We start from the raw sequence: 72,089 nt of genomic DNA, 5'->3' as shown, positions 1-72,089 counted from the left end.
TTCCTGGCCTTGGTTCTTAAGTTTGGCTTAGAAAGAATTCAGAGCCAAACTCTTAAACAAGTTAGTGTTTAATAGTGGCCCAAACGAAAATACACCCCCAGGGTGGGAGAGCGGGCAGGTGCAGAGGTGGCAACTGCACGGGGGTCAGTGTTGTCTTTGCATGTTTGTGTAGGTTATGGGTCACAGCTGAGGCAGACTCTGACTGAGCTTGCTTCCAGTTGTCTAAGTAGGAGGAGTTTTTGGCCCTATATGGTCCTTTTTGGAACTGTCATGGCAACTTTCCCATGAAAGTTGGCGGGGGAGGGCTCAAAACCACAATATAAACGTGTTATAATGAAGCTATAGGTTACTGTAGGGCAACGGGTACAGGGGAGAACACACGCATATCCCTCAAAGTCTTTCCCAACTATTTAGAACTTGGTTTCCACCCTTTTCATCGGTGGGAAAGCATCCGTTCCCTTCTCGTATCTAGCTAACTGCCTGTTCTACGATTATCTTAGGGGCTAATTGTTAAACCGGTCCATTTTGGGATCCACAAGCTAGAGCACCTAGAGGATATTCGGATTCTATATCTTGGCTATGGATTTATCAGCCTCAGACTCAGGCATGCAAAAAAAAAAAAAAAAAAAAGGAAGGAAGGAAGGAAGGGAAAAAGGAAAAGGAATAATATCAATTTTCTGTAAGTCAACCTAGACTCTTGCAGGCTTTTATTCTGAACGGTAGATCAGTTTATTTCTGGTAAACTGTCAGTTCAGTGATATTCAAGCATCCAGGGGTAAACATAGTTCAGGTTTCCTCCTGTCTATCTTTACTCTTGTGTTGAATCCTGGGGGCCTGGGAGGGCTGGCGAGGCTGTGACACTGGTGAGAAGCTGACTTCCGGTCTACAGCCTTCCTTGTTGGCACCTGCTGACCTCTACTGTGCTCCTTTCCATTTTTGTTCATGACTCTCCTGCCATGGTGCCCAATCATCAGACCCTCCCAAGTTACTCTGTATCCCTCTTTTATATACCACCAGATTCCTTCGGGTGCCCCATGCCTCCTCGGGCACTCACCTCTGCTGGCACTTGGACTTGAGCATGCTGTTGGAGCAGATCGTTCTACTCCCCTTCCCCCCACTAGACAGGCCCCTGCCTTTCTCTGGTGCTGGCGGGCTTCCTTATGAACTTTTTTTCTTCTGGCTCCCAGGGAGTTAGGCACATATTTCCTCTTTCTTTAGACCCCCTCAAACTTTTCTGGGTTTTCCATTGCCCCTCATCTCCTGGAGACATAGCACAGGGTAGAATGAAGGGATTTTCTGACTTAGAGACTCACTGGTGCTACTCACTCAGTGGCTCAGGCCAACATTATTTGGTTCACCCTTGAATCCTCTCCTACACTTCAAATGAATTGCATCAACCACTCCTGCTCTCTATAAATTATATAGTTTTTAATTGTTTGTTTCCCCTTCTTGAATATAAGCTCCATGAAAACAAATAACTTAAAAAAAAATTCACTACTATATCCTCATAAGCATGATATGTATGCAAAAAGTTGTCAAATGAATGCCTGAACAAATCTCCTAATATTGAACTTATAAATTGTTTCCCTTTTTAAAAAGTAAGCTCTATGCCCAATGTGGGGCTTGAACCCAAGACCCTGAGATCAAGAGTCACATGTTCTACTGACTGAGCCAGCCAAGCTCCCCAAAAGTTGTTTTCCTTTATTATTGTGCACTACTTTATATGGACATCTTTGCAGCTATTTCTTAGTATTACTCAATTTTGCTAAGGGTAAATTCCTAGAAATAGAATGTCTAGATTAAACTGTGTGCTTGTTGGAAACAATTTGAGGTATATTGACAAGTTTTTTTCTGAAAAATTTACGTCCAATCACATTTCTGTTAATAGTGCATGGGAATGCTAATCTTTCTGGTTCCTTGGCAATACTGGGCACAGTACTTCAAAAGCTTTACTAACTTGTTAGTTGAAAAAAAGAGAATCTGATTATTTTAATTTAGGTTTGCACATATTTCTTCTTCTTCTTCTTTTTTTTTTTTGTAAGTTCTACCTGCACTGTGGCTCAAATTCACAACCCCAAGATCAAAAGTTGCATGCTCTCCCAACTGAGCCAGCCAGATGCCCCAGGTTTACACATGTTTGATACTCTGGTTTGTTTTTTTTTTTTTTTTTTTTTTTTTTTTTTTTTTTTTTGTGATGAGGACTTTCAGGGTTTACTCTTTGGGCAACTTTCAAGTATGTACTTCAGTATTTTTGGTTATAGTCACCATGCTATGTTGATATTTTTAATTTAGAATAAAATGTCCTCTTTCTGTTGTTAGATTCTGGGTGGATAGGAATCATGCCACTTACTACGAAGTATAAGAAAGACCTCATTATTGCATGATACTTAAAAATAAAATAAGAAAATAAAACAATTACTCCTCCCAAAATAGAGCTTCACCACATCATTTCTGGAGACTGCCTCCAAATGGCTCCATACTTCTGTATATCTATTAGTTTTGGAAAAACTTTTGTAGAGCTGACTGAGCTTTACTCACTCAGTCCCTCGTGCTTTTTTTTAAGTACCAATAAATAATAAAGATGTATGTATTTCACTGTGAGAAAGCTCCATGTTTGAGAGTCTAAGTGGTTACATTTTGGGGAAAGGCAATAATGATCTTATATAGAGTTCCTGCACACAGTATACCTTTTAGGGAAAAACATAAGTTTACAAACAGTATTTTAGTTGTCATGGGTAGTTGTAATGGGGTGAACCTGACTTTTGTGCTCTATGTGGGAGCTTTGTTCCTAGGATACTGAAAATAATTTTTTTCGTAAAGGGACAGAAGCATTCCAAGTTACCCTTTTGTGTCTTGCGCAGCAGATTTATACATTTTTGGCTAACAGATGTGTCCATATAGACCAACAGACCCTTTCCAATTTCCCTTGTTACTGCTGAAGAGATGACCTCTGTCTCTAGCTCTACAAGCCCTAAAACCTTTGAAGCAAATGATAATATACCACTTCCCTCTGAGTGCTTTACTGCTCTCTCTAACAGTGTGAAAAGTAGCAACTTCAGCTAGGGGGTACGTGTGTATAAATGCATGTGTTTGTAAGCTTTAGGTTGGAAAGGCTAAAGATTTCAGGCAAAAAATACAGAATTTAATTTGCATTATATGGGTTATAAGGCTTCTATTATTTAGAATACTGGAAATATCTAAAAAGTATCATCTTGATTGCCTACATTCACACATTTTCCTGGTTATATTTGACCACAGAATATTTCAGCATTAAACTAAGTTGTACCAGCACCTGTTCATATACTGTCAAATTAATAGTTCCCGAAAGAAAGAACAGGTCATATAGCTCCCGTTTACCTTTTATGGCTTGTGACATGGATTTTCATAGACTGCAATGGAAATACTGTGAACAAGGATTATCTCTCCAGGCTTAGGTGTAAACACTAGAGCTTACTATAATAACATGGATCAGGCACCATCCTAGGAGCTAGGGTTATTTCCTTGAGACACTTGAGTGGATGGATCAGTTGCCAAGCAACTTGCATTCTGATGGGGCCAAGCTGGGGAACAAAAGGGCGCCAGGTGGTAATACATAGAAGGAAAATGAAAAAGACACATGGAAAAATAAAGCCTCCATCTGGGAACTGTAGTGCATAATTGTTTAGAAATTTGGAATATGTTCTCCCTTAATAATTCATTTCAACATCTATCAATCAATAGTTATACCTTCAATATTTATGATTATCTCTCCATTCATCTGCCACCTATTCATTCTTCTACCTTGGCAGACAGATTTTGAGATTAGAAAATGTAAGTAGTAAGCTAGAACTGTATATCTTATATTAACTAACTTTGCCAATAATTATTGTTCTCTAATTTCTTATCCAGTCATATAATTCCTCTGTTCCTACCACCCCTCCCGCCCTTTATGTCTTGTACAATTTTACTTTTCTTCTTCTCATCACGTTTCTCTTTCTCTCTTGTCTCTCAGGACTAATTTTATAGATGGGACCATTGCTTCAATGCTAATTGTTGCTTAGCAACTCAACCTAGGTGGACATATAGTGATTCCCATACAGGATTGTTAGAGCAGGCCTCACATCTCCATGCTACATGAGCCCTCTCTCCTGGACACCTATCTGCTGATAGTTAGTGTTGTGATGTCCAAGTGGTAAACAATGGTGACAGCCCAAAGTCAGAAGTCACAACACACAATCATACATGGAATCAACTTCATATGTTTTAAAACAGAAGTCAATTCTATTTGTTCAAATACACTATGAAAATAAGCTTTTTCTCACTATAGAAACTAAAACAAAGGAAAAACTATAATTCCTTCTTTTTGAGAGATCTGCCAGCATTGTATCAGATTGCACTCCTCAGACTTCAGGTTTTTTAATAGGCTGCCCCGAGGACCATGTAATAACAGGAATCCAGTTGGGTCTCAAGAATTTCAGGAAACAAAAAAGTACAGTCTGGTTTAGAGACATGTCTAAAGGAACAAGGAAAGTATTATTAAGTACTTATTACATGCCTGACATGGTGCTAGTCATTTTTTGATAGGTTTTATTTTATTTTTTCTTCATAGATTTTAAAATATAATCTTCAAAAATCCTTGTACTGTGGGTATTATTATCCACATTTAAAGATATGAAACTAAAGCTAGAGGAAGTTAAGTAACTTGCACAAGGTCACTTAGCTTCTGAAAACCAGGGTTTCTGCCCCTCGTATATTGAATTCTACTAAGCTACAGTACTGAGGAAGTATTTCCCCTTGAGATGCAAGTAAACCAATAAAACAAGTTTAATGGAATGATACAATGTGGGTGCTTGTTTTATTGATAATTCTTCTGAGGGGGTGTGTGTGTGTGTGTGTGTGTGTGCAGGGGAAGGGTGGGGAGGGGCATGTCAGTAGACATTGGAGAAATGAGAGGGGAGAGGTGAATGCTTGGACTATTGAGATCCTGTCTTATTCTTTGATCTCAGACCATCCAATTACACTGACCTTAGCTCTCCCTGTTTAACTTTCCCTCTTTACCAGGTTTTTTCTCCTTTTATGCTTTCCACCTTTGTCACCTTTTGGCCATTATCTGCCTATTTAATTACTGTAGTAGATCTAGTCGGTGCTTCCCCAGAATCCCCTGGGTCCCTTTTATCTTCATTTGTGCATCCCTCTACCTGACCTCCATGTGCTCTTGCTTCTAACAAGCCATACCTGTGACTCCTCTTCGGAGACGTCCACTGGACCCCCACTTGAAGTGAGACAGAAGCACCTGAAGTTGACATTGATCTTCTTACTCTTGCCCCTGCCCCCCAGTGGCATTTAACCAATGACTGACTTAGTAGAAGTATGAAAGACCAGTTCCCTTGCCTCCAATCTGGACAAATCACTCTTAGTTTTAGTTTTCCACTCGAAAGCTCACTTGCTAGATTACTCCAAGGCTGGGATTTTGCCTGACATTACACACTTCCATCACTTCTTCCCCTTCTTTGTTCAGCTACTTCCAGTTCCTTTGCACTTCTGCTGAGGGCACTTTTTTTTTTAACAGATCATTTGCTCATGAATTTGAGATGATACTGCTACTTAGGAACCCAGAGAACCCTCATGGTGTCTCTGTTAGAATGAGGGAGAATGGAGGTTGGATGATAAATGAAGTTCTGGCCCAGGACCATCTCAATTGGGTCCAGTTGGCCTCTGGACACATCTGGTAGTCATTTTCCAATTTCCTGACTGAATAATCAGGTGAACATATTTAGCATCTGGCAGAATACTCATATTCATTCCCTAACCTGTGGAGTAAGAACTACTGTAGTAGGAGAGATGAAGCGGAAATCACCCAGGCCAAGATGGTAAATAAAAAATAATGCTGTTCCCCAACCCCTGTGTGGATGGCAAAGATTAGCACCATCCTCAAAGACTCACAACCAATGCAGATGGTTGTCCTGTTTCTATTTCCATTTAATACATCATTCTATTTCCTGCAGAAATGAGATGAATCATGGCAGGTGAGAGTGACTACTAGAAACTTTAGTGGACTATCAGAAACGTAACCAGGTGTTAGCCCTAATGCAACTTCTGTGCTGCATGTAGTATCTTTATGAGAATGGATTAACGCTACTTCTCATTCATGGTATGTGGCTATTGAGTTGGCAGATGTGTTCTTCTCAATATCTATTATGAATGAAGATCAGAAGCAGTTCACCAGGATGAACAACAGTATGCATTCATAGACTTTTCCAAGGCCTAAGTTAGCTCTCAGGCTCCCTGTCACAATATATTTTGAAGGGATCTTGATCGTCTGGACATTCCACAAAATATCACTTTGGTTCCCTGTTTTGGTGATAGCATGTTAATCACACATGAGCAGGAAATGGCAAGTACTTTGGATGGCATGGTAAGATATATGCGCCCGAGAGATTTAGAGAAACTCTGTAAAGAGTTAGCAGCTTACCATATCAGTAAAGCTCTTAGGGTTCCACTAGTCTGGGACCATGCTAGGCCTTCACAGCAAAAGAAGTGCAGCCAAGGACCCATGTTCATGGTATTCACTGTCTTACCATGTTCCGCAACATTCTGTAGCAGCTGGTTTGATAGAGTGGTGAAGTGACCTTTTGAACACTTTGTTACAATGCCAGCTAGGTGGTAGTACCTTTCAGGGCTAGGGCAAGGATCTCCAGAAGCCTGTATATACTCTGAATCAGTGCTCAGTATATGATGGTGTTTCTCTGATAGCCAGGATTCACTGGTGCAGGAATCAAGGGGTAGAAATGGGAGTGGCACCACTTACTATTACACCTGGTGACCCACTAGCAAAATTTTTGCTTCCTGTTTTTGTGACTTTATACTTTGCTGGCCTGGAGTTTTTAGTTCTGGAGGGATGAATGCTTCCACCAGGAGACACAACAATGATTCCACTGAACTGTAAGTTAAGATGGCTGCCCAGGCATTTTGGGCTTTTGATGTCTTTGAATCAACAGGCAAAGAAGAGAGTTACTATGGTGGCTAGGGTGAATGTCCTGACCATGAAGGGGAAATTGGACTGCTACTCCATAATAGAAGTAAGGAAGAGTATGTCTGGGATACTATAGGAGATCTCTAAGGGCATCTCTTAGTATTACCATGCCTTGTGATTAAGGTCAATGGAAAACTACAGCAACCCAATCCACGCAGGGCTACTAATAGTCCAGACCCTTCAGGTTTACCCTACCAGGTGAAGAACCATGATCATCTGAGATGCTTATGGAAGGCAAAGGGAATACAGAATGGGTAGTGGAAGAAGATAGTTATAAATATCAGCTACAACCTGTTTTCTTTCTTGTCTTATTTCCTTATTATGTAATATCATATTATTGATTTTATATCATAGTATTTATGTATTGTTAAATACTTTTACATCATGATATTTAAGTCATAAGACATCAAGGGTAAACATCACTCAAAGAATTATCCCCTCTCCTAGGGAAAATGTTTGTGTTTTTCTTTGCATGTAGGACAGTTTATGACCTTGTTATTATCTTTATTTGGAGATTAAGTATGGTTTAAAGAGATGTGTATGGGTGCCAAGCTGATGAGGGATGGACTTGCGATGGTTAATTTTATGTGTTAATTAGACTGGCCGGGAGGTGCTCAGATTAAACGTTATTTCTTTTTTCTTTTTTTTTTTAATTTAATTTTATTATATTATGTTAATCACCATACAGTACATCCCCAGATTCCGATGTAAAGTTTGATGCTTCATTAGTTGCGTATAACACCCAGTGCACCATGCAATACGTGCCCTCCTTACTACCCATCACCAGTCTATCCCCTTCCCCCACCTCCTCCCCTCTGAAGTCTTCAGTTTGTTTCTCATAGTCCATAGTCTCTCATGTTTCATTCCCCCTTCTGATTACCCCCCTTTTCTTTATCCCTTTCTTCCCCTACCGATCCTCCTAGTTCTTATGTTCCATAGATGAGAGAAATCATATGATAATTGTCTTTCTCTGCTTGACTTATTTCACTTAGCATTATCTCCTCCAGTGCAGTCCATGTTGCAGCAAATGTTGAGAATTCGTTCTTTCTGATAGCTGAGTAATATTCCATTGTATATATGGACCACAGCTTCTTAATCCAGTCATCTGTTGAAGGGCATCTCGGCTCCTTCCATGATTTGGCTATTGTGGAGTGTCTTTGTGAGAGTGTTTCCAGATGAGATTAGCATTAGAATCAGGGGACTCGCTAAAGTAGATTGCCCTCCTCGCTGTACTGGGGCATCATCTAATCTCTTGAGGGCCTAAGTAGAACAACAGGTTTAAGAAATTTGTCCCTTTTTCCCCCTGCCTCATTTACTTGAGCTGGGCCAACTCACCTCCTTTCTGGCCCTTGGACTGGGATTTGCACCATCTGCTCTCCTGGTTCTCAGGCCTCCAGACTAGGAGTGAATTACACCATCAGCTTTCCTGGATCTCCAGCTTGTAGGTATTAGATCATAGGACTTCTCAGCCTCCATAATATGAGCCAATTCTTCATAACAATTATCCTTTCTGTAATAAGTATACTTTTTAGTAAGTGTACTTTTAGTAAATATATCTATATCCTACTTGCTCTGTTTTTCTGGAGAATCTTGACTAGTACACCCTTTAAATTAAAGAACATGTTTTGGCACCTTTGAGTTCCTACCACTTAAAAAATAAGCACAACATTTGTTCAGCCTCTTTGTATTTCAGTAGCAGCATATGCCACACTTGGAAATATTTCTCTGATCCATTTATTGGATGATGTGGTGGACTTCCAGTTTTGAGCGGGGCACAGAAAGAGTAAGGGCTACACAGTAGGTCCAGGCTATAGTAGAAGCAGCTCTGCCTCTTGGCTCTTCTGACTGAGTAGATCCCATAGTTCTAGAGGAATAGTCTCTGGCAAGATCTAATAGGAGAATCATAGCGTAGAACCCAAGTTTCCGGAGCAGCCGTCTACAGCTGAGTACTGCATCATTTACAAAGCAGCTCCTGAACTGCTACTGGTCCTGGTAGAGATTGGTCATATGAACATGGAACACCAAATGATTACATGACCAGAGCTGCCTAACGTGAGGTGGATGTTTTCAGACCTGCTAGGTGATAAGTTTGGGTGGGCCCAGAAGCAATCAATCATACAATGGAAGTGATATATCCAGAAGCAGGTATCAGCAGGTCCTGAGGGCACAAATAATTCCTATAAATAGGTGGCTCAAATCCCCATGTCACCTATCTCTATGGTACTAATGCTTCTTCCTCAGTTTACACCTAGAGCTTTATGACTAGCTGCTGGAGGAGGAAAAAATACTGAGCTTGGTTCACAGGTAGGTCTGCTTAGCAGGTGGTTTCAGCAAAGATCATTCATGAGTGGCCCAGAGCAGTGGTAGAAAGAAATTCTTCCAGTAGACAGGGCTTTGGGCGGGGTAGCTGGTTATCCACTTTGTCTGGAAAGAAAAGTGGACCAACTTAAGGACATATATAAACTCCAGGGTAGTGGAGACTGGTTTATCTGTTTAGTCAGGGTTCTGAAAGCAGCAAGTTTAGAAGATTGAGGACAAGAGGATGGGTTTGAGGCAGCTTGGATGGACTTACAGGAGTGGGCAAAAAGTGTTAGAATTTTTCTATTGCATGTTAATGCCCACCAGACACCAGCCAATGATAGATCAGGTGAACAGGATGACTTAGCCATCCTTTGTTTTTGGCTACCTTAGAGTGTTGTCTTTGGCTACCAAAATGAACTGGGTGTGACATGGTGGCAGAGACAAAAGGCATATGTTCTTCTAGCTGTTGTTGCTGAATATGCAACTTGTCAGCAGCAGAGACCCCTACTATAATATGATGCTGAACCCCTAATGTAATAATATTCCTCAAAGAGACCAACAAACCACCTAGTGGCAAATTATTTACATTGGACACTTTCTGTCATGGAGAGAGCAGTGATTTGTCATGACTAGGATTTATGTGTATTTCTAGGTATAGACTTTCTTCCTGCTTGCATTTCTCGGCTTCCCTGCTATCCAAGGGCTCACAGAATATCTGATTTATCTACATAAGATCTAGCATAACATTTCTTTGAACAAAGGGACCTACCTCACTGCAAAGGAGGTATGGCAGTGGATAAATAATCATAGGATCCTATCATATTACAAATTCCTTCATCCAGAAGCTGTGGCCTGGTAAAGCTTTATAGTAGTCTTTTGTAGGCGTAGCTAAGGCATCGACTTGGAAATTACACCCTGTGAGTCTGGGCCACTGTCCTTCAGGATGCAGTATATACTTTATGAGGGTTAATATTATGTGTCGATTTGTCTAGGTCATGGTGTCCAGATGTTTGGTGAAACATTACTTTGGAATGTTTCTGTGAGGGTGCTATTGGTTGAGATTAAAATTTGAAGTGGCGAATTTTGAGTAAAAACAGATTGCCTTCATAATGTAGGTGAGCCTCATCTAATCAGTTGAAGGCCTAAGTAGAACGAGTCAGTCTTTGAAAGATTCTAGAGCAATAAACCACGTTGACTATTCTGTCTGAGTGGCTGTATCCTTTTTTAGGGTCACAGAGCCCTTTACAAATCTGATGAAAGTGCTAGATGTTCTCACTAGTAAATTGTATATATGAATCATACACAGTTTATTTTGCATATAAATTCAGGGTAGATACTAAGAGAAATCCCTTATTAATCTGCCAGGTTAAAAACTCTTTTCTGTATCTTCAGTAAAGGAAGGTCCTGTTTTTGTTATAAAAGCCAAGATATCCACAAGAAGTCAACAGATGGAATCAGTTAACATTGTAGTATCAAGGTTTGGACTAAGACGTAAGTCTCCCCCCCACCCCCAGATCATCCTATTTAATCTTCCAGAAGACAGAGATTTAAAATGTGCCAGAAATATTTTATTTGACGTTATAAGTAGTCACTAAGAGGCCTAAACAGCATTAGGTTTACCATCAATGGAATGCTTCCAGTCTGTTTAGTTTCAGAGCTTTTTTTTTTTTCCTTCTTCTTCTTCTTCTTCTTTTTTTTTTTTTCCTTTTTGGAGAGGGGAAAAAGGGAGAAAGAGAGCATGAGCAGGGAGGGGCAGAGATAGAGAATCTTAAGCAGGCTCCATGCCCAACCCAGAGCCTGACATGGGGCTTGATCCCATGACCCTGAGATCATGACCTGAGGCAAAATCAAGAGTCAATCGCTTAACGAATTGATCCACCCAGGTGCCCCTCAGAACTGTTTTCTTATCCAAGTCTCTTCCTAAATGTCATTCAAGGAAGAAGTGTTTAAGCATCCAATATCTGAAGGTATTCCATATTGGCTATCATAATATTCTCTTAATTACCTTTTTACCATATTTAACACTAGCAATTGTATTACTGGTTGATTTACTTGTGTTTGTTGACTGTCTTGCCATAGAATTTAAGCTCAGTTGAGGGAAAGACCTTGTTTACCTTACGTATCATTGTATGCCTAGTGCATTGTACCATGCCATATGTAAGTTAGGAGCTAAAAACTATGTGTTAAGTGAATGAATAACACATTTGCAGAGTTCGTGGTAAGACTTAAGCTTACATAATTTTCTCGAACGAGTACTTGGGGAAACTGGGTCATTAATTGTGTTTGTAAGAAATTCTTTTCTTGATGATGATGAAGATGTTAATGTCAGCTGCCTTTGCAGCTGCTGGGTGGTAAGCTGAAGTGAGTTGACCAGAAGAAATAAAAGGACACACTAAAGCATAGTTTCAGACAATATCCTTTAATCTCCAACTATTGGGAAGACCAGCCACGGATATACTAGTCTGTGTGCCAGGATCCCAAGGGAACTGGCAAACTGTGAGCAAAGTCAGCTTTTGAAGAAAGGCAAAGTCATGGATAGCAACAGATATTGCAAACCATGGTCACAGTTGCTATTGAGAGGGTGGGCCTGTTGCAGATAATGAGCACCAAGCTCTGTTCTTCTCTCACAGGTTTCCAACTAATTTTTCCAACTAGTCTTTCCAACTAGTCTTGGGAAACAGCACTGTCAACACTATTAACTTCCAAAGGGAAGACCATGACGTCATACTTAGTCATTTCTATCTGTTTTTTACACAGCTCTAGTTTATCTAGAAATACATGGAGAGACATTTATTACAATTATTATTGGTACCTTCCCCCCCAATACTTTAACATTTATTTTCTATAAGTGGAAATTCCATAACATGTAAACAGAACTTTTTTTTCACATGTCTTATGTTACATCATAAGTCACAGTTTATTATTTGTTGGAATGTTCATCTTGAGCATTAGGACACATGCATATTTCTGCTGTTTAGAATTTTAAACAGAAAAAAACCTCAAGCTAAAAAAAAAATTAGACACATGCTTGTAAAGCCCATCCTACACTTTTGTAACCAAGGAAATACCAGTAATCTTATGAACACACGTACCTAAAGAAAAAAAAGAGAGAAAGAGACTTGGCTTAGCGTTTCTTGTTCCATTTTGTTCTGACTTGATTGTTTCCCTGGCCCACAGCTAGGACTGGAAAGCGGTGGCTTCTTATATCTGAGGTAAGGTGATGGCTTTTTATCTCCTGCTTCAACCATAAGCAAGATATCCAAAGAGTATGTTTGGGAGGACTTGTTTTTTAATACTATGTCGTGTTTTTAGCCCTATGTCTCAGTCCCATGGGGTATGGAGTGGTCTGGGCAAACTCTAGAAGACAGCTTCAGTGCAGAGAACCTTCGACCGTGAGGCCACATGTACACATAGTTATTTTCATGGAGTAAGTGGCAAATTCTCAAGATAATCTTGTTTGTGAGATACAAGTATTTTTAGGACATTTTCATAGCCAGCTTCATACTGTAATTAGCCCCAGAGTTGGATATACTGGAAACTTCTAAGCTACGGGCAAAGATTGAGTTAGGTGTAAAGGTAAGCCAGGCTGCTCTCTACTGTGTAGTTAAAAACAAAAAGTGGGCACAGAGAGAATACTTGTTCTGCCCTTTCTTCACCCACTGAATTTTCATTTCCTCTTCCACTACCCCAGAGGTCTAATAATGGACTCCAACATCCCATATTCAACAGAGCTTTAAAAATCCACATGGAAGCCAAAATTGTAGTAGGAATTTGGGGTTTGCTTTTCTTTCGGGTTTAATGTGACTTCCTGGGTTCAGGATCCTTTGTAATGTATTCCTTAAAGCACAGGATCATGAAGGTGAATTCCCTTGGGGTAGAGCAGCTCTGCGCGTTGATTAGCACCATTCGCCTGCTTTCTCTGTCTCTTCTGCTCAGGTATTAGCTCTTCAGACAGCTGCGCTCATGCTCTGCTCCCCAAGTCCCTCGCTCCATTTCAATGTGAGCCAGTGATGCAAAGTCCCCAGCTTGGCCTGTCAGAACTTGATAGCTCTGTAAACATTGAAATCTTTGTTGCCATAACACCAGGAAAAATAATATGGGATCCTGCATATAAATATAGTGGAGGCCTTGGGAAATGGGAGCATTTCTAAACGACTTGAAGCTCTGTCATGGCATAATCTCTTATAAATAAATGTCAACGTGGTGGCTGAACGCAGACTGGAATTTTGCCTGCCTGTGGTGCTCAGCCTTCTAGACAATAGTTATGCTAAGGGATTATCTTTTAACATAGTGCAGTTATCTTCTTTGTTTGTTTTCTTTTTTCATTATTCACATAAGCCAAGGGAAATGAAAAGCATCTTATTTCAGGCAAAAGGGCCTGTGAATGATTAACTCTGGTTCCATGCATTGGGACTGTGCATAGCAACCCCTTGGCTTACAACTAGAGAAAGACTCAAGGCAGCAACAGCAGCCCAGGGACCTGAGACTAACATTCTCAAATGGAGGTGGTGAGGAACAGATTAAGTTGAAGCCCTGTGTTTATGAGTAGAATTCTCTGTAGCCGGCTCAGTTAATTTTGCATTGGTTTTATTGCACTTTTCTTGGTGAAGGTGTGTTTTGCTGACCTTTACTTTCACATTTGCTCTTGCATTTGGAGTACACTTGAGGATCTAAGTGAAACTTGGCCGTGATGAGGGCTTACTCTGGTTTAGGCCACCATATTGTATGTTTTCTCCCTAACACTATCCAAAACTAGACTAACAGTGGCTTAATTTTACATTAAGAAGTGGAATTAATGTAATGGCCTTAAGTTTTAATTTTAGCTCAACAAAATTTTTGTTAGTAAATTTTGGCACTCTAGTGATGATCTATGGCACAAAGCATTACATGAAAGGAAGAGAAGAAAATGGTGTGATTATATGGTTTCAATTAAAAGGATATAAGTCTGTAAAGGACCCAGATTATGCAGTATGAGGGATAAAATCAAGACCAATTCCATTTCTTTTATGGGCATTTGGTGCTTAAACATTTATATAACAAGGTCCATTTTCATGGAAAACAAGACCTGAGTTAAAAGACTCAGAAGAAAATGAAATGTAGGCTAAGGACAGAGGAAACATTGGAGAATTTTGGAAAATGCATATAGTTATAATGGAGCCAAAATATTTAGGACACTTAAATTTAGACTGCAAGTCAATCCAGATGTTTATTTATTAACGTTAATAATGTTTCCAGTCTTGTTATAGAATACCAAATCCCAGGGGGTTCCACTTCTGAGTTGAAAGACAAATGCATGGTCTTTATTCTTTTCCAGTTCTGTTTTAATTTTAGGAGTTTTCTATAGCCATGATTTTCCTGTAAAAGTGTTTGCAAAATCTTGAGCAGCTCCTGATGCCTAGCAGAAAGTCTGAGTGAAACACTGGGTCTAGCAAAGCTTTCCTCTTTCTGCATTTCTCTTCTTGCTTCCATGGCAATAAAGAAAGAAACTTGGCATAAGAATATAATCTGTTCCTGCCTGTTTCTCATCTGAAGTTGTAAACCTCTGCCATCCCACCCAAGACTAGAATTTCAGCTGGCATGAAACAGCTGTTTGCTTACAGGTTTATTCCGGTAGTAACCAAAGACAAAACTATTTTAATTGAAGGCCCTAGGCTGTTCTCCAAACCCTCACAATCTTTGGGTCATTCCCAAGAGGAAACCATTGAGGAAAAGGTACACATTACGCCCTTTCTTATAGTTTTGACACACTGTTTATGAAGTTGAGAACACTTTACCTTCCAATTTTTCTAGAGACAATGCCATAGAGAAAAGGAAGAGGTCACAAATTCAAAAGCCTGGGAGCTCAGGCACAGCAGCTCTGTTCGTGGAGAGCAGGCTGTGGTGTAGGGGACAGGGAGTGTCTTGTCTAAAGGAGGGTCTGCTGCTCAGCTTCCTTCATAGTTGTCATGTGGGAACGTGGAACCCTGGGGTGGCTGCATAGGCTGGTTCGTCAGTAGAAGTTCCTGAGCCTGATTTTATGTGAATTCTGTAGAGGTTTAAATGTTGGCAATTAATCTGAAGTGAAGCCAAACATTGTGAAGGTCAATCGAAACATGGCTCTTGAATGTTCGGCGCTGCCAGTATCCAACCCCCAGGCTTTGCTCCTGAGTCACTGCGAGTAGACTTTGCATATCTCAGCTTTGTAGGTTCTAAAACTGTCCGGTGATACCATGTATTTACACATTCACTTTTTATTCTAGGGAGTGCAGCATAAAAAAGAGAGCACAAGTTTTGGAGTCAGGGAGATGTAGATTTTACTAGTTTCAGATTTTTACCAAATTGTAACCTGCACCACCTTAATCTCTTGAAGCCTCTCTTACATGTGGAAGTGAAAACCTAGTTTACAGGGGCTTTGGAGGATTAAACAAACTGCTCTCCATTTATAAAATGCTTTGTCTGGCCCATAGGTGCTTTCATGGGTGTTACTTTTCTGATCATTACCAGCAGGTGATCCACTTTGGAGGACACAAGGCCTCCATGCAAATGTGAAGATCTTCTCTGAAGGTCTAATATGGTAGGCAATACAAATAAATTGTATCAAGAATCACCTTGAAGGCCTTAAAGAATTTGAGAAATTTAGAAGCAGAAAAGACATTGAGGAGACAGAAACTTCAACAGCTAGAAGTGAATGGAATCACCAGTTTTATTGCAGACATTAATATCTGGAACCATGGCAAATGAATACTTTCCCTGAAATACAGGATGACATGTAAAGAACATTACTTGTTATGAAAATAAAACCAAGGACCATATCTGGAACTATGTTGTGAAGTGAAAAAAAATGTAGGTTAACTTTTTTTCCTCCTAATTTCTGTGGGATTATTTACTTGGAAATGAATGGATGAATGTCGTTAGAATATTCCCTTCTTTTCTATTTGGGTAGGTCTGCTATTAGGGAAATTTCTTCTCTTCTTAACTATCAGTCCACGATCTCTGCATGATGGTGGCAAGGGGCTACTTAACTAATTGGGGTGCATAAAATTTGAGTTTGAGAAGATAACTGATATTTTCTCCTTGCTTTCTGTTCAAAATTAGGTGCAAGTTAAAGCTTCAGCATTCAAAGGAAGAAGCTTCCTTCCTTCCTTTTCTTGGAACAGCTGCAAGTAATAACAAAACAAAACAAAACATTCAGTCTTACATAGTTCAGTGGTAAAAACAAAACAGAGTAGTCATGAATATGGTTCAATGTATCTGGTGTCTTTCACATGACATATCCTCTTGCTTGATAAGGGCTCTTTGGCAGCATGATAGGGAGTGGTGTCATTGTGTGATGGATTATTTGAAGTGTTTGTCTATGAGCCCTTGATATATTTACTGACAAAACTCTCTTATTCCTAAAACTTAATGGTATGTGGTCCTGGTCATACAGGAGTCTCAAAGACTCTCATTGACATTTAAGAGTTGTAAATAATAATAATAATAATAATATTGACATCTACCACGAGAGAGGAAATATGCTAGAATGCTTAGTGGACATTGTTTATAATCTTCATCATGTAGATCTTTTATGTAGACCTCTATCTTTATGTAGATCTCTATCTCCATTTTACAGAGGGAATTGTAAATTGTAAATTGAGTCTCAGGCATAAAGGGCTCCCTCTGGTCACATAGATGATTAGATGAGACTACATTAAACAAGGTTTGTGCTTTAGGCTGTCTACCCCATACGTCCTCAAATATTTTAGGGAATAACTTGCCCAGTTTTGGGAAATCTAAGTCACCTAGAAATCATCAGCAATGTCAGAACCCCCAATAATTTAACAACCAAGTCGGAAATAGGACAAATTCACTTGACACATATTATAGACATAATTACTTAGGATCCCTTGCTGTTTCTTAGAAGAGAAGGAAATTCTCTCTCTTTTACTTACTGCATTAACCACAAAGAAAGAAATTGAAGAAAAAATGTGGGGGGTGAGTGGGTAAGGAGTAGAATAATGAAAGACTGGGCCTGACAAACACATAAAGAAACTAGCCCTTCTGCCCCTTTCTTTCTCTCATAAACTTGGTCTCCTAAAATGAAGAGCTAGTAAGTTAGACTGTAGAAAATGTCAAGGACTAACAGTGGTTGTTTAATAAATGTCGTGTGAGCAAGGGAGGTCCTTGATAATTTTCTTTGCTTTTATTCTTTCTGGAGAGCCTTTCCTCCAAGTCTTTTTTTCAATCCTTATTCAGCCATCTGCATCTTAAGAAGACCGTTAGACGTTGAATAAGTCCAAGGGCCATTCTGGATATAGAAAGAAATCCTCATACATTCCAGGAGATAAATTAGCATGATAAACCATAATGTAAAAATTGAGTATGATGACCCTTTCTTTTCCTTTGGCAAAGGGTATTATGTTGTTTATTTATGTGCCCATCAAAAAATGACTTGACTTTAGAACATCAGGATGGAAGTCCACAGGAGTAGGGAAAAAAACATGTAAAGTGCAGTCCTTTGAAGAGAGGCAACATGAAGGCAAGGCAAAATCACAGAAGGCCAGTCTTATCACTTACATTTGTCCACAGAGATGAAATTCCAGGCTCCTTACCTTCACTGTGGCTATTGATATCACTATCTCAAGAATCATTTAAATTAGAGATTCTGAGTTCCCCCAGGAGTTTCTGAGTCTGAGCCCCTGGAGAGAAGGAGAGGGGAAGGTAGAGCTTTTTCATTTTAAATGATCCACAGATAGTTCTGATGTGCAACCAGGTTAGATGGCACACTGAGACCGTTTAGGTAACACTCCAGAATTCCAGGGTTGCTTTGTTTGTTATTTATTCCAAATGAAAATGCGTGACTACTCTATGTTTATGACAGGTACTCAGTTCACGATAATGAAAATACAGCAAAGAGATTCTCAAAAAAAAGTATGAAAGTATACTTCCCTTCAACACACTATGATTTATAAAGTAGATATGAGAAACTGGAAATGGACTTTTTAAAAAACACATGTAATTAAGATAAAAAAATATTAGTATAGAGAGTCCCTGATCAGAATTCAGGGGTGGCAGCTAGTTAAAAGTTCACTATGCCAATGTGCCTGGTTTGACCCTGATGATTTTTCATGCAAGAGGCTAGAGATGCTGGCAGCAGAGTTATGAAGAAGCTTGAAGCTTTTAGAGAAAATAAAAACTCGAGAGGGAGGGAAGGAGAGACAAAAGAAGGGGAAGCTCCAGTGTGAACTGATGCAAAGTGAATATACCTCTATTGAAAAGAAGACGAAAGAAGGTCTGAAGGAACTAGAAATAAACCGGTAAATGTGGGATGCTCTGCAACTGTTGAGAGCATATGATTGGAGAAGGATAATTAGGACCTAAGGCTGAGAAGTGACCTTAAGCTCAAGGTAGAAAAGGACCCAGCAATTCCAGAGAGGCATGACCTGCAGCAGGAAGTGAAAATAGAAGAAACCAGTGAGGGTATTGACCCCCAGCATCAGGGCTAGGAGGGTTGCCTATGACAAAAAAATGGCAGAAACACAGAAGGGGTTTGGACAAGACTAATGCTGCAACCCTCTGTCAAGCCAAAGAACATGGGACTATGTACTTGTAACTTCACTCTTGTGGAGATCATTGTATCCTCAGTCTTCTTTATTGTAGTAAAAGCAGTTGGACACTTGGAAGAACTCTGTGGGCTAGATTCCCTAGACGTGCTGGGTGTGGTGAATGGCCAGAGTTGAAGGAAAGGGCAAAGTTCAGAGGCCATTGTCTTTGGAAGAGAAAAGCATCCCCCTTAAAAATCATCTGGTGGCTGCTGGAAGTTATGCAAGAGAAGGAGTATCTGGGGACTGGACTAAGGGAACCATGTATCAGAACAGGCAACCTCGCAGACTAGAGCAACAAATTCAAGAGCTTAGAGGACAGAAATAAGAGGGGATGTTAGTGACATTTTGAGGAAGAAGCTTGAGATAACTTGATGGAGATAATTCATAATAGAAGGCTGAAGTAACTCAAGGGCAAGGGCACATTATCAATAGAAGTCAGCAAGAGGAACATGAGGGAAAACTGTTCAGAAAGCACTTCGGAGAGGGGAGAGCTGAGTGTGGGGCTCAATGCCCAGAAACACACAAAAGGCTAATCAGAGAGCCCTGGAAAGGACAACTCAGGGACGTGCTGGCTGAGGTGGTGATCCTGAGCTGCTCAGACCAGAAGTGAAATGTAAAGCCCGGGGCCAAATGGGTAAAGATCCCATACTACTCCCTTCTGGAATCTCAGAATGAAATATCAGCTTGGATCTAGGGAAGGAAGGAGGTGAGACCAGATGGAAATCTACAAAGAGGGGCCTTTTGGGGACATAAAATAAAAGTAGTGCAAGAGAGCCCCTTGTGGAACTTTCTGAATACTCAAGACTGTTGCCAAGTAGGGACTATTCTGCAACTGAGATTTCCACACAAAATAGAAAGGTTATGTGCACGTTTAGTTATCTGCCTGTGTTGGACTATGGTAGAGGAAGCGATGATACTTAGGACTACCAGAAAGTGGTAAAAGGCTATAACCCAAAGGATGTCATTCTTGGAAGAGAAAGCTTCTCCTTACTGACCATGAGATGATCATGTTAATTAAGTTTAGCGCAGAGGGAGAACCATAATGAAGTCTTTTCTGTGGAGTTATGATCTTGACAATAAAAATATTTTAAGTGAATTGGTTAAAGAGCATAAGAAATTGCATAATCATTAAAGAAAGAGAATCTGTTTAATTTCGTATAAGGATATAACATAAAATCTTTTTTTAAAAAATTAGTATGAAATACCCAGAAGTAATATTTGAATTACTGGGGTTTTCCAGTGGAAGGAAGAATTTATTTTGAAAATGTCAACTTCACAAAGTGAAGAAAAATTGTTTAGAACTATTCATTGTTACAGGTAGGCACACTCGTCCAAGATTGTATATCCTGAGCAAGAAGAATTTATGGTGATTTGAATCAAGAGGACACTGTGTCTTGTCCATAAAAGATGCTTAGTATGTATTTGTTGAACAGATAAAATAAAAATATGTTAAGTATCTAAACAAATTGGTGAATACATGAAATACATGGTTATATATTCCACTTGGGAAGTCTTTCTCCAGGATGGGTTAGTTGCCCTTCCCCAGGCTTCCCTACTATCATGTGTATCCCCTATCTTATCCTATGGTATGCTATGCTCTTCTACTAAACCATAAGCTGCTTAAGGGTAGGAACTAATTCTTATTCTTCATGAAAACTCCAGCACTGACCACAGATGCTTGAACATAATAGATATTCAAGAACTTGTTGTATAAATGAATGACATTACTTGAAAGAGTACTAGCTTACCACAAATGTGAACTTAGCATTATACATGAAGGAGTAAAAGAAGTACTTTTAAAGAAATACTTGAATAATATCTAGGAAGTCCATTATGGAGATATAAGATAAGAGCAGAAGCACAATTTGGACAGTGTTATTACTATAATTTGAACATAGATTTCAAATGGAAAATAGAATGTTATGGTGCGGAGTGAACAATTCCTCTCCTGGAAATGGAAGTTAAAGAATTGAGGGTGGAGACATGCTTTTTGATGAAAACACAGTAGGAGAGTGTCCTCCCCACCTCCAAACTGTCCAGACTCTCAGATTAAACGCGGATTATTTCTTCAAAAAATTTTCCCAGAGGAAAGCCAGCATCTATCTCCCCCTACTGGTGTCATGTTAAGAGTGATATCGGACTTTTTTTTTTTTTTTCTTTTAACTGAGAAATGTTTTAATTAAGATGAATATTTTCATTTGTTATTTGGAAAAAAATTCTTATACTTAATGTAAAGTTTAAGCATCCTACAATGGAGGTTTGTATTTCAATGAGCTTTACCAAGATCTAGAGTATAAGTCGTTTTATCACAGATGAGGAATAGTTAAATATTGTTGCTAGTTCATCTACAGTTAACAGATTTCTATGATAGCGGATTATAATTGGCTGACAATAAAATTTTTAAAAACTTTTTATTATGGGAAAATTCAAACATGCACAGAAGAGAGAAAAATATAATGAACTCCCCTGTACCCATTATCTAGTTCCAACAAAGTCATAGCCAAGCTTCTTTCATTGTTTACTTCTTCGAGGTCCCACATCCGCATCATTTTGAGGTACAGTCCAAGCAATCACTTCATCTGTAAATATTTTAGTATGTACCTAAATGGTAAAGATGCTTGAAATATCCCTATAGTACCATTTTTATGCCTATTAGCGGTAGTTATATCAACAAATATCCAGTCAGTGTGCAAATTTCCACAATTGTTTTAAAATTGTAATTATTCATTTCACGGTTTGTTTGAAATAGGCTTTTAATAAAGGCTACAGATTATAATTATTTGATATGTTCCTTAAATCTTGTGGAATTTATGAGATTTAAGTTTCTTCCTCCATCAATTTTTTTTTTTTGTAATTTTTTTTATCAACAAAACTGCATCATTTGTTCTGAATAGTGTTCCACAATCTGGAATTTGCTGACCGGGTCCCCATGGTGTTGTGTAACACATTCTTCTGTCCCCTGTATTTCCTGTAAATTGGCGGTTAGATCCAGAGGCTTAATTTTATTCAGGTTTGATTTATTTTGTTGGCAAGGTGCTGTTGTGTACTTCTATCACACAATTTCTGGCAGCGATTGAAGTTCATTGTCTAGAGTAGACTTTTCTAAAGCAGCACTTTCCAATAGAAATTTCTGTGGTGGTGGACATGTTCTATATTAGTACTCTCTCTGTTCTATATCTATTCTGTATTTGCATATGGTAGCCGCTAGGCACGTGTGGCTCTTAAATGTGGCTAGGGTGATTGAGAAACTACATTTTAAATTTTTTAAAATTTTAATTCATTTAAATGTAAATAGCCACATGTGAGTAGTAGCTACCCTATTGGGTAGGTTAGCTGTAGACCCAAATGATAATACCATTATTCTATTATTTTGCAACACTTATTTGTTGCAATATTTTTGTAAAGAGAAATTTCCTCTAATGATGCTATCATGAAGTTTCGATCCTACAGAAAAAATTGAAAAATCGCTTAATTCCTCTCCTATATTTCCCAGTTGTGAAAATAATGAGTTGTAATAAATAAATGGTAATTTGAACTGCTCTCTATAACCTTGAACTCTGTATTAGGGGAGTCATACCTATGGTAGAGCTATTGAGGGGGGCCTTGCTTATAGACGGGGAATCAGAGAGTGTTCTCCAAAGTTCTAAATCTCGAATTCCTTCAACCCCTCACACTTGTCCCACCTGCAGTTCGGACTTCCCTATATTAGGCCTCGGAGCTCATGCCTAGTGCCTTCTGTGTGGAGCAGTTTCACAGGGAAGGCCCGTGAGACAGTGCATCTGCCGGGCAGGGACAGCTGCCTCTGGACAGAAGCAAAGCCAGGTAATCAGCCATTTCTAAAGAGTCAGGAAAGGACTTGCCTTTTAAGAAAGGCTAGAAATTCAACGTAACATGTACTTGAAACTGTTTTCACCTTTCTAAGCAGGCTGCTCTTAGAGTACTAAGCAGTAGGTGGAAACTGAGGTGTCCCAGGCTGCACTGTCTAACACTCAAAGATTTGGCTATGAAAAGGAATGGCCAGACTAAACACAGCCCAGTCATACCAAGAGGGCAAGAAAACTGAGAACTAGCTGCTAATTTGTCAGTCTTTTATTAATAAAAGGGTTTTTTTTTTTTTCTTTTCGTATATTACCACCCTGCCTTTGGAGATGGTTTTCTTGCTTTGGGTTTTTATAGTATTAGGTTGCTTGTGAAATTTGTCTGTTTAAAATAAAATGTAGTATCTATTAGATATTAAAGCTGCTTGCTGGCAAATAATTTCAGTAATTTATTACCTACACATTACATATTTTCCTAGTGTTTTATTTTTAGTTTTTCTTAAGTCTTGAAGGGTTAGGTTTAAGGTAAGGTGAGCGAGGCACTCATATCAGGGACAAAATTTAAAGGGGTTTCAAAAACTGCAGTAATGAAGATAAATGCTATTTTAATGCCATATTGAAAAAAATCAAGAAGGGGCAAAAAGCCCCTACATGATAAGCCCTGTATGAAAATTTTTTAAAAAGGCAAATCTGATCCTGCCCTTGAACAACTCTGCCTCACTGCCTCACCCTAATCCTGGCCCTCCAATAAAACTTTATTTAAAAATCAGGCAGCTAGTCTGTGAGGCATAGTTTGTTCATTTCTAAAAATATTACATTAAACTATTACCTACCTTGGTTACTGCACTTTTTGGCACCCCGTTACATTTTGCATCCTATTCTTGGTCCTGTTTTGGAGCTAAACTTAAAGTTGATTAAATCCCGCCACATCACTTCTACAGGTAAGACTTAAGTGAAAGCCCATGGTTGAGCAGATAAGAAATAATAGGATTGAGATTTATAATGGTTTTGTGTCCTCTATCTCCTCAGTTACCTTTGTGAGAAGAAGATTCTGGACTCATATTATTTTCTTGTGTTACCATGTTATGTGTACAGTAGCCTCCCACCGCCATGCGATCTGAATTTCATTAGTTGTCTGTTCAACCTTAAATAAGATACTTTTTATTATCTTAATCTGTCTACATAACACCCAGTTTTGGGTCAATTAAAAAAAAAAGGAATTGAAATGAATAGAAAACAAAACCCTGGAACCAAAAACCAGTGACTGGGCAAAATAGTTGACTCAGCATTTGAATTTTTATTTATTTATTTATTTATTTATTTATTTATTTATTTATTTATTTAATAACTGGTTTGTGGTGTTGTACAGATACAAGAAAAAGTAAACTGCCCAGTAGGAGTTTGTAGAATCAATCAATAAAAATCGAATGATAGCTGCAAAGGATATTTATACTTTGGATTTGGTAATTATTAGACCTGGTGGTTAATGTTTCCTCATTTTCTCAAGATGCAGGAAAAGGTAAGAATTTTCAGTCTAGTAACAACCACATAAAATAGCGAAAGATACTGGTGGGGTTGGGGGGGCAGGGGCGGGAGGAGCTGGAGGAGAGGAAAGCACAGTCATCTTATATGATTATTTGGTTAAAACTGGGAGAGATTTGTGGGTTTCACATCAGTCAACTTTCATTATTCTTGTTCTCATCTTCTTTGATTCACATGGTTTCAGTTTCTTGCCAAATGTCTTTGGTTCAAAACTTTATGGTTTTGAAACAGAGCAGTTGAAAAATGTTGACAAAAAGTTTTGAAAGCCACCCCTGAATTTTGCACAACTTTACTAGCATTTCTTTCTAGTGTGAAAGATGGTGCTACTCTACAATAAATGTGGGTTAAGAATGTTTATGTCATTATTATGTAGCCAAAAACAAAGAAATAAGATTATGATGTTATGTATGTTTGCAGAAAATGAACTTAGGGGAGAGCAAAAATGTAGAGATTTTCTATGTATTCCTTAAGGGACAGAGGCATATTTTATCATGTGGAAAATAGAACTTCTCTGAATTGGAGGAGAGGTAGCTATATTGCATACCACTGACTCATATTTGATATTGGATTTAAAGAATATTAACTTTAAAAAGCTTAGGATATCTTTTGAAGCCATAGTGAAATGAAATAGGGTGAAACAGGAAAATTACTGAGAGATGGCATTGGCTTTTAAAAATAAATAAAAAGTGTATTTTCTTGTGGAATCATAATTATATGCATAAATAAAGGTAATCCTTTGGCTTACTTGTCTGCTAACCTTATGATAGAGAATAAATTCATAGTTCAATTAATTGCATGCATTGTATATACTAACACACTGAAGGAAAATGAGCAATCATCATCATCCAGAGGTCTTTATGGTGTGGCTAAGGTGCTGGTTTTATAATGTCAGTAAGCAGACTTTCTACTTCTAGGAACTTAGAACTAAAATAAAAAAAAAAAAAGACATCTGAAAAAGAATAATCAGGCAAAAAGTAATCATGCAAGATGCATACAGGATACAGTAGAAACTAGATTATCATTCATTCAGAGTTCATTAATAAATGCCTACTGAAGGGAGAAAAAGGAAAGAAAATGTATTTATCACCAGACACTGTCATAAATACTTTAACTATAGTCCCTCAATTATAGTCAAGTGGAGGGCATAAAACAGAGGTGGCCAAGAGAAATATGTACAGATGAAGGAGGAGACTAGCTTTCATTCAGGAAGGAATGGCACAAGAAATAGGGAGTAGGTCAGTTGGACGGGGTGGAAGATTTTCAGAAGGTAATATTGGAAGGTTGGCTAAGCTGGGACTGTATTGTGGAGGACACTTTAGGGCAAGCTAAGGCATGCTCACTTTTTAATGTAGGTAAGGGAAACCTGAAATGATTTGGAGCAGACAGTGACCTACCCGAGAGCTGTGAACGGCAGAGCAGACCGAGTGTGGGAAACACTGGGGCCACTTTGCCACACAGTGAGAGGCTGAGCAGACTCAGCTTTGAAGGTGGCACTCTTTTAAGGCTCCCTATAGGTAAAATTTCCTAGAATAGTCTTGGTGAGTGGTGATTTTATTGCTTTAATTATCAATAATTCAAGATCGCAAATATTGTCTCTGGTTTGCTGCCCATCTAAAAGCATCTCATCTGACTGTGTGAAATAACTGTGGAATAAATAAGACATTAAGCATTTAGAATATGCAAACGTTTAGTGACAGTTTGTGGTGATGTTTGAGGAAAAGCAAACAAGAATGTCTTCTTCTCTTCTTCCTATTAAAAACAATTTCTTGAAAGGAATAGGATTTCAGGAGGTCCTTGAAGTGAGGAGGGGTGACCACTTGTGACACTTTTTAAAGAGCACAGTTATTTATTTGCTCCCTCCATGTCCAGTCCACATGAGCCCTGCTCCCCCTTACAGTCAGACCACCCTCCATTCCACTCCAACCACTCCCTTGAAGATTTCTAATAAAACTGTCTTTCCCCTTTCCTTGTTCTTCTTAAACCCTTGAAGCGTTTCGTGCCATTGGTCACCTCCTCTCCTCTCTCTAGCCGCATTTCTCTGTTTGTATCTCTGGGTCATAGCCCTCATTTTACTTCCTGACAGGAGTCTCAGGCATCAGCCCTCCGTTATTCTCCTATCATTAACATTCTCAAGGGATAAACAGCTCTAGAATCTTTAGAATCCCCAAATTTGCAATAACTTCTAAAAGATATCATTTTCTCCACAAAATATAATTTTTGGACTGACTAAGGCATTTGCTGAAACAAGTTAATGACTCGCTCTTATTTCTACCTAAAGTACAGCTGTTAGCCTTCAGTGTCCCCCATTCAGGTAGGTATTCTCGGGAGGACGGTGTCAGGCTCCATGGTGCTATGTTCCTGAGATACCTCATACTCCTCCTTTATAACAGGCATCTTGTTCGAAACTGGTTATTTGTAGCTCACTGAGGACATGAAGTGTGTCATAGGTATTCACAGCTGTACCCCTAAGACTTAGCTCAGGCATGCATTAGGAACTCAAAGAGTATTTTTTGTTGGTTAATTGATTGAATGATTGTATTCAACAGTATATATTTTACCTAATATGTCATCTGAGGCAGATTATTTTCTTAGATATCCTTGCTTTTCTGTTATTTCCTCATTCACACATCCAGTTGACTTTCTCTTTTGAGGCCATTTTTCTTTATAAGAAATAAAAAAAAAATCACTCTATGAGCATTACTTTGTGCAGAGGAGAAACCTAGAACAAAAGCTCTGCTGAAGTGTGCATGCGAGGCTTGAGGCCAGGTTCACAGACTGGTTTCTCTTCCAATTTTAGCAAAGTTTCAAATCACTACGTGTCTTGGGTCTTCAAGTTTATTCTCAAACGGTCAAAGCCATAAATTTTAGGTCTATTCTTTTTTCATATTAAATATATCCACTTACATTTTCTCTCTTGGGAAAGTCAATGGCTGCAACCCTCATTTGTGTATCTCTAACTCAGTCCTTTCACGTGAATCCAGCCCTGTATCTGGTTACAGCAGGATGTCTACTTTGACTTGTGAAGTTCAGCACCTGGGGACTCTAGTTTAATGTTGACACGGTGCAGGGAGGTTTGAAAACTGGGTTCTACACTTGGCACTGCCATTAATCCTCTAGTGAATTCGAACGGTCACTTGACTTCTCTAGGCTTTCCTGAGAAACCCTGAAGACTCCTAAAACATAGTTTCTCTAACCTGCTGAAAGAATTCTGAACTCTGCTTGGTATTTTCACTTGCTTTGTGGTTCTGTCTCTACCAATCCAACGTGGTAACAAAACAAAGTGTGGATGAAACTTTGGCCCTGGCAGAACCAAGCAAAACTGAGATAATTCTCAGATTTGCAAAAAGCTGGTGGTGCTGTTGGAAGCCTTCATGATGTGCTTCTCTTCAACTCAGGCCTCTTGAGAGATTGGCCTAGGTTAAGCAATATTAATTGAACACGAGTAAAGGAAGAATGAAATCCAACTGCGGTCCCTTCTAAGCCCACAAAAGAAACAATGACTGGCTTTCTTTGGAGAAGGGTAAGGTCAGTCTCTGATGTGCTCAGAGGCTGGGTGAAGTTTAGGGGCAGTGAGGGGCTTAAATGGTCACTTGAGGGATTTTCTTTCAAAATGTGGCTTGAGCTTACTTAAGCATCCCTTATAGGAATAGAATACCCAAGAGAGTTTGGAACACAAAGGCAATGATAGTACCACACCAGGCGGCAGAGTATCTATTTTCTTGGTGAAGTACACGGAACAGAGAGTTTTGTGCCCTGGTCAGGTTTCTTCCTTTCCTGCTTGGAGGGAAAATCAATATTCCGTATTCATGGACTCTGATATAACATTTTGCTAGGGTGGTCAAAGGGGATTTATATTATTTGTTGCAAAATATCATAGTGTTATTTTTACAAGAATAAGGCAGAGTGGGGATGGGATTCTTAGGTGCCACCTGGTTTTCACACTTTTGGTGAAGTAAAATTTAATTGAGTTTTCAAAGGCAGGAAAATATTCTGTTGCTGGGAAATATAGCATAAAGGATTTCTGCAAGCTTCCTCTGGGTTTTTCTTGCAAGTTTTAAATGAGAATTTTCTGCCAATTTTCTAGCAGGAGCGGAGGAGACATAGCAGTTTTGCTGGTGGTTTTGATTATGGATTGTCTATATGGCATCAATAAAAATAACTAGACCTAGGTCTGATGGGCACTGAACTTGCTTAAAATGCTAATAAAAATTACAAGAGAAGGGAATAAATCTTAAATTTTAAATATTTTTTCTTATAATACGTATGGAAAGACTATTTCTCAGTAGTTTAGTGTTAAAAGTACAATAACTGGAGAAGAATATGTTCTCTTCAAAGTGCCAATAAAAATGCAAAATGTCATTTTCCAGTGCAATTCGGCCTGAAATCAACCTGTTTTATGGTAATTATGGGCTCTGGCAGCAGAACATAGCGGAGCTTTAGAAAGATTGAATGAGTGATCGAGTCCAACCTCCTTAAATGTGAAACATATGAAATGATTTGTGTGAAGTAAAAACCAGAGAGCATTGTCACCCTCCGCACCCCAACCTACGCATAAAGCTTCATTAATGCTGTGTGGTAGTCAGACCAGCGTGAGGAACTGGGTGAGAAAAACATTTTCAGGATAATAGAAATAGCGTAGGGAAAATCTCTCATGTGGTGGAAGGGAAGTTTCTTATAAAGTTTCTTATAAAGGTAGAAACTGTGAGAAAGAGATAACGATGCTCAAAGTGGGTGAAAAGTGCCTTTCATTGGCAAGATTCTAGGATATCACTGTGAAAAGGAAGACCATATATATTTCTCATAAGCATTATGTTGTCAGGCGTAAGGACCCAATAATGCATCATCATCCGCCAGATGGCAGCTTCTCATGAAGTGGCGACTTGAGCCAAGAGAAACGTGGCAACACTTCGCACTTTCCTCCCTTTCTCCAGTGTAACCGGAGCTCCTTGTGACACAGGTGTCCTGGTATAGGCGTTGCCTCAGGTTGGTTTTTGTCTGTATAATGGGAGAAAAATCAAAATATTTAAATCGTATGGTGTTCGGGTGCCCCATATTGTAGACCCAACTAAAGTAGTGGCTGAATCTTCGTATTTTTTTTAAAATCAAAATTATGTATGTTTAAAGAATCCGTTTTTCTATTAATTTTGTTACATAAGACCATCAGCCCCCTGTACTCTCCTCTGATTTTCTCCCCCCTTCTCAGAGGCCATTGTTTTCAATAAAGTGAGCCGATCGCCTATACTCATGTCACCATCTTCAGTGACAGGTTCCTATTGCTGCTTCTTAATATTTCAGGTTTGGGCATTGATTAGTACTTCCTTCTGCGAGGAAGGAGACTTTAGCTCTCACAAACCCCTGTAACGTGAACACATCCCTTGTGATCCTACATTTTTAGGATATAAAATTTTTGCCGAGGTAAGTATTGGGAATTTATGTTTTTATTATCAGGTAAATACCATTTCCAACCAAGCCATGCAGGTTTTTTAATGACTACTCTTTCTTTCTTACACAGCTTATTATTTTCCTTGGAGTTAATAATTGTCTTGGTTTTCTGATTGTGTATTTTTAAAATTTTAATTTAAATTTTTTAAATTTAAATTTTGTTAGTTAACATATAGTGCAATATTGGTTTCTGGAGTAGAATTCAGTGATTCGTCACTTACATACAACACCCAGTGCTCATCACAAGTGCCCTCCTTAATGTCCATCACCCATCTAGCCTATCCCCCACCAACCTCCGCTCCAGCAATCCTTAGTTGTGTATCATAAGAGTCATTTATGACTTGTGTCCTTCTCTCCTTTTTATTCTTTTCCTCCTTCCCATATGTTCATGTTTTCTTTCTTAAATTCCACAGATGAGTGAGATCATATGGTATTTGTCTTTCTCTGATTGACTTATTTCACTTAGCGTAATACACTCTAGCCCCATCCACAGCATTGCAAATGGCAAGATTTCATTCTTTTTGATGGCTGAATAATCTCTCTCTCTCTCTCTATATATATATTTTACATCTTCTTTATCTATTCTGATTGACTGTGTATTTGATTGGTGTTTTGTATTCTTTTTTTTTAAGATTTTATTTATTTATTTGAGAGAGAGGGAGAGATAGTGAGAGATCAAGAACAAGCATGGGGGAGGGACAGAGGGAGAGGTAGAAGCAGACTTCCCGCTGAGCAGGGAGCCCAAGGCAGGACTCAATCCCAGGACCCTGGTATCACGACCTGAGCCGAAGGCACTCGCTTAACCGACTGAGCCATGCAGGCTCCCTGGTGTTCTGTATTCTTATCAACTGCAAACTAGATCATTTTTCTATTTCTCCTTTCAGTACATTGTAACATATAAAATATTCTGTGAAATTTGTCTTCTTGGAGAATCTCTCTGGGCCTGTGACGCTCACTCACCATCATCATGTGAGTTCTCTTTGATTCTTTCAGATGTTAGACCTCTTGTTTCCTGGAACCACATCTTCCTCTTTCTTGGTTTGTTTTCTTGTTTTGGTTGACACAGTTTTCAGTACTTGGTTGAAAAAAAATGCATGAAATATACATATTTTGAGACCTTGTATGTTTGAAAAAAATATTTGTATTGAGGTATAGTTGACATACAGCAATATATTAATCTTAGGTGTATAACATAATGATTCGATATTTGTATATATTGAGAAGTGAGTCAATAAGGCTAGTTAACATCTGTCACCATACATCTGGCAAGAATTTTTTTCTTGTGATGAAAACTTTCAAGATTTATTTTCTTAGCAACTTTCAAATATGCAATATAGTATTATGAGCTATAATTGCCATGATGTATATTACATCCCTATGACTTATTTATTTTTATAACTGGAAGTTTGTACTTTTTGATTCCCCCCTCACATGTTTCACCTACCCTGCAACCCCTGCTTCTGGTAACCACCAATCTGTTCTGTGTCTCTATGAGCCATTTTTTTTTTTTTTTTTTTTTTAGATTCCACATATAAGTGAGATCTTAAGATATTTGTCTTTCTCTGTCTGACTTACTTGACTTAGCATAATGCCTTCAAGGTCCATTCATGTTGTTACCCATGGCAAGATTTCATTCCTTTTTTGTGGCTGGATAATAGTGCATTGTGTATACCATATTTTCTTTCTCCATTCATCCATCAATGGACATTTAAGTTGTCCATTATGTACATATTTGTTATGGTAAATAATGCTGCAATGAACATGGGGATGCATTTATCTTTTTAAGTTAGTGTTTTTATTTTCTTTGGATAAATATCCACAAGTGGAATTCCTGGGTCATATGGTAGTTCTATTTTTAATTTTTTGAAGAATCTCCATATTGTTTATCATAGTGGCTGAATGAATATACATTCCTACCAATAGTACATAAGGGTTCCCTTTTCTCCACATCCTTGCCAACTTGTTGCCACTTGGTATCTTTTGCCTTTTTGATAATAGCCACTCTAACAAGTGTGAGGAGATAGCTCATTGTGGTTTTAATCTCATGTCCTTGATGATCAGTGCTATGGAGCATCTTATATGTACTGTTGGCCATTTGTATGTCTTCAGATATTTTTATTTTATCCTTATACTTTCCTGAGAGTTTGACATAGAACTCTCAGCTGAAAATAATTGTCTTTCAGAAATTTAGGCCATTTTTCCATTTTCTTTTTGCTTCTAATATTTATAATAGAGAGTTCTGATGCTATTATAACTCCTGATTTTTTGTTTTTGACATGTTCCTTTCTCTTCACCGCCCTGAACCTTTGCCCTTAGTATGCTAAAACTTTATGACAATATGCATTATTGTATACCCGTTTGTATGTTTGCTGAGCATGCAGAAGAATATTTTAAATTGAAAAATCACGTCCTTTATTTTGGGTAAATTTTCTTTGTTCTTCATTTCTAAAACTACTATTAGTTGGATGACAGTTCTCTTGGACTCCTTCTTTGATTTTCTTATTTTTTTTCTTAGTCTCTCAGAGTCTCCCTATTTCTTGTCTTTATATTTAAATTCATTTTTGGGGGGTTTTCTTAACTTTATACTCTAATACATCTATTGATTTTCATTTCTACTAATAGATTTTTAAAAATTTCCAGAGTTCTATTGATGTATCTATCTAAACAGTTTTTGTTTCAGAGACACAACATCTCTTCTTATGTTTCTGAGGATATTAATGGTTTTGCAGTTTTCTTTTGTTGCTTGTATGGTTACCATTTTTCCAAGCTTCTCTCCCCCACCCCATTTGTATCTGTCTGCGTCTTTCATGATAGAGATTTTCCTCAAAAGTCTGATGATCTCAGGGCACCTGGGTGGCTCAGTCAGTTAAGCACCCGATTCCTGTTTTTGGTTCAGGTCATGATTTCAGGGTTGTGAGATTGAGCTCCACACTGGGTATGGAGTCTGCTTAGGATTCTCTCTCCTTCTGCCCCTCCCCAAATACTTCTCTCTCTCTCTCTAGGAAAAAAAAAATTCTGATGATCTTTGGTTGTTTGTTCATATTAAAAGTGGGGCACTAAAAACTGAGAACAATTTCGTTTTCTCTAATGTGATATTCTGGGGACCAGAATAAACCCTTCCTCTGAAAACAATTTAAAATGCTGGATAAAAAATTCTAGAATGCAATCATGTGCTGACACCATAAAAGGGTATTCAGCATAGGAACTGAGTCAAAGGAGGAACTCAGATGTAAGCACAGCAGTGATGATGGCTTTCACCTTGAAGATGCTTACTCAACCTGAGCTCAGAGGATGGAGGTCAAAGCCCAGGGCCTATCCAAGTTACCTATGAGGAGGGGTATCCATAGAGTTGATATTCTAAGGACTATACCACCTGAATAAGGATGAATACAACCTTCCTTTTCCTCCATTTCCAAGTGAGAACTTCAAGAAAATATGTCTCAAACATTGATGCTGGTAAAGGGGGAAAAAATCTCTAAGAATTTGTAACCATAGTCAACCCTTACATGGATATGCAGCCTGAATATATACTAGTGAGGTGAAATAATATCTTCTGAGAAAATAACTGTCAACCTAGAATTCTTTATCCAGTGAAAACTATCATTCAAAAGTGAAGATAAAATAAAAACATTTTTAAAGAAAACTAATAATGGTCTCTTTACAAGCAGTATATAGTTAAATAAAAAACATAGAATGTTTATAAAAACTAGCTATACATTGGGCTATAAAATAAGTTCCAATACATTTTAAAGCTGGATGTTACACAGATCACATTCTCTGACAACCAAGCAATTGTTAGAAACTGATAGCAAAAACATAACTAGAAAAACTCCGTATTTTTAAAAATAAAGAAAAAATACTTCTAAATACTTCATGAGTCAAATAAAAAATCATGATGGATTTTAGAAATTAAGAACTAAGCATTGTAAAAAATATAACTTATAAAATACCGTGATGTTCATCTCTATTACTACTTAGTAAGATATTTATAGCCTTAAATGCTTTCAGTATAAAAGAAGGAATAAAAATTAATGAATAAAGTTCCATCTCAAGAAATTAGAGAAGTAACAGCAGAATAGTCCCAAAGAAAACAGGAGAAGGGAAGTAATACCACATAAATATACATGGAACAGCAAATAAAATTCAACAGGGAATATTAATAGAGTAAACATCCTATTCTTTTCAGAGACTAATTTGACAAATATCTGGTTAGGTTAATCAAGGTAAAAAGAAGAGAACATGCAAATATCCAAAAATAAGTGTAGAAAGGGCAATGGGTTTCCGATGCTGTAAATAAGAACAAATAATTAAAAGCTGTTCTCAAGAACTTTATGCCAAAAATGTTGAAAACTTATATAAAGTGGCCAAATGCACTGGAAAACTGACTCAAGAAGAAATAGAAAACTGGAATAATATCATAACCATTAAAGATATCAAGCCAGTAGCTAAAAAATCTTCCTACAAAAAATCATAGGGACCAGACTTTTTAAATTGAAGAGTTCTTGCAAACACTTAGAGCATTAGTAGTTCCAATATTGTGCAAATTATTCCAAGGCATATAAAAATCAGGAAATCAGTTACTTATTTTATGAATCTAGCATAACCCTGGCAACAAAAACTTAACAGAGAGAATGAAGAATAAAAATGACTAGTCAGACTCATTCATAAACATACATTCTAGATTCTTAAGCAAAACATTAATAAAGCCAAATCCAACAATGTATTAGAAAAATACTTCATGACTAAGTTGGGAATTGTCTAGGAGTGTAAATTTTGTTTAGCATTACAAAATCAATTAATGTTGGGAGTGCTTGGGTGGCTCAGTTGATTAAGCATCTGACTCTTGATTTTGGCTCAGCACATGATCTCAGGGTCATGAGATCGAGCCCCGTGTTAGGTTCCGCACTCAACAGGGAGTGTGCTTGAGATTCAATCCCTCTCCTTCTCCTTCTCCCTCTGCCCCTTCCTCCCACTTGTGCCCTATTCTCTCTCTCTCTCAAACGAATAAATAAAATCTTAAAAAAAAGAAAACCCATTAATGTCTAACAGTTTGAAGAAAAAAAGTCATATAATCATTTCAATGAGAAAGAAAAGGCATTTGCTAAAATTCAACATCCAATTATGGTAAAAAACTTAGCAAAGTTGGACTTGAAGGCATATTCCTGATAAAGGGTGACAAAAAAACTATACTAAATAAAATGGTAAATTGTGAAATATTGAAAACATCCTCAATACTATTGGGGATAAAACAAGAACGCTTTAACATTATATTGGTAACCTTAGTTCATTAAGGCAAGAAAAAAAATAAATTTTATAAAGATCGGAAGAAGGAAAGAAAACTGCTATTATTTGAAGATGATCTAATCATATACTTAGACAGTTCCCAAGAATCCATAAATTGTTGGTTTTATAAGAAAGCATCTCCAATTTTTTTTTATAAATGAACAGCAAGCATTTAACAACTGAAGTTTTTAAACGTCATTTACAGTAGTGTGAAAGTATCAAGTACCCAGAAATAAATCTTTTAAACTTTATTTGAGATCTTTATGGAAAAAAATTATGAATTGAAAGACAAAAGATCTCAATAAAATGAGACATTGATCATGCTCAAGGATTGGAAGAATCACACTTCCAAAGGTTTCTTTTGTTTTGAAAACTGACAAGCTGAGTTTAGCATTTGTTTACAGGTGCTAAGATCCAGAAGAGCTAAGATATTTTTGATGAAGAATAATGTGCAATGATTTAGTACCAAATATACTAGAGTAGTAAAATTAGTTTGGTATGATCACAGAAATAAGACCAGTGGAACAACAAAAAGAGCTCAGAAATAGACCTATCTATACATGATACTTGATTTATGATAACAGTGGAGTACCTTAAGGCAGATGCTTAACCAGCTGAGCCACCCACGTGCCCCTGACCACCTTGCTTCTTAAGATACACTCCTTCAGCAATCCGGTCATCAAGAAGGAGAGCCACTAGAATCCATGCCCCTTTGCTCATCAAGAATTTGAATATGTGTATTCTTAGTCCTTCCATACTGTTAGAAATAGTCCCCTCTCAATATTCTGATCACTTACTCTGAGTGTATCTTAGGAAAGATTTGTTGCTTATTGTTGTATACCTCACATATTAGTCTTTTTTTTCAAGTTCTTATTTAAATTCCAGTTAGTTAACATCACACATTAGTCTTTAAAACATTTCTCAATTATGACACTCAAACATATTATTGTGTGAATTTTTTTGGCTGCATATTATATCATTTAGTGTCTCATTAACTATTACCTGAGAGTCAAACATTTGCAGTTTTAGGTTCTTCATTTTTTTACTAAAATAAAGAATACTACATTAAACTTTAAAATTGAAAAATCATATGTCTCTTCACTCTTTTTCTTGGATAGACTCTTAGAATTATAATTACTGAATATTGTAGCCATCATGACACACATTGTCAGTTTGCTTTGCAGGAGGTTTTATTCATTTGCAAGCCTGACCAGCAGAGCACGGAGGTGTCGGTACCACCATACACATACCAGCGTTTAAAAAGTTTTGGCCAATCTAAATGGCTAATCAAAGAGAACCCAAAGCCTGTTGTTTCTCTATAATTTGCCTTTCTTTGGTTATTAATGACATTGAATACTTTTCATAAGTTTAGTAACTATTTGAGTTTTCTCCTATGTGAAAATCCTCTTTATGTCCTTTGCTCTTTTTGTTTTGTCTTGTTTCTATTACGATGTCTGTGTTTTTCATGTGCAGATTTTCTAATGGGGAATATAGCTACCAGATGATTTCTGAATAGCACACTCTCCCTCCCCTACTGGATAGACATATTTCACTAAAGCAGCATACCAACTATAGGGGAAAACAAGGGACTATTTGTACTTCCACTGCCATCAGTTGTAGGACTTTTTTTTGTGTGTTAGAGTAATTTCTAGTTATGCTGTACTACCTAGGTCACAGTAAGGAGTTTGGATTTCAAGTTTGAGGAGAACTACAGAAATTATTGGTTATACTTTTAGTTAAACCTAGTTTTTCCATCATTAAAAACCTTCAATTGTTATCCATGTTCTTTGAATATCCTCTAAGCTACTTAGTATAAACCTGCACAGTCTGTCCACAGCCCACCTTGTCCAACTCCCTCTGGAGTCACCCTCTTCTTTGCTTACATGACTCAATAGTATAGGCCTTCATTTGGTTCTTAAAACACTCTTCTTTTTAGGCTCATGGCCTTTGTACATGCAATTCCTGCCACCTGAGGTGTCCTCTTAACTTAACCTTTTGCTGAGCGAACTCCTCATATCAAGTCTCAAACATTACTTCTTCTCCTACTTCTTTTTTCCTCCCTCTTAGCTCTTTTTTCTTTTCTTTTTTTTTTTTAAATATTTTATTTATTTATTTGAAAGAGAGAGAGAGATCATGAGCAGTGGGGAGGGGCAGGCAGAGCGAGAGGGAGAAGCAGACTCCCCACTGAGCAGGGAGCCCTACGTGGGGCTCGATCCCAGGACCTGAGATCATGACCTGAGCAGAAAGCAGATACTTAACTGACTGAGCCACCCAGGTGCCCCTCCCTTGACTCTTTCTTAATGATCATATATTTGAGATTCTGTCTGTTCAATGTGCATCTCTTTCTCCTGAAGTGGGTCTAGGTTCCGTCAGGGCGGGGCAGCTTTTGTTTTGTTTTCTACATAGTTTTTGTTACTTTGAACATTTGAACAGTTACTTTGAACATGTTAGACATCCAGTAAATGGATAATTGCGTTACTGACTACCTGACCAAGTTAAAAGATAGAACCTTTAGTATACAGCTATTTTATTGTGAGTCTGGAAGCCAATCAGAGCTCCTATTATATCCCAACCATCATTCTTTCCACTAAGAAATTTGTTCTTATTTATGCACAAACTAAAATATTAGGAAATAGTTTAAGCTTTTCTTTTTAACTTGTACTTTTATTAATAACATGTATTAGAGGTGTACATTTTGCTACGTATAATTTTCTCTTGAGGATTAGATTCAAGTTTCTCTCTTTGACATTAATAAATTCCTTTCTTGAATGAACCAGAATCCATTCATTTTTCCGCCTATTCTGTGGTTTCTGGAATGGACTGCATCATATTTGCCATTTATTATCTGACTAAATAACTGGCTTCTCATGAATTCATTGAGATCGATATGCCAGTCTATAGGCTCTTCTGAAATAGACATGGGGTTAGAATTTGCCTTTAAGGAAAACATTTTGCTAAGGGCCATCACTAACAAATGTTTACTCTTCCCCCTCCCTTCACTAGCGAAGAAATAACCCAAATGGAGATTTATACATCACTCTTAGATGAAACCTCTTGAACTGACTAGAAATTGTGTCCTTGGCTATTTTCCCACTTTTCTTGGACCAAATCAAGGAGAAATGTTTTTTTTCTATGCTATTGTGATTTGGCTGTCAGCAGCAATACAGCTGCTTACCTGTTGATACAGTTCAAATCCAAAAATTGTTTCTAATCAGTTTTCCTTTCTTGGCAATTCAGTTTTTCTAGGATTGATGAAGGGATCCAAAGATTTGGGAGATTTATCATATATGACCCACTCACTCACTTCGTCACTATGTATCCTAAAGGGCCTAGAATATACTCTCCCTACCAGGCATTGAGAAATAGGGTGGTGAGGACTCATCACTGGAGCAGTTTTGCAGTGGTTGCTGTCCAGGAAGTAAGGTGTGAGATAGTACTGTTGAAATGGATGTCCTGATTTCAAGGAGGAATGCATGAAGGAATCAGGGGCCATCAGGCAGTGTAGTTACCAAACTTGGCAGCAAGGTTGGAAGAGTTCATGGGATGGTTTGGTCTGCAGGGATCTTTGGCAGTAGTTATTTGGTCCTGAGCCCTACAGTATTGGAATAGATGAACAGCATACTGAAGTCCAATTTGGTTTATATAACTGCATGTATCTTAGGTCTGGTGGACAGTGACTGGTTCACCATACTTCACCATAATTCAAATTCAAACTCATGGCTCCTTATTCATTTCCATACCTGAAACAATCTGCCCTGAACCACTTTGTCCAGAGTCTCCTTCAATGAAAAGGGGGCTAGGTATTTTTGAGGAATATTTCTTGATTTTTTACATGTGCAGAACTGTCTGTTGTCTTTATACTTGATTGATAGTTGAGTGAAAAATCATAGGCTCACTTCCTTCCGGTGATGGTTTTCTGGATGTAGCTACTCTGTCTTCTAGATGTGGTGTAGCTGCACCTTCACTATCTTCTACTCTAAATGGGCTTGACTGTGGTTAGCCCAATCTTGCTTTTGCAAAGTATGCCAGCTTGACTTTTTCTCTCTTATAAGTCACATGGTATTTTTGCCTGAATTCCCAATGCCTACTTCTTTTTTTCTTTAAATTTTATTAGTTGCTATCTACTTGTTGATTGTTAATTGCCAATATTTCTTGGGACGCATTGTACTCATTTGCATAGGTTCAAAGTCTCTTTCATTTCAGAAAGTTTTCTTGAGTTATATTTAAGAGTATGCGTGGTTCCATTATTTTAGTTTTCTTCCTTAGGATCTGAAAAATTTCTTTTCACTACTTTCTCCATGTATCATTTTCTTTTCTAATCCTGTTGGTCTCTTCATTTCTGTGATAATCTCATTTTTTCCTCCATTCCTTCCTTGAGCTGTAGGTTCATGTTTCATTTTCTCCAGTAGTCTCACTGTTTCTTAGGTTCTCTCGCATTTTGTGTCTACGGCTTTGTGCTCTAGCATAATAGAAGCTATTACTTCCTTGAGGTTTTCAAATTAAAGGTGAAAATGTCTAGTCATGCTATTTATCTCCTCAGTGAAAATTTTCCTGGAAACCGGTCTATGTTTGTAATTTGTATTTCCTGCTCCTTTTCTCCTTTTCTGAAAAGTATCTTTGAGTTGATGTTGTGAATGTTCTTTTCTAATAACCTGTCTTTGGATGAGGTGAGTTGTTCTTGGGCGAACTCTCTGTAGGAAGCTCACACAGGGCAGTGGCCAGGGCTGGTTTCAGGATAATTGGGATTTGTACTATAGCTCAGGCTTTTGTGTATAAGTTTGATTAGCTTTACTTTTCTTATGGAGATGGGCAGCTATTTGGGGAGGGCCCTTGGGTATGTGTCTGTTTGTTTCTTTCCTATGCATTTTCCCTTCTTCCTTTGTTGCTCTCTGCAAATAGGCCTGTATGCATGGCTTCCCATTGGTCCTCCTCTCCTTTGCTTTTTGGAACCAGGCACATGGAAATCCCTGAGACCAGGCAGAACACATCTTCCAATTCTTACAAAAATGGGATTTAGGTTATACATTGCAGTGTGCTCCTTGCCTCTGAGAAGGCTACTTTGCTGGCTCTCTCTGTACCTCTAGAGTACTTTTATCAGGTTCACCTCATTTTAACTTGCTGCACCCCCACTGCTTTTGGAAATCCTTTCCCATGTTGTGTGATTTGGGCTTTAGCTATCTGTTTGTAGTGCTAAAGTGGATTTTGTATTCTGAATCTCATTCTCTAAAAGTCAGCTTTGTGTCTTTTTTTTTTTTTTTAAGATTTTACTTATTTATTTGAGAGAGAAAGAGAGGGAGAGTGGGAGGGAGAGGGAGAGAGAATCTGAAGTACACTCCACACTGAGCTGAGAGCCTGACGTGGGGCACCATCCCATGACCACCATGAGATCATGACCTGAGCTGAAACCAAGAGTTGGATGCTTCACTGACTGAGCCATGCAGGCACCCCTCAGTTTTGTGTCTTTTTTTTTTTTTTAAGATTTTATTTATTTATTTGACAGAGATAGAGACAGCCAGCGAGAGAGGGAACACAAGCAGGGGGAGTGGGAGAGGAAGAAGCAGGCTCCTAGCGGAGGAGCCTGATGTGGGGCTTGATCCCATAACGTCAGGATCACGCCCTGAGCCGAAGGCAGACGCTTAACCGCTGTGCCACCCAGGCGCCCCTCGGTTTTGTGTCTTAATTCAACGAGCGATCACCACATATTCTCTATGTGCCAGGTACTGGACATTTGGGAACTCTAAAGACAAATACCTTGGTTTTGAGGGTTTTTTAATATAGTGGGAATGAAATAAATAACAATGAGCAAATAAACAAAAAAACCCAAACACCAAAAAAGATAGAATGTGTTAAGTGTTAAAGTGGTTCAGAGGGATAGTTTAGAACAAACCTGGGGATCAGGAAAGGGTGACAGTTAATAACACCTTGATATTGGGAGCATAGTACTCAGAATATGGTAGGAACTCAAGAAATAATTAATAGATACAAAAGAAGGCTATTTTTGACTGAATATAGAGATTGATAATAATCCTGTTTATGGTGCAATTTTAGGAGGAAGCTGTACATAAGCTTACAATTTTAAGATATTCTACTTTATGTAATTATTGTTCACACTTTATCTAGATTTCTGCTGGATCAGGTTATTTGTCTCAGAGTTTACATTTTTTTCTTTAACTCTGCTGCCTTTGAAGTAGACTTTGGAGAACTGACAGATAGATATAGAAGGGAGAGCGTTGTACATAAAACAAAGGATAGGAACAAAACCACATGAATGCAAAATCAGGGCACCATAGGAAATAAGTCTGGAAATTCTGTGTAGGGCTACGTTATTAAGGGCCTAGGATGCCAACTCAAAATACCATTTAATTTTTGGATAGAGGAATTTTGCTTCAAATATGATTTAAAAAAGGTGAATTTTTTACAAAACTCCCCATTTTCTGCATTTATCTTAAAAGATAAGACACTAATTGTATTGATGTATTTGTCAAAAAATTGACAATGCAAAGCTTTTTTTATAAAGTGCTAACTTTCTAACTGATAGAGGCAGAATATTTAGTCACTAATTGTTGGTAATTGGTGTCATTTATCCTTTTATTCTTTCAGTTTTTATGATTACCTGTCACTGATTGAAAATATTGTTTGATTTATGTTAGCTTCAATAGATGTTTCTCCTTTCTTTGTTTCTCTCCCTTCTTCACCCCTCCCTTTCCCTCTTCTTTACCCTCTTCCCTCATCTTTTCTTCTCTCTACTCAATTGATTATCAAGCAATAGTTAGTCATGGAGGCATATACTAGATGAAACGTACATAGCATTTTTTTTTTAAATGAGGGGCTTGGATCTTTACCATTTTAGACACAATGCAGTATTTTTCATACCATATGGTCTTTGAAATGTTTATAATGCTTTCTTTTGGTAAAAAGGATTTGTTTATACATGTCATAAAATCAAACATTACTCTTGACTCATATAATCATAATCAGCACCAGTACCACCATAATAACAGTAACCTTTGGGTTGAATAGACCAATCAATTTTATAATCTGTTGTAGTTGTCTTCTGATCTTCACTATCGTGGTTTTTATGCATTCATGAAAGAAGCAGAGAATAAGAGCTTAGTAGTTTACACGCTGTAAAAATTAACAGGACATGATTTAGGATTAAAGGAGGTAATGATTTAATTTTGGAGTTGCTTAGCTGAGCTCTGGTGGTCTGGGAAGCTCTGAGGAGAATCCAGATATTGCAGTAACAGATTTGGGTTGGAATATTTTGTGAATGCAATAGCAGATGCACTTATGGAAGGCTTTTCAAATCAAGATGTTGCCTCACATGACCTTGGGATATGGTGGCTCTTCCAAGGCTCTAGATTTAATGCGAAATTTTCTGTTTAGTAAAAACTTGAAAATTATTCCCCCTTCACACATTACCTAAAGAGTTATTTAAAATTACATGGTTTGCAGAAGCTATTAATAGGAGATATATATATATATATATATATATATATATATACACACACACACACATATATATAGATTTCTCTATATGTATATATCTCCATCTCTCTCTCTCTATATATATATCTATATCTCTCTCTATATATATCTCCTATTAATAGTTTCTGCAAACCATGTATATATATATATGTATATATATATATGTGTGTATATATATATAGTCTTTACACAGCTTAAATTAATGTAAATACACTTTATGGAATTTTTCCTGGGCTATAAATATGGCTTATGTGTCTCTGTATCTTTGCTTCCACTGATGAACTTGGAATAGCAGTAATTGGTAATTGTATCTTTTTGAGACTCTCTGGGACTTCAGTGTCTTCTGCCAGGTTGTTAAAAGTATATACCTTGGACATTTTCAAGGATTTATCCAGGAATTAATAAGCAGAGTTAATATTAAAAGTTTGAAAATCTGTACTTGTGGTCTTTGATCTCTTGATTTTTTGATACTGAGACACCATTGATTATCTTTGCACATTGAACATTTGCTTGTAAATTTTTTCACTTTAAGCACTGTTAATAAATAATATACAGCATATTCATGGCCGTGTGCTAGTTGACCCACTTTAGAATTAACCTCTAGGAAGTGCTCTATGATAACTATAATCAAATACCATGACATATCCTCTATAATCTTTAAAAGTATGCAATAGATTAAATCACTTGTAGAGATTTTACATCTCATCCTATGATACTACTTAAATCTCTATTCCGAGAAGGATTTAAAAAAAACCAAAAGCATGACAACTCTTAAAGTTACAAACTTAAGTAGAAATTTTGATTATTTGTTGAATAACAGGAGCTGCGCATTGACAGTAACTATTCATACTTTGTACCAGGATCTTAATTTGACACGATGGTATGTTTTAGCTTTGTTTGGATTTGCTGTCAAACCCTAAAAACATTAGCAAATGGTACCCGCACTTTTAAATCATAGAAAGGAACCTAGATTTGTTTGCAGTTTTTTTAATCTGTTGTTAATAAACTTAAAAGAACACAGCCCTGTCTAATAAACACATCAAACTAATGGGCACCAGCGCAGTTCAGAAGAGTGTTTGTTGTTTGGTGTTTAGATTTCAGTCAGAATTAATCAACAATGGATGGGGCCTGCTGTATTTATTAGCAGCTCAAATCCCTGTGATTTAATGCCAGGTCCCTTTGACTCATTCCAGTGAACGCTGGCAAGGTTACAGCACTGATACATACTTACATCCGTGGGTCTTAAAAAGAAAGAGAAAAATAGAGCCTAAAATCAGACCACAGGATTGGCAAGAAGTTCCCGAGAGCCATTTTGAATTTAGCCCTATACAGGGAGCCTGTGAATAGGAAGCAATTGATTCAGGAACAGTGGAGCCTTTTTTGCTGGAAGAAGCCTTCAGCTGTGCAGATGGCTCGCTGGCATAATCCAGTCTGCCTTTGTCTTTCATTTTATATATTAGGCTACTTTCTTCTCACACTCTATATTGCTTTTATTTTCTCTTTTTACTCCAAGCCTCCAAATTTCGGGGGCAAGGAGAGGTTGCAGGGGTGTCACGAGGGTGTCTGCACTCTATATGCACAATCTCCCACAGATTTATGAGTCGCTAGTACTTTGCTGGCAATGCTGCTTGCTTGTCACAGTGAGCTCTAGGCTGTTCTTTGTACAAAAGTGTCAACTTTTGAATGAAGCCTCTGGAAACAGATGTAAAGATTAATCTTGAGAATGCATTTTTCTGAGGCTCCAAAAACGTGCCTTCCTTGTGCAATAGCCCTGGTTCTAGACATTTCTTTTTTTCAAAGTGATCTCATTTCTCAATTACAAAGACTGACATTCTTTACTGTTCATGTTCAGAACATTCCACAGCCCTTAGCCATTCCTTCTGCTTCCCATGTCTGGGGGCTGCCTTTCGAGAGCAAATTATTTGTGGAAAGACATTATTTAACTGGAAACTCTTCAGTGAAAACTTGATGGAGTCATTGTTACTCTAGGGACCATCTATCTCCTTTCGAAGATAAGATTTGCCAGGGCTCCCCTCCTACACCTTCCTCTGGGAAGATAGCCACTTTTGGACTGATAAGTAGCTTCACACTGAATGCCTTGTTGCTGTCTCAGGGATCCTTTCACGTCCTTCCCAGAAACAAATTTTTCTCTCTATCTTGCTCTAGGTCATACTTTTTTTTTTTCTCTCTCTCATTTGGAGGCAAATTTTGAAGAACAAATATATACCAAAATGGGCGTTTGTTCAAGTATTCCCATGTTAAATATTAGGATATATCTCAAAATGTTCTGAAACATATCTGTATTTAAAAAAGAAAGAAACACTGAGAATGTTAATCACATACCTCTGTTTTTCTTCTGGAGCTCTTCGGTCCAATGACATGTTTCCTTTCAGCAAATAGACTTTGTGGGAATGATGTGGGCTATCTTTTTTTTTTTTTTTTAAATTGTAAATGTTCCACACACACAGAGAATAAATACCACAGACTCCACCGCTTTGGAATGACTTGATTGTGAGTCAATGTCCTTGTTTTCCCTCCTCAAAAATTGTCTCTTCCGTTTATATGGGAAGCACATGTAGATAGTTCCTCCTTTCTTATCGTTAAACAACGTGTGTAATGCATTTCAGCTGGGGATTAAAAAGATCTGGTTCTTTAAACATTTGTATAAGATCGGCAAATGTCCTAACATATAGACTTTTTTCTCCCCCCACTATTGTAATCGTTCCCTATATACTCAGCACTTTCTTTTGTGAGGCACATTTATTTTGGTACTGACATACTTAATTTTCTTATGGTACCTCTTTTAGATTATGTATCTCAAGGGCATTGCTTATAAAGAGGAAGCTGACTCTCAAGTGAAAATGTTTAAATTTAAAGACCAAATGCAGACTTTTGGCTAAAGATGGCAGAGGACATGTGTTTGCATCCCAGTTTATTTCTTGAAATAATACAAAATAACAATGGTATAAAACAAATAAGAAAGGCCATCTTCAATGAAACCGGGCACACCCAAGCCGTGCCAGCCAAGTGTACATGCCGGAAACAGTGACGTTAGGACCACACTGAGATGGCCTCGGTCTGCTGACACATACATCTCTGATCCCAGATAATGACTGGAGTGCTTTATAAGTTGGGCACTCAGTCCTGAAAGACCCACCAAGGATCTCTCTCAGGAATGACAGAGTCTGGGGGTTTGGGTCCACTGCAGGAAGTTCGTTGAATTCAGGTTTATGTGGCCATAAACCACATTTTATTATTATCTATGTTCTTGACGTGTTTACATCGATTGCATCTGATTGGTGAAAATATTATATGAAAGTGATCTTCTGTGCATTTCCTCCCAACCTTGTGATCACAGCTGTGGTGGGAACATTATGTCATGAAAATTTGCAAATGCTACAGATCAGCACTTTGCTTATTGTTTCTTTATTATTTGGACTTAAAGTGGTAGAGAAAACATTAATAATGCTGATTCAAGTGTCACGTCTGCAGCACAGAAAGTTGAGGAAGTATCCTTTTAGTGTTTGAATCTATTATTTGGTTCAGTGAGTAAGCTGCTCAAGTCACCAATGAGAGCGTGAGGCTCCCAGATGTGCGTCTTTGCTGTTTCACTTTCATCTTACTTATTAACTAACTGCAAATATCATCCAACCTTGTGTCAGAACCACATTTGCTTGTTGGTCACAACCATAGGCTGGGTATGAATTTGGTAAAACTCAAAAAAAGCATTCTGGGAGAATCAATTGGCTATATAAACTTTACAGTTATCTTTTTGTGAATATTTTGTAAACTGTGCACTATACATCCTTTATATCAGTAAAACTTACAGTATACTTATTATGTGTATGTAAAATGCAGATATGTAAAAGTGTGTGTGGATGTAAGAATGCATACATTATTTTTAGGATTGTCTGTTAAGGAGTTATGGACACCCACAGGTGCTTCAGAATGCCCCAGCAGGATAGCCTCCTCACTCCGTGTTGGGCATGCGGACTGAAAAATGGAGGTGTAGCAACCTGAGTGCAAGGAGCACTGTAACTGGAGACATACCTAGGCCTGAAAATTAGTGAGAAAGGACTTTGAGATAATATGTTTGAATTCAAGATACTTGTCCTCCCAGTTTTTCTCCCCGGCTCCTCCCACACCAATCTCATGAAAGAACTCTCTTCATTCAAGGATGGCATTTTCTGGAAAGAATGAGCATGGGATCTATACACAGATATTGAACACAAAAGAAAGAGGAATAGGAGCTAATCCATGTAAAGTGGCATGCAGAGAGTCCTCAAGTTATTATTATTATTTTTATGACGTAAGGCAGATGACTAATTCACATCAGAGTAGGAATTATGCCCACAAGTAGAAAAAACCATTTCAAACATATAATTCTCCACATTATCAAATAGATTAAAGACAATATTACTTTTGTGAAGTGCAACGTCACAGAAGGGAAACAATGAATACAAGAAGAGAAGGTTGTGGAGGGAGGAAAGTGTTGCCAGACAAGCTGAGATGTTTGGACCTAGCTGAGCTATTTGAGTATGTAGGACACAGACAGATCACCTCAGACATGAAAGAATGCAGGGAACAAAATACCCATGTGCCTTTCTTTAAAAAGGTACATGATGAAATCTAGACTATACATTTATAAACACACACACACACATAAACTACATGTATATATAGTATGTGTATGTATGTAAGCAAAATATATATACATCTATATAGTATGTGTATGTCTATATATACATGTATATAATATGTGTATATATATATGTATACCCATTTTCCTTGACTGGAGATCAGAGAACATGGTCTCATTTCTAATGCTCTTGGAATATTAAAAACAAACAGATAAACTTATGTCGGGGCACAAAGAAAACCTCAATAAATTGTGAAAACTAGAAAAAAAAAAGGCATAATATGGTCATAGATCACAACACAATGAAATTAGAATTTGTTACAGAAATAAAATAAGAAATTCCCAACCATCTAGAATTAAAAGCAACAACAACAAGAAAGACAATTCTCAAATAAGTTTTAGGCTCAAGAGAAAACTCAGAACTGAAGTTACAGAGCGTGTAGAAAATAACAGTAATGAGACACTATATATAAGAACTAAGGTTCTAAAGCCGAAGCCATGCTCAGGACACGATTCATGGCCTTCAGCACAAATGACATGATCTTTTAACAGAATAAGTTAGTGGGGAAAAAAAAAACCCAGCAAAACTATTTTTTAAGAAAGAGGAAGTAGAAGTTTAATAAAAATTACACGAAAGGTTAAGAAATTAGAATACAGAAAGAGTAGAGATAATACATAAATCAGTCTCCCAACAACACTGATAAATCACTAGGTAACCTCATTAAAGAGAAAAAGTAGATGATGCAAGCACACAAAATTAGAAACCAAAGAAAAAATAGCCAGATACAGAGGAAATTATAAGGAATGTTTAAATTTTTTTTCACAAATATTTAAAAATCTGGATATGTGGAGGATTTTCTAGGAAAGTACATATGACCAAAATGATATCAGATGGCAGGGAAAACTCACACTGAGCAAGTACAAGGAAAAAGATTATTTAAAAAAAATATTAAAGTGTTGTCCCTATGAAAAAGGTCAAGTCTCATGGTACTTTAAAAGTGAATCTTCTCCGAAACTGAGTAGAGAAAGCCTTCCATTTTATTTTTGCAAAACTACACTGAAACCAGATTCTGAAAAAAAGGAAATTTCACACCTAGCTTTTCTAAACTGGAAATAACCCCAAGTAAAGTTAAATGATAGAGAAATAATACGTAGCCATTAAAAAGAAAAACGTATAGCTATCTTTATGTGGATACGGAAATAACTTGAAATATAATATTCAAATTAAAAAGGTTCAGAACAATGTGTATGTGTCCATTTGCATAAAAATATGTATAGATTTGTGAATGGAGCATTTTTTATTAAGGTATAGTCGACATACAGTATCTTACTAGTTTCAAGTGTGCATGATAGTGCTTTGATATTTTTATGTCATACAAAATGATCCCCAGATGAGATGTTTATTTTATCAACGTGTTTTCACAAGATAGCATTACCAAATAAGATCTTTTTTCTCTCATTCTTTAATAGTTGGAATTCCCAAGTGAAATCACAACTCGATATTCCATGGAAAACTAAACCTTTCAACCAGACCATGAGATGTGAAATGCAGTGATTTCAGAAATGTCTGTTTTATCAGAAATGTCTGTTAATTTAAAGGGATGATAGTTGTTTCATTTTCATCATATATTTCCAGTTTTCTTTTTAGCTATGTAGAGAGAGTAAGTGCTATAGTGTCCTTTGGAACAAAACAGCATCAAGAGGTCTCACTCTTTCCCCCCCCCTTAGTAAGTTAGGATTCTTGATCTTTCTTTCACATTCAAATAACACTTTCAAAGTTTCTGAAAATCTTAGTTATCTGGCAACTGTACAGTTTATGTTAGGTTGGTGTGTTTGGCTGTTCAGTCTGATGGGCACTCTGTGGAATGCATCTGGGAAAATTTATAGGGGGGTTCCAGTTCTCTTACAGGATGCTGTGGAAGCAGATTCCATGCGCTAATAATAGAATCTTCAGGGAGATGATTTTGCTTTTTGTGAGGAAAGAATGTTTTGAACTGCTGTGTGAGAATTTTGGTGTCCGCAACATCCCAGATGTTGTATTATGAATTGTTGGGTTAAATGGTCTACAGGCGGCCAGATTTGGAGTATACAGAAAGCAGAAAAGACCAAGTTATTGTAAAATTCTGATGTGGAGGGCATATTTCATTATTAGGTAAAGATTTTGGAGACTCACGTTGCCAAAGTGTCCCTGGACCTGCTGCCTATTTTGGGGGTATTTTTAAAGGAAGATTTGGATATATGATACTGGATGTTAAAATTTGCCTACTTTGTTACATAGGTGTAGCTGACACCAACCCTAGAACTCAGTTATGTACTATTTTGGGGGCTGGATGACTATTGGAGCATTTATAAAAGTGCTAAGAAAAATGGAGGAATCTCTTAGTTTTAGTCCAGGGATGCTTCCTAGGTCCAGGACTCTTTTCCAGCATTCTTGAGCCCAGGCTAATGAGGTGCTAATGGGGTGTTAGTACTGGCTACTAGACCAAGGCATCCAAGAGACAGGAGGGTAAACACTCTTTGAAGTATGTGCCTAATCCTTTGAAGTGTGCTTCTACTGGGAAGATAAGCACTTTTCCTGTCTTAGTGATCTCTGGTTTGACGTCCTACACCCTATGGTATAGATTCTGGGCCAACACATTTGCTCTTTTCAGGTGCTGCTTGGGCAGAAACTTCCTTAGAAGGGTGACTCCAAGGTTTGGCGGTCTCATGTTCCATCTGGCTAACAGAGCCTCATATAGGAAACCTTTAAATAATTGTAACTGGCTTAGGTGACTTTTCTTATACCCCACCCCCAGAGGAAATACAAAATATAAAGTAGGTCGAACCAGGGAACTATAAGCCCATCCCACTCTAAACTCTTCTCCTCACTCTCTTTTTCCCTCTTCAATACCCTGAATTAAGTAAGGTCAGAACTGTCTCTCCTCGGTTCCCAGCATAGTCATTTGTATACCTTGAGTACGGAATCCATGTAATTAATACACATGAATGACTTGCTTCATTACTTGGACTAAAACCCTGAAGAAGATGCTCTATTACATGATTCTTAAAACTAAAAAATGTTCTCCGTGTAGCAGAAAGCCATACGTATAGGACAATACAATACTTTCTAATCTTTAAGTGTTTAGGTCTTGTGCATCTTTTGTTTGGTTTTTTTAAAGATTTTATTTATTTATTTGAGAGAGAGTGAGATTGAGAGTGAGAGAGCAGCAGAGGGAGAGAGAAGAAGGCTTCCCACTGAGCAGGGAGCCTGATCTGGGGGCTCGATCCCAGGACCCTGGGATCTTGACCTGACCCGAAGGCAGATGCTTAACTTACTGAGCCCCTTTTGTTAGTTTTATACCTAAGTATTTTATTTCTTTTGGGCAAACGGTATTTTGCTTTAAATTTAAATTTTATGCTAGTATATAAGAAAATGATCAGCTTTACTACATTAACTTTGTATTCTGCAACCTTGGTATGGTGGCTTATTAGTCCCAGGAGATTTTTTCAATTCTTTCAGACTTTCTACATAAAAAGCCATGTCATCTGAGAACAAAAACAGTTTACTTCTTTTTTCTTAATCAGCATGCCTTTAATCCTCTTCTTGTCTTATTGCATTAGTTAGACTTCCAGGATGATAATCAAAAGGAATGGCAAGAGGGGATATCTTTGCCTTGTTCCTGATCATAGTGGGAGAGCTTCTAGTTTCTCACCATTAAATACCACGTTAGCTATAGATTTTTTGTAGATGTTCGTTGTATCAGCTTGAGGATGTGCCTTTCTGTTCCTAGTTCACTGAGAGTTTTATGAGTGGGTGTTGTGTTTTGTCACATGCTTTTTCTGCTTCTAGTGATATGTTTATGTGATTTTTCATTTTTAGCCTGTTGATGGGATGGATTGCATTAATTGATTTTTGAATGTTGAATCAGTGTTGCATACCTGGGATGATTCCCACTTAATCATAGTATATAATTCTTTTTATACATTCTTGGATTCGATTTGCTAATATTTTGTTGAGGATTTTATATCTATGTTCATAAGAGATATTAATGTGAAGTTTTCTTGTAATGTCCTTTTTTATTTTTTGGTATTAGGGTAATGCAGTCCTCATAGAGTGAGTTAGGAAGTATCCCCCTTGCTTCTATTTTCTAGAAGGGATTGTAGATAATTGGTATAATTTCTTCCTTAACTCTTTGGTAGAATTCACCAGTGACCCCATCTGGGCCTGGTTCTTTCTCTTTTGAAAGTTATTAATTATTGATTCAATTTCTTTAACAGATACAGACATCTTTTTGTTGTCTATTTCTTATGTGAATTTTGGCAGATTGTATCTCTCAAGGATGATCTCTTTTACCTAGGCTTTCAAATTTATGGGCATATGGTTGTTCATAGTATTCCATTATTGTTCTTTTAATATCAATGAGATCTGTAGTGATGTCCCCCTTACTATTTCTGTTTTCAGTAATTTTGATTTTTCTCTCTCTTTTCTTAGTTATACTGACTAGAGGCTCATAAAAATTTTATTGATCTTTTCATAGAACCAACTTTTGGTCTCATTGATTTTCTCTATGTATTTCCTATTTTCAATTTCATTGATTTCTGTTCTAATTTTTATTATTTCATCTACTTCGGATTTAATTTTATTTTCTTTTTCTAATTTCCTAAAGTGGAATTTGGGCTTATTGATTTTAGATCTTTCTACTTTTATTCAGTTTCCCTCTAAGAACTGTTTTCACTGCATCCCATATATTTTGCTAAGTCATATTTTCATTTTCATTTAGTTTAAAACATTTTTTCTATTTCTCTTGAGATTTCTTCTTAAATTCGTGTTGTTTAGAAGTGTGTTGTTTAATCTCTAAGTATTTTTGAATTTTCCAACTACCTTTATGTTGAATGTTTATTTTTAGTCCAAGACATAATCAACCTGAATTCTTTTCTTCATTTCTGCCTTGCCTATAGTGGGTGCTCAGGAAATGTTTGTTGGATGAGGTTGAATGTGGCAGAGCTTTGTAAGAATATGGTGAAGGCCTCATTGTGGCTTCATTAAACCTGAGCCATTCAGACCACCAAAGGAGCTTTGTCTGAAGGGAGAGTGGCACCAATCAGTGTAGATTGTTGCAAGTAGAATGGAAATAAGCTAGAGAGATACTCCAGTCTCATCTAGGTCCCTGGGGAACATACATGATGCCTTTCAATGAATATGGTTTAAAACTTAATTCATATGAATTTTTATTGTATTTTTCAGGGATCTCCCCCAGAGCTATAAACACTTAGATATTGTTAGACAGATCCTTATTCCAAAAAAAAAAANAAAAAAAAAAAAAAAAAAAAAAAAGCCAATTTTTATTTTAGTTGCTTGGAATTGTGGTCCCTCCTTATTTCAGTATTTCTTGCACTTTTTGATCTTTCAGTTAGCTGGATTTCAAAATATCAATGAAATCTTTCCTTGGCAATGTCAACAACACCTACTCTCTTCTTGACCCTCCCATTCCCTCTGCTTTTTATTTTCCCTCTGTTCTAGTACTTCAGTAGTGTTTCTGTAGTAGATTCATGTAGGCTTGCATCAACCTGTAAGCATCAGTTCCTAGAGGAGAGTCACAGTGTCATTACATTAAATTTTCTCCTTCAGGTCCAAGGAAAGTTAACTTGCATTATTTAGATGCTCAGTAAGTATTGGGTGAATATATAATTGGATAATGGTAATGGCCTAATAAAGGCTGTGTAGGTAGACAAATAATGACCTCAAAAGCAATTCATAGATACTCTTGTTTGAAAAGATTTGAGTAGGTGTTATTGTTTAGACATTATATCATCTAAAGACACAATTTCCTATGGCAACTAATGTGGGGTTAAGAGGACATTCTGTGCAATTCAGCAATTTGAGGGAAGCCACAGCTGGAAAGGGGAAAGAAATGAGTGCTTGGAGGGGCCAGGGGAACAAGATAGGAAATCCTCAAAGGCAGCTGTCCACTTTTACTCCTGGAAAGAGTGGGGGAATGGAGGGAGGGGAAGTCTACTGTTGTAAATAACTCAACTTGCCAACACTCATTGAGCTAGCCACAGTGTCTGTGTGGGAAGAGTAATTTCTGATAAAAATAGAGGAGAACTTTCCTTCTTTTTCTTTTCTTTCTTTTTCTCTCTCTCTCTCTCTTTCTTTCTTTTTTAGTTCAAGCACTTTAAAAGAAGCTGTGGGGAGTTTTAATCATAGGGTGGTTCTTTCTTTTCTGAAAGAAGGAAAAGACATTTCAATTTTAAATTCAGGGGGTTGAAATGATCGTGTCAGTTCAGCTCAAGTAGAGCATGTCAACAAGTGGACATGTTTTCATTGTGGAAAGTATGACTTGAAGATGTGACATTTTAAATTAAAAAAAGCAAATGATTTCTGTTGTGGGTTTTCTTTCCTCTACAGGAACACTTAGAACATAGCTGCATTTAGAAATATGAAGTAAAAATATCAGGCATTCACTACTGTCTTAGAAATAGAAATCTTATTATGTGGGCTGGGTTTCTTAATATGGTTTAGGTATACTGAAAACAGAACAAAGGTTGTCCCTTCTGAGACAAACTTTGCTTAGAGGTATTCTGAAAGATTAGACTGCTGGTTTATTTAAATATTTATGTTTTAATTATGGGAGTTAGTAGATAAAAAGAGGTGTTGACTACTACTAAGGTTCTTGATTTCCAGTTTAATGCCTTATTTATCACTAAAACATCCTTTACAGTTCATTGTGCCTAATAAACATTTGATGAAGTGCTGAACGAATGAATTTTAAGATATTTGGAGTCTAAGTGTGTATTGATTAGTTGATGATATCAGCCACCAATAAGCACTAATAATGATAATAAAGGTGTTATTCATTAATTGCATTAATGCAGACATTAGAAGTATAAAAATAATGACTTATAGACTGGTCTTTTTAAAGCCAACATTATTCCATGGTTTAATTAAACTGTCGTTTGTGTAATATAACAATATTCAGAAAAGTGTCCTTTCCTTTCTTTTCTTTTTTCTTTTTTTGTTTTTTAAGATTTTATTTATTTATTTGACACAGAGAGAGGGAGAGATAGCACAAGCAGGGGGAGTGGGAGAGGGAGAAGCAGGCTACCCGATGAGCAGGGAGCCTGACAGCCTGACATGGGGCTCAATCCTAGGACCCTGGGATCATGACCTGAAACGAAGGCAGACGCTTAACCAACTGAGCCATCCAGGAGCCCTGAACAGTATCCTTTCATAGAGAAATCAGACCAATAGTCAGATTAACTCTGCCCAGATATGAATAAACATTCAGAACCATGAAGCCATAGAGGTTATTAGCTCTGAATAAAAAGTGTTGAATAAATAAGCTTCTGGTCAGAGTAATTGGTTACTCTCTTTATATAACTAATTAAAAGATACAGCTAAGTAAGTAGAAATTTATTTCGCTCACGAGAGACCTTTTCCAAAGTGATTTTGCCACTTGCTCCATCATAACTTTAGGCAGATTCTCTTCTTTTGTAGCCAAGCCTTACGTGCATGTCGTTATTATTATTATTTTTTGGATGGGAAGCTATGTGTATGCACATAAAGTAACATGTTGATTATAGCTTCCTTCTAGATGTGCAAAGTTATTTTTTTCCTATAATAGAATTTGCATTTGGAAACCAAGATGCTTGTAATTAGCAACAAGTTATTTATGCCTCAGAACCAATGGTACTACCCTTGGAACATGGTGGAAAACAGCACAGATTTCAATGTTTTTAACATAGACATTCCAAGAGAATTTAAACTATTTTTTTTTTCTTTTTTCATGAAACACATTTGTGTTTAGGGAAGCCTTTTGGGGTATCTTTTTGAGGGGGTTGGATTGCTTCACTTAATGCATGGTTTCAACCCAGAAACCATGTTTTCTTGTTTTCTTTAGGAGAGTAACATCTTCCCACTCAGGGGGCCTGGATTCTGACCCCCTGGATTCCAATTCCTGTTATGCCGTTTATTACCTGTGTGGCTTCAGTTTAGCAGCTCTGCTATTCAACCTCACTAAGCCTCAGTTTCCTTGCTTGTCAAATGGGCACAGTAATAGTGGGGCTATTGGAGGATTGAATGAGATAGAATTAAGGCCCTTAGGATGGTCCCTAGAGTAAGAACATCGTAAACACTCACTGAAGGTTGGTGATTATTACAGCAGGACTTTGTATTTCTTCTCCTTTGTTCAGCCTTCCTTCTTATGTTGTTCTTCTCAGTTCAATTCTTTCACTCAACTTATCCAAATGTATTTGTTTTTCCTCTTTTGATTAATTTATTTTATATACATGGACATATAGCATACCTTATAAAATAATTGGACTGGTTCCCAGGAGAAATTTTGGGACTAGAACTCAGTAGTATTATATTTCCTTCAATATGTATAGAAATCACTTATTTAAGCACAAAAATAGTATTTTACATGTGAAATACACCTAGATACTGTTACAATGATTCCTATGTTCTTCTATGTGTTCCTGGATATTCATTACCTCACCTTTGCAAATTTCATGTATATCCCTACACAGGCCTGCTCCTTTGCTCCTGCAGAGACTTTCTTTCCTGTCTAGCTATCAATACATTCCTCTTTTCCCTGTATTAGAATGCACTTTCCTCTAATATTGCTTCTATGTGACACTCATTAGCCTTCTCTTCTGTATCCCAGATATGCTATGTTCAATCCAATGAGTCTGACAAGGGAGCAGAGTTAACATTTGTTCAAGGATGGCAGCAGAAGGAGAAAGAATGGGTTGATACTTCTCCCCACCCTTCCACTTCTCCACTGCTTCCTGAAGTGAGGGACTCATGACTGTCTCCTGTGCTGGTGACAGAAGAGGGACAGTGAAGGGACTGGAGAAATTTTGCTTTCTGGGTACTTCCCAGTGCTCTCTGTGTAACATCTAAGCTCATCAACACAGTGCATGTGTTTTCTGAGGCCGGGGCCCTCATAGCCTCTTCAGCCTTAGCTTGTAAACTTCATACTCTGGTAATACTGAATGGCTTGCAGTTGCCTCTGTGGACATACGTGCCTTTGCTCACACCCTTTTGTACTTTGAAATATTCATCTGCCCATCTTCACCTTGCTGACTGCAAGACTCCAACCCATCTTTCAAAGCTCAGGCCAGGGACAGTCTCTGCGGGGAAGCCTTCCAGGACAGCCTTTCCCTTCTTCATAGTGGACCCAATGCCCTCTTTCCCTCAGATGCCATTGCACGCTGTGAATAGCTCTGTCATTATGTCCTTTCTTAATTTGGAATGATCCGTGTATGGGTCTGTTTTCTCTGCTGAATTAAATTCCATGACAGCAAGAGCCACGTAGTATCCCGTTCTGTATCCCCACCGTGGAGTATGTTGTGTGGTGCAGTGCGTGCAAGCTAGAGTTATTTGGAGAACTCTTAAACTGACCTCACTAGGCTCCATGGGGATGGAGACAGTGATGAAGTAATTCCTACTTCCTTTCATGGGGCTTGCCTAATAATGGCTTCAACATTGGAATTCCTTCCAGACAACTTAACCAGCCAGATAATCTAACCCTTCTCTGATTTGTGGTCTTATTCCAGAAGTGACTATGTTTTCTAACTTGGAATTCACATCTTTACATTATTTGTAGACTTTTTCTTATGTTGTAATATAGCTTGTTTGCCAACAGCATGTATTTCCCATTTAGTCATTTGTTCTACAGATCACTTATTAAGATGATGGACTTTCTAAACACATGAGACAAACGCCTATGAAATGCCTGAAACGAAATGGGCCATGTGGCGGATTTTCTCATAGAAGAAACCTGTAGGCACAGAATAAGATGCCTCTCGGTACAAAACAAACAAGCAATTACCTGAGCTGCTTCCTGTGGGAAACTCAGCATCCTACCACCCATGGTGCTGACTCCTGTGAGTTTTTTTGGAGGGGTTGCATCATTCTAAGGAAATTCATTCATATGTTTCTCAACAAACGCGCATTTTATTTTCTTGGACAGAAAACAAACTATATGTCTTTGTTCAAGTTTACTTTCCTTTTTCTACTTTGCCTCTTTTGTTTTTAAAAAATGAATATTGAATATGGAATTTTGAAAGCCAGTAGCAAAGATTGAATGATGGTTGTCATAGGCTGGTAAGCGGGGAGCAAACCAGGCTCAAGAAACATCTGGAATGTTTGTGATGTGGTAGTTGCCTACATTATCTTCTTCTGGGCTTCAACATTAATTGGTGACTTCTAGAATTTAATGGAGGATGTATTTAAATCACAGATGTTTGTTGTTATAAGTCTGGTACAAATCAGATTTGATATAACTGCTCTTGGTTTTTCTCTCTGCATTACAATGACCTCTTCCTTTCTTATATGAATCTAAAGTTTTCAAAAATACTACATGAATGGAACCTTGGAATAAATCCTGTTTGGAAATATTACTGAGAATAGAATTAAAAAATTCATCAAGTGAAATAATAGGTATATTTAGCTCCAGTAGATAAAAATCTACTGTGTGAAATGATAATTCAATATAATTTTTAGAGTGATAAGAGTTCTGATTTTGGTTTTTTTTTTCTTTATATTAGAGAAACACTAGTCATTTTGTAGTTTATATTCCCTGGAACTTCAGATTCAAATTTTTAGCATTAGCTTCTTCACGTAGAATTATCAATTCATTTGAACTTTTTGTAGAAAGTCATTTATTTGAATTTAAAATCCTCAGGTTCTAATTTTCACTGAAAACTTATGTGTTTGTTATTTTAGCAAGTTTAACCCAAATAGTCATATGAAATTGAAGTTTAAGAAGAAATTGCTAGCTTTGAAAAGTATATTTCAGTTATATGGATTAGAGACAGATTGTGAAGCGTTATGCACTTTCCATCTGGAAATTAGTATAAGATTTTGATAGGAAGTCTTTAAAGTTTCGTTTCATAAATAATAGTTTTTCAAGTAGCTATAGAAAACTATCTTATTAATGCTAGAAGAGAACACTTTCAGGTCCCTGTGATTATTAATTATTATTCTCTATTACATGTTCTATTTCTCATACTCTTTTGACGTTCAATGGTGGAAATAAAGTGAAATCCTTTAACTAGGAGGTTAGATACCAACAAAGACTCGTTTTCTGCCCACTGCTCCTAGAGATTAAGAGGCAAAATTTTCCTTCAAGAGCTGTGGTCCAACGGCAATGGGGTGTTCAGAAACTGCAACTTTGAATTTAAAGTTGGAGATCTTTGAGTTGGCATTTCTGTCCAATATGGTTGAGTATCTGAAAGCGGTTCCACATTGCTTTATCAGGAAGTTAGGCTGACTTGTGATGAAAGATGATGAAGACAAATCCTAAACAGGGCTTCCTGTTTGCTTAAACCTCCAACCCAAGAGAAAATCGCTTCCAGTTTCCCTGTACAATCATGGTAATATATTTTCTTTTCAGATTGTTAACAGACTGTTCAGCTTGTACTTGGCATTTCAATCATAGTGAAAAAGGTGAAGCCCCAAAGATTCTGAATTCTCATTAGGAATCTGAAATTGGATGACCTTTGAAATTAACCTCTGCTTCTCCTCCTCGTCTCCCTAGTAAACACATTATTCATTAATTCATATTAATTGATTTTCTGCTCCATGGACTGGTTTGAAATGGTTGCTGTAATGGACATAAAAGAAGGAAATGTAGCTTCTGTCCTCAGAGCTCACTGTTACTAAAAAAGTCAGGTTAGGATACAGATGTAAATTTAAAGATGGTAGCAACTCTGACAGAATGATTATGTTGTTCCATTTTAAGATGAATACTGTGCACAATGAGATTTTTAATTTTGTGAATAATTTTTGGGATATGAAAAGTAGGAAAGAGAAGAAGAGGAGTTGGGGAAGAGAACAAACTTTGTGGAAAGACTTAGAATTTTCCTAGAATTCTGGGACATCGAAACCATGTTTGGGCAGGGGATTAAAAAAATAAGAAATTGATCTCAGCTTTATTTATGCAAGAAAAATTTGTTTTAAAGAGTTTGGCTAAAGATCACTAACAATTATACTTTATGAACTGTTTGACTGTAATTTTTTTCTAATAGGCCTTATTTTAGAATATTAACCTTATGACTAGTATTAAACATAAACCTTATGACCAGTATTAAAAATTTTTTAAAAAGGAAGAATGGCAAGATTTGACACTTAGGATAATTGATTTTTAGAAAGATGAAATTATGTTAAAATAGTAAGATAAGTTCTGTAAATAATACAAGTAATTACAATACCTTACTAATTACACTAACTCATGCTAATAGCTAACATGTATTGAACATTTATTTCACCGACTACCTTGCTAAAGGCTGTACATCCATTTCCTCATTTGCCCCTGGGAATCGGGGTAAATAGGTGGGATGCATCTTTAGAAGAAGAAATTGGGACAAATGTGAAGCAGTTTTTCCATAATCGACCTCAGTGCCCATGCTTTAAACTTCTACTCAAGTCTTTGCTTCTAAAGAACATTTTGACCTCTTTCTTGCTTTCCAAACTTTTATTCACTTTCATTTCTTTTTTTCTTTTTTCATTCCTATCGTCTAATTTTCTCCCTTGATTTCTTTTTTTTTTCTTTAAGATTTTATTTATTTACTTGACAGACAGCCAGCGAGAGAGGGAACACAAGCAGGGGGAGTGGGAGAGGAAGAAGCAGGCTCCCAGCAAAGGAGCCTGATGTGGGGCTTGATCCCAGAACGCCAGGGTCACGCCCTGAGCCGAACGCAGACGCTTAACGACTGTGCCACCCAGGCGCCCCTCTCCCTTGATTTCTTAACCCCTCTTTCATTTTCTCATGGCACATCCCTGGTCTGTCCTGGATTTTCGTGTTTGGCAGTTAGTTCACGGAGTACCTCTGTTGCCGTTGTACTCGAAATGAAATCGTGGATGACAGCACTTTTTTACTTTTATAGTGTGATGTAGATATGATTAGAAGTAAAAGTATGTATCAACTGAGGCCTGACATAATTCTTTTTCATAAAAGGGGCAGAAAAGATATGAAAGAATGAGAGATTTATTGTCTAGTACATTCATCTGTACACACGTATACACATGTAATTGTTTTTCCTGGGAAACTAATGATAGAGATTCTGCCCATAAAACATGGGCAGCATGTTTGGTCACACTGTAAAGAAGCCCAGCAAATTCTTCCTACCACAAGTTAACTGTCTATTAGAACGCAAGGGTTTCATGTTCTATCAACTTGTGTCAGTCCCTGACATCTACCATGGCAGAAGTCTGAATTCTTAGCACGCTGAAATGTACAGATACTCTTCCAGAAAATTCTCTTTAGAACATGGCACTCACTATCTTTATAATTTGGAGTGCTGATGATGATCAGGATAAAGGCCAGGCTGCCACTGGAGAGAGAATATGCTGAGGAAAAATTTTATAGGGAATTATGCTTTGAGTGGTCATAGAGGTAGTTCAAAGATGGATTGCCTGGATCAGACAAAACCAAAATAATCTCACATTGCTCTATTTATGTTCTCAATGCGTCCAAACCTTGTTATTTCAATGATTACATAACAATTTGGCATACATGAATTCTCTGACAACGTTCAGAATCTCAAATTGTAAAAATAAGTGTTTTCACATCATGCCTGACCCTTGCTAGTTAGTCATTAATGATTTTGCCCAATATGGAATTCTGAGTCTAATGATTTCCTTTCTGGCCATCTAAATAATAACCTAAAGAGGCTAAAAAATGTATAAGAATGTATTTTAATTGAATAGTAAGCAATATGTAATGTCCTATGTTCATAAGAAATGATGCAGCAGAAGTGGGTTGTTGTTGTTGTTGTTGTTGTTGTTGTTGTTGTTTGTTTTATTTGACTTACGCCCTGTTGTCTTCCCTGAGCAGTTTATGAGTCAAGGGGAAAGGGTGGGGCCCATGGGCGGGGTTATAATCCATCACCATCATATTAGTTTAATATAGCTAAGTTTTTATCTATTTTTTATATATTGAGGTCCACATATGCAATTTTATTGAAAAAAATCCTGCAGCTAAAATTGTTAAAAAAACTCGCTATAGTCAATTAATATTTGATACCATGAAAAATGTCCACTTTATATAACATGAAAAAAAAAAGCTGATTACAAAACTAGAAGATGAAAGCAATTTTAAAAAAAAAAAAAAAAAAAGGAGGGGAGCAAAGCAACACAAAGAAAAACCAAAAAAAACCAAAAAGACTGAATATATTTACAAGATTGTTTTGTATAATCTAAAAAATGAAAAAAAATAGACACAAAAAATGTGAATAACATGTTTGTACTGCTTCGTTTGGCCAAGTTATTAAGGATTACAGGAAGAGAGTGTGCTATTGCTTAAGATGATGAGAAACTTATATTAAAAAATAAATACTGCATGTAGCAGGAAGGGGAAATTGCCTCATTAATTACCTGGTTATCTTATCAGGGCTCTAATTTTTTGGTTTTCTGGAATGCAGAGCAGGCTTTTGGTTTTCTGGAATGCAGAGTTGCTGGGGCAGCAGTTATGTAAGCTGAGTGATTTACAACATTTGTGTTAACTCTGCGTTTAGGTTTCAGAACATGAGCGTCTGCCTGAGTGCATTCAGTGCCAGCCAGCGTGAGAGGGCACTTCTTGCAGCAGGGATCCAAGGAAGGGTCACCCGTCCTCCATCTGTGCTTTCAGTTAGTGCGGCGGGTCCTGCTTCCATCCTCTGGGTTAGGGTCGTGTCAGACTCAATACCCCTTCCATAGAGCAAACCCTCCAATCGAGAATAACTGAAAGGGAACGGGAGAAGTGATACCAGTTGAAGCCATTTTCCTCAAAGGTAGTTTTGAATGATGCTAGCTCTGTGTTCAAGGGCCTTTTTTTCAGTCCATGAAGTTGCACAGTGGTTACCTCTCAGGGGGTAGAGTTTATTCTCTTAACCTATCTTTCGTAGAAATAAGCATATAGAAATTCTAGTAAAAAGTCCACAGAGTCTATATTTAAAAACGAAAGCAAAAAATGCTAAAATGCAACATAGTGTATGTAATTGGAAATAGTTACGTTCCTTTGGACCACAAGAATATAAATTACTGTGTGGAGAATTTTTATTTTCCTAATTTGACAGCAGATTTGAACTTTAATTCCATATTCTTTTCCTTCAAAACCCTGTGTTCAAAATCTAATTTCTATTTCTTTATTTTCCAAAGCTATGATATTTGTGGATTTAATTTATACAACTTCTCAATGGTGCAACTGGTAGCCTAGATTAATATAATTAGTTACAACATTTTTTTAATATCTCATAAATCTTCTTCTGATCTTAGAGGAAGAGGCTTTAAAGTATCTAGGCTGATGGGCCAGCAAGAAAAATAGACCATATATCACAATAATAATGAAAACATGTTCATAAAAATGGTAATAATACCCTGATAATAATAATAAAAGTACTATAAATTTTATATTCTTTGAAAATACAGTATAGGGGGGAATACTATGTTTCTTTCTCTACCCCCTCATATGAGTTTCACAAAAATGTATTTATGAAATACAGGCACAGCCTGCTTGTGCCAGTATTTCAGCACAAATGGCAATTGCAATCAAATTTTACCCACAGCCATTATACAGCATCACCTGCCTTCTCTTAGATGTTTATGTTTTAGAAAACCGACATAGAATTGGTATAAAACAATCCTGGGAAGGAGGATTTGTGATCCGTTTCTCAAAATCCACCCTGGATGAACTGTTTGCACTGGATGGCTCCCCGATGTCCCTGGCCAATAGAGTGGGAGTGACTGCCAGCTGATAGTAAATGTGATACATTTCATATAAAATTTTATAGGATTTCACACACATTACCTCATTTCAGTCACATGGAAACCCTGTGAGATAGAGGCGGCAGAAACGACTCACCTTCACACAGATAGGTAAAATGAGATCTAGGCAATTTGACCCAAATCGACACTTCTAAGAGTGGTGTAGAGTTGGGAAGAGGACCAGGTTATCTGACGAGTCCAGCGCCCTGCCACTCCTGGCTCACTGTTGTCCGACTCCCTCTGCTCCCCTGTCCAGGCTCTCAGCAGCGCTGCAGTCACCTGCAGCCCGAGGCCTGCACCGCATCCTTCTCCACGGGTCTCAAGTTAGGTGGGAAGTAACAAGAACTCCTCTTTATAAACCAAGTTAAGAATCCGTTCTTTTCTGAGCTGCTCCTTCTTCCGACAGGGAAGCTGAGATCCAGGTGCAAAAGCAGAATCAGTGCAGGCTGGGCGTACTTCCTGCCCCACAGCATTAGTTGACATCAGTGTGGCAAAGGGGAAAATGCTATTTAAATACACAGCTGGGGGCATCTGGGCGGCTCAGTCAGTTAAGCATCTGCCTTTGGCTCAGGTCATGATCCCCGAGTCCCGGATGGAGCCCCGAGTCGGTCTTCCTGCTCAACGGGGTGCCTGTTTCTCCTTCTCTTCCCTTCTGGCTATCTCTCTCTCTCTCTCTCAAATAATTTTTAAAAAAGTAAGTAAGTAAATAAATAAAATAAAACCTCAGCTGATTGCAACTACCTCTGCGCCCAAACTAGGGGAGCACTTGCTGAGTGGAGGTGATGGCTTTTTATTTAGAAAAGTCCTTGTTGTCCCCTTTGCATGACAAGGCCAGCCCTTCGTTCCCCAGCCCTATTGGTGGTGGTATGGGAAGGTCTGAGCAGCAAGAGAGCTGGCAGGGGGTTGCTGGAGCCACACCTGTCAGTCAGAATGTCCTGTGGGCTAAGGTGGCAGAGTGCTTCTAACGAGAGGGTGTGTCATGATGGCTGTGAACGTAAAGGGCTGTGAGGCCGCCTCCTTCGTTGAACTTCAGCTCCGGAACTCTGCTAGATAGATCCTCCCGTGAGTTATCTTTCAGCCAGTGGTGTCGCAGGGAGAAGAATTGAAGAGAAGGGTCAGTGGCTCACATCTGAATCTGCATTGGAAAAATGGAAAGAAGAGCTGCAAAAGGTTAGAGGGAATTCTAGATTTCAGTGGGAACGAGAACAGTGATGCAGCACGTAAGGCCTGAGCCACACAGATTTGTGGGGATCCTGGGAAGGGGAACAGCCTGCCCATTTGATGTCAATCTGCCAATTTGATGGAAATCTCAAAGGTGATGCTGACTTCCGTTGACTTCTTGCTTACTCAAGAAAATGAAAAGTCATTACTGATTACCCTTGAGAAACCTGAGAAGAGGGAACGGCCGGTGAAGTGTCCTGAGAAGGTTCTTAGATTTATATAACTTTGGAATCCAAGAAACTGTAAACATCAACTGGGTCAGCCTTCCTTTATTTCTTTCTCCTTCCCTCCCTTTTTGCAGTAAAGGAATCTAAGCTCAGATCATTGTCCTATGTACCCAGGGCCACATGGCTTGTGAGTGGTCACAGATGCAGGACTAGAATGTGACTGTGAATTCAGAATGGGCAGCCCTGGTTCTGGCCCCCACTCCATTGTCTTAGCTTCCTTACTTTCTTGAACCTTAGTTCCCTCTCTGGTAAAATGGGAAAAGCAAAATCATATCTCACGGGGTATTTGGGGGACCAGATAAAGTAATGTGGGATTTGAAAACTGTCAAGGAATGTTAAAACATTTTACTGGTTATTTCGGGGGTTCTTTATGGTCAACAATTATATGGAGAGGATTATTTTGGCTTTTCTGAAAAAGTCTGAAAACGGTAGCAGTGGTATAATTGAAGGGACATCACCGCTCTCGTGCATGCACAGGTGCCGACTGAGGCTAGGGGACAGGCAGTGAAGTTTAGAGGTGGTCTTCTGGGATAGTGATCTGTTGTGTTCTGGGTAGGCCTTCTAAATGATATGGTTTTACTCCTCCTTGTCTTTTTTTTTTTTTTCCTGAAAGAATTAGAATGAAATAGAAAAATTCTCATTTTCCCTGAAGGAAGTTAAGGCTATTTCTTAGTAAATCAAGAAGTTCAAACACAGCATCCATAGCAGCTTGAAGTAAACTCCTATTATGTTTAATTGCGCCTTCTGAAAGTCAAACTCCAGAGGATGGCTGGTAGAGTGAGTCACGAGGACAGTAGGAGCACTGCATGCTCCTAGGCTGGAAGGGCTGTTACCGCCACTCACTGCCTGATCTCCTCTTGCCTCCCGTTATGGCTGAACAGTACCTGTGGGAGAAAGTTCTAGGGGTTGGAGGGAAGGAGAAAGAGATTAGGGAATGTAAATTGATATGGTATCATTCCTACAAGAAAAACAATAATCAGCTTCACTTTCATCTTCCTGAAGCACTTTTGTATTTGGTGGGAAAAAATGAGAAAGTTAAAGACATTATTTGGAACTATCGATCTTCAAATTTATCTTCACTTAGGTTATCAGTTGGCGATACTGTCTTAAAGCTTCTCATCTTTTTAAACCTGAGTATTTTAATAGAAGGAAAGTTTCTTCTGTGAGAGGGCTACTCCTCAGACATGTTTGCCTTTAGGGCCTGGAAAGAAAGGAGTCTGTTTTACACCCTGAAGCAGAGCTCTTCTGCCTTCCTTCTGTTCAGCCGGTTATAGGGAAGGATCTACCCCTTTAATCACAGAGGCAAGAAAATACCAAAGCAGATGACTTTGGCAGGTTTGCTGGAGGCTGGCGGCAGGTTGGCCAGGCTAACAATCAGTGGCTTCCAGAGTTCAGCATGACAGGAAGCTGGGGGCTGCCACTCAGTCTGGTCATTAGTTAGGAGCTACTGAGACTGATGATTAGTCCTTGCAGCACTGGAGAATGTATGCATATCTGGCTCAGGGGACAGAGAGGTCCCAGAACATCCCAGACATTTGGTCGTCAGTGCTTTCATTTCCCCATCACTCAGGAAGTCAGAGAGAAAATGAAAACAAATTAAAAAAATTAAAAAAAAAGCACCCAAGCTGTTTCTTTCATTTTCCATTTCCTTTTGCAACAGGATTTTTCAACATTTTAATGAAATGATAAGTCATCGATATAAGGATGTCAAGAAGTATAATTGGGCATTCCACACAAAACTTAGCCTCCTCTGAGTATGAGAAAACCAGGAAATAAATTACAATCTGATTCAACTTTCTCAATAAAAGGAACACTATTTAAAAAATATCAATGAATTTGTGAACTTTTCCGAAAGTTGAAGAAAAGTTATGACTGTCCCCATTATCTTGAGGTGATAGGGAGAAAGGCTGGTGGCAGGGCTGTAGACCCTGGAGACTAGGGAAGTAAGGACAGCACAGCAACACAGAAATAAGGGTTGGAAACTGGCCTCCTGCAGTGACGGCCACTTCCTTCTTCTGTCTGCTTAGCTGTTCTCTGCAGACACACAATAATCACCCCAGCGGGTCTAGGGATCAAATGACGGCACTGCTGAAGGATTAAGAGCAATTCTATCCTCTTGGCTTGGACTTTGGAATTTTCATTAAAATGACCTTGGGTGTGGTGAGAAAGGAATTCAGGCAACAGGGATCAAGTCTTAAACATCTTACCTGGGAAAACAACCAAAGGGCCCCATTTAGAAAGAGCCTTCTTTCTGGGCCTCAAGCAGAGCTGTCACACTTGTTTTTCTAAGTGTTTCTCACATGGGATTAGCCTCCAGATATGTGAAAAGTGAGGAGTTTAAGGGTCTTAGGTAGGCAGACTGAGGGGAAAAGATCAACTACATTAAGCTAGTGGCAGACCAGACCTCTTATATTTTCCAGGCTCTGTAATGGTTGACTTGTCTGGAGACGGACCTCCTGCTTCCTCTCCTGATCCTGTTGCCCTCAACAGAAGAGCTGGTGCTCCATCCACTCTTCATAACTGGTTATTGTGAAGAGTAGTGTTCACACGCAGAGACTGTGTTGGTCTTGCAGAAGCAGGAGCTTGCAGTCTAGCAGATGTGGACAGATAGGTTGTAGGCCTGGAGACTTGGAATGATAAACTGGAAAAAGGTAAAGGCTTCAGGAATTTAATGATTCCCCAAATGGGAGAACTTGGGAGACAAAGCAATCTGGTGATAACTAACAAAAGTTTGGGAAAAGAATGAATTTCTCAGAGTGGTTATATGTCTATGGGCTTGTGGGGTGGTCTAAGCTAAGGGAGGCTAAGTCACAGCAAAGCCCCCTTATAAGGTCACTAAGGAAATCAACAAACTGAGGCTAGGAAGTGGTAATGACTAGAAATTGGAACAGGGTTAGACCGTAGGGTTGGACAGATTTGCAAGGAAGGTTTGTTGGTCTTTGTCTTTGTAATGGAGGATAGTCGGAAGAAAGGTAGGCAGGGGCAAGGGGCCCCATCTTAGGAGGAGACTACCCTTAAAGGGAAAAAGACTCCTTCCTGTTATTCTGCACCACCCTGGAAGGAGCCCTTCTCCCTTTCCCACGTGATAGGTAGATGAGTGCGTGGACAAAAACCTGATTTTGTGACAGGTGCAGGGAGGGTTAGTCAGATTAAAACAGCCTGCCATCATTCTCATAAAAACCCCCAGACTTAGAAACTCTGATGGCAACACTCCAGGTCCCCTCCCTCTTCGGGAGCTTTGTACTATTGTCCAATAACCTTTGCTTTGCTGCCCATCACTCTTCATTCTTCAAAGCAGTGTGACCAAGAACTACGGACACTAAAGGAAAAGAAATCCTGAAACATGTCTACTGTGTTACTTTGGGCGGCCATGACACAATACCACAGACCAGGTGGCTTAAACAACAGAAATTTATTTTTTTACAGTTCTAGAGGCCAGAAGTTTAAGATCAAGGTTCCATTCAGTTGGTTTTTGGTGAGAGCGCTCCCCTGGATCATGAATAGCTGCTTTCTCACTATGTTCTCATATGGACTTTTCTTGGCATGTGTGCATGGAGAGAAAGCAAGAAAGAGAGATATTTCTCTCTTTCTCTTCTTACAAAGCCACTAATCCTATCAGATCTGGGTCACACCCTTGTGACCTTGTTTAACTTTAATTACCTTCTAAAGATCCTATTTCAAATACAGTCACATTGGAAGTTAGGGCTTTAACATATGAATTGGGGGGGTATATTTCAGTTCTAGCATGTGCCAAGGTGTAGATTTGGACATCTTCCATGTTTAGAATCAGCCATGCTCAGCTCTTAAACCAGTGGGGCCCACCTCGATCATGTGAAAAGTTTCCTATTCCCTTCAATGGCTGGGATGATGAGGAGGTGGGACCTGGGCACAAATTAAATTTGGCCTTTGAGATTCATGAATAATTATGGGCTATAGGCTCCTATTCTAACCACCACCACCATCATCACCATCATCATTATAGGTAGCTACCTATAAGATAAAGTCTGTGCTAGATAAAGATATATATTGTTTGTAATCTTTTCTGATTTGGTACACCAAGAAAGTGACTATCCCTCTGATGACTGAAGCTGTAAAATACTACAACTCAAGTTTTTGGGGGCCAGATTTTCGGCTATGTGCATCAGAGAGCTAGAGACAACATTCTGTAGAGTGTGAGAGGGAATAAAGCAAACTATTGAGACAAATTGAAAAGATGGCCAGAGAGTTATGAGGGCTTCCTGAACCATGGACCCAATTTTATTCATAGGTTTTGTGAGACACCATTTTCCTTACAATAACATTTCCTTTAAGCTACGTAGGTTTATGACACTTGCACAAAGGAGACTGAACTAATATATATTAAGTCAACCTTTTTTGTAAAGACAAAGCTACAAAGAAAGAATAAAGTGATTGTAAAAAGTGTTAATAATAAGAGAATGTAGAAAAAATGGTTCATTATTCCATTCTTGCCTAAAGCAGAGCTTCCTAACCTGTTTTGGGATGAAATAATGTTATCATGAATTGCAAACCAAATTAGAAAGACCATATATCCCTACCTAAAGAATCTCCCAAAATGTCTCTGATTGGGAATGTTAAATGGATATATACATTTGTATTATAATATACATTATACTATATACTATACTGTACTATACTATGCCATTATGTTATACTATATTCTTATACTAATATCCTATATTGTAAGAGGCCTGCTTGTTTTTCTGAAACTTATGAATGTCTATACCTCTCTTTCTTCTCCATTTTTGTAAGTTTAGAAGAGGAAAGATTTGGCTCTTTTTTGTGTTATATTTCACACTGTATTTATGTAGTAATAGAAAATTATAGCTTGATGAAATCATTATATTAATTTTCCATCCTCGGGGAAAGGGTTCAATATTTCTATTGAGAAGATAGTCAATAGCTACATGATTCTGTCCTTAGAAAATCTGGGAGAATTTGCACATACACTATGATAAGTGAATTTAACACGGTCATTGGATATAATATCAATATGTAAAAATCAACTGTATTCCTATATACAAACCAAAATCAAACAGTAAATAAAATTCTGAAAGATATGTGTAGAAAAGAGTTAACATAGATGATCTAGGATGCTTACCTCTAGAATGGCCTACTTGCAAGGTTGGCCTTTAGCTGTTGTCTGGGAACTTGGATTTTGGGAGGGTTCCAATGACCCTAACTGATAAGAATTGTTCACTGTGCCTAAACTGTGCAAACAATGTGTTTTATTCTGAACATCTGCTTTCCTTCTGGGAGTTTGGAATTTTGATACCGTGGACACTGAGTATCTAATGAGCTTTCCTGGTAGACAATATTTTGCATGTGTTATCAAACTTATTGCTAGGAACAAATATGATAAAAGATATGTAATATCTCTACGTTGAAAACTTAAAAATATTATTGAGAACAATCAAAGAAGGCCTAAATAAATGACATATCCACAGGTTAGAAGATTCAATACTGTTAATACTTTAATTCTTCCCAAATTAGCCTATAAAGTCAATGTACTACCAAAAAAATTCCAGTAAGTTCTTTTAGGAGGTTAATTTCGTAAGCTAATTCTAAAGTTCACATGAAAAGATAAAAACCTAAGAATAGCTAGGGTAAACTTGAAATGAAATAAAGCTAGAGTATTTATTTTTATTTATTTATTTATTTATTTATTTTTAAAAAATTTTATTTATTTATTCAACGGAGATAGACAGCCAACGAGAGAGGGAACAGTGGGAGAGGAAGAAGCAGGCTCATAGCGGAGGAGCCTGATGTGGGGCTCGATCCCATAATGTCGGGATCACACCCTGAGCCGAAGGCAGATGCTTAACCGCTGTGCCACCCAGGCGCCCCAAAGCTAGAGTATTTATATCATCTGATGTAAAGATTTATTATAAAGATATAATAAGTAATTGAGATAGTATGATGTTGGTATAAGAATAGACAAGCTGATCATTGGAATGCGGAAGAGTCCAGAAACAGACCTACACACATATATGGCCAAATGGTCTATGACAAAGGTAACATTGGAACATAGTGGGGAAAAGACGATCTTTTCAATAAAAGGTACTGCATTAATTGGATATCCATGTGATGAAAAATGCATCACATACCACATATATATATAAATCAATTCCAGATAGACTGAAGATCTAAATGTAAAAGATAAAATAATAACACATTTAGAGAAATATATAGGTGAATATCTTTCTGACTTTGGAGTAGATAAAACAGTTGAAACAGGAATCAAATATCATAACGCAGAAGAAAATGATGCTGCACTAGAGTATAATAAAAGTGAGAACTGCTTATCCAAAGACATGATTAGAGACTGAAAAAGCCCTTGTAGTACGTGGATCTAGCAAAGGACTTATATTCATAATATTCAGGGAAATATCACAAATTAGCAAGAAAAAGCCAAAAACCCAGTAAGAGAGTGGGCAAAAGCTTTACAAAAGAGAATATTTAAACATGCAGTAAACAAAAGAAAAGGTGCTCTATTGTATTAAACATAGGGAAATGCAAACAAACCATAAGAGATAGCACCGGGATGGCTAAATGAAAATGATGGAAAATATCAAGTGTTGATGAGGGGACTGGGTCTCTCATATGCTGTAAGTTGAAGAATAAATTTGGTACAAATTGCTTAGCAGTATCTATTAAAGATGAGTATATGCATATCTCATGACCTGGTAATTCTACTCCTTGGTGTATATCCAGAAAATATGCATTCATACAATCACCAAAAGGTATGTGCTAGAATAGCATTGTAGTCTATTCATATTGGCAAAAATTAGAAGATAACTAATGTCCATCAACAGGAGAGCGGATAAACAACTTTTACTGTTATTCAACTAATGGGTGATGCTATAGCGGTAATAATGGATGGTCTACATGACATGCAGCAATAAAGATGAGTCTCACACTGAATGTAAAAGAATGCATACTTGATGATGCCTTTTATAAGGTAGGAAACCATGTAAAAACCAGTCTGTGGTGTTAGAAGTCGGGATAGTGGGACTTTGGGGATGAATAGGCACTGGAAAGGGAGCGTGGGGGAGATTTTGTGATGGAGGCACTTGTATGGTTGTAATTTGTGAAAATGCAACAAGCTGTTCATATATGATATATGAACTTTTCCTCCTATATGTTTTTTCTTCAATGAAAAGTTAAAAAAGAGGCTTAGGGCTCCTTCTTTTGTTTATCACTAATGTATTCATTCATTCTTCATTAACATAATTCTTTCCACGTGTAAGACGTGGTACTAGTTGATAGAAATTAAAAAAATAAATACATGTGGTCCCTGACATAATGGAGTTTTTAATTCCTTGTCACTGAAGTATACTTACATATAAATCATTACAAACTCCAAGGAAATATGTTACAAGGGCTTTAGGAGTATTGAAAGTGGAATAACTGGGCATGGGTGGGAGCAGGGAGTTAGGGAGCACTTCATGAGGGATATGATGTTTAAGAAGGGCTTTCAGGGATGAGAATTTCTTAGAACCTAGTAGCTTTTCTGCTTTGCCCTTTGATATCATGAACTTTTAGCCTAGGCTGCACATTAAGATCATCTGGGCAACTGCACAAAAATCAATGATAGAAATCCGTCCCCAGGAATTCTGATTTTAATTGATCTGAAGTTGCAACCTGTACATCAGTATTTCTTCAGTTTTCAGATTATTTTAATGTGCAGCCAAGGCTGAGAATTTCTGATATAGGCAGACCACATGAGAAAGATACTCCAGAAGAAAAGAAAGGAATGAGATATGGTGGCAGGAAACTAAATGACTTAGCAAGACTGTATCACT

The 72,089-nt window shown here is 37.8% G+C and overlaps 1 long non-coding RNA gene across 1 annotated transcript; it reads right to left on the bottom strand.

The window, feature by feature from the left end:
• Positions 1-28,771: 28,771 nt before the first annotated feature.
• On the bottom strand, positions 28,772-44,949 carry LOC117802434. Its single transcript, XR_004625847.1, has 3 exons — positions 44,793-44,949; positions 30,639-30,753; positions 28,772-29,231 (listed from the first exon to the last, which is right to left on the bottom strand). It is a non-coding gene; the product is annotated as an uncharacterized LOC117802434 (long non-coding RNA).
• Positions 44,950-72,089: the final 27,140 nt, after the last annotated feature.

Source organism: Ailuropoda melanoleuca, chromosome 5 (genome assembly GCF_002007445.2).
Source record: "Ailuropoda melanoleuca isolate Jingjing chromosome 5, ASM200744v2, whole genome shotgun sequence".
Classification (NCBI taxonomy): Eukaryota; Metazoa; Chordata; class Mammalia; order Carnivora; family Ursidae; genus Ailuropoda; species Ailuropoda melanoleuca.
Note: the sequence above shows the minus strand (reverse complement) of the source record. Positions and strands in the feature narration are given on the sequence as shown.